Below are 72,089 nucleotides of genomic sequence, written 5' to 3' on the forward strand. Positions count from 1 at the left end.
AAAAACCTTTGGAGCAAAGACAACAGAAAACTCCACAACATCCACTAGAGGGAGACACACTCTGTTACACTTCTATGGTTTGTTCACATTCAAACTGTCTCCACTCTTGAGACAATGTTGTGATGAAGAATGTTAGAAGTGAAGATAATGTGATGAGTCTCCTCCTCCTGACTGCAGAGGTGCTGCATTAACATCACATCAAACATTTCACCTTTTAAACTTGGAAAACCTGGTTTTGACTTGGTTCATGTCACCTCTCATAGCTCTTGATGTTTCTGACAAGAAATCCATTTTTAAAACGTCACATAATCAGTTTCCATTTTCTTTCTATGATCACTAGTGTTAGGCCTCATCTAGTCAAAGCAGTGTGTTCAGATGGAAAGCTATTTAATCACCTGGAGATGATATGACGCTTCAGTCCTGGCATTCCCGGTTACCCTCCCACCTACATGGTAGACTTTTCTATGTCCTTTGAGTTTCGCTCGTTGCTACACTCCCAGTTAGCCACCATGTTCTTTGATGAAGTCGTAAAGCAGAATGTTGGAGCGTTTGAGCGGCGAGCCTGCAAGCTCTACGGCCCAGAGACTCGTATCCCACGAGAGCTGATGTTTCACGAGGGGCACCAGACGTGATCTCAGCAACTGTACGTCCTCATCTGGCCTTAAACCATACCAACCTTTATTCCCTTTATACACTCAAACCTGCATGAAGCGGCTTAGTCGGCCCCTACATCACGTCTCCATCACGTAGAATCATAGCGGCTGCTGAGGATGCAGGACATTTAACTCTTGTTAGCATAATGTTGGAATTCCTGCCACAAGTTCTTTCTTATTTCCCTTCTTCCTGTGTTTAGTGTGTTCATTTTCTGTCTGAAAAATATGGAGTTAGAACCAGTGGTGTAGTGGTCCCTGGAGAAGTGGGTATACTCTTAATTTTCACCTTTTAAAAAAAAAAAATTAGTCCAGAAAAACACCCTGTTTGAGAAACAGTGACATAGAAGACTACTCTATTCAATTTATTCAGTCATTTCTACTTGCCCACTATTATAAAATTATCATGACTTGATTAGGAGCAGTTTGTAGTTATTACTGGTCACACAAGCAAACTGGATTAATGTAACATGTATTTATCATGAGGCAAACTTGGTGTTTGTTACTTTTGAACATTTATTTAAATATAATACTTCAAATATGAAGTTGACAGTGCATCCTTGTTCATATTTCATCATGAATAAAACTTCAATATTGTTTCAGGTCGAATCTTAAACTACCTGTCCCCATTCTTGTGTTTTTACTTACTTTAAAATCAACTACCAGCCTAGAGGTTTTCCCACATTATCCCAATATAGCTAGCTTCAGACTTACGTTAGAATAACGTTAGCCTTTCAAAACGTTAGTCAGACTCGGCCCGACACTCAGTTTAACCCGTTGCGCTTCAGTTACGCTTCAGTGTCCCGCCCGGGGTACACTTTGAGATCTGCATAAGCAGATTATACAAATGCGATTATACAAACACTACACGCCGATGGAAAGCTTAGATTCTCATGAATCCGCCGGTATAAACCACTTTCAGATGTGATTACCACAGCGGGTAATATAAACACATTTGTCCGACAAAAAACGAATATCCATCCATCCGTTCTCTGTACACGGCTTCAACGTACACATCGCGACTCACATTTCCGGGTTCATTATTACACACAGATGAAAATATTCCACAAAAAACGGCCATAATCCAACCTTGGACATCCAGACGAAACAAGCCAGTAAACTATTTTGTCCAAAACATGTCTTGAAAAACGGTATATACTCCACGAATAGGTCGTTTTCGAGGAAATGCACCTCGCGATGCGCGTCCAATATTCCCTGTATTTCTTCTGTATTTAAAATAGAATATTAGCGATTTTTTTTGTACTGAAAATGGCTGGAATTGACTGAAGCTTTAACCACTGGCGACAAAATATCTTCTCCTTGAAATGTGCAGTCATGTTGCCAGTAGTTTAAAACAATGATTCATTTGGAAACCACCTTAAAACTTACCTGAGAATTATATCGTCCATGAAAGTAGGTTCGCTCGATACGTACCACTCACTTGAAAGGTGTTTATTCTGACTTTCTCGCATTTCCGCGCATCTTTCAAGCAGACCTGTCAATCAACTGGAGTGCCACAGAGGTGTTAGCAAAATTTTCCTCTGTATGACCCGCCCTACTCTGCCTCTGATTGGCTCATCCCTAAAGTTAACCAATCGAATCAGTGAAGGTAGCATGTACCAGCCAATTACAGGCAGAGGAGGGTTGTTCATGGCTTCATCATCCTTAAGGAAAAGAGGGCGACCTGGCACACAGATATTACTGAATGATGCGCACCAGGGAGCATTAGAAGTGGGTATACGCAATGCTAACTGAAAAATAAGTGGGTATACGCCGTATACCGCCGTATACCCTGGACTACACCACTGGTTAGAACAGTCTAGAAAAATGAGATAAATATAAAGTTTGATTTCAGCTTTGAAAAAACAACATTGGAGGACTGTTTGTGAATCAACATTTGTTTCAAATCCAAATATCTTACTTTCAGTACGATGTCATCTGAATTGCAAACAAAACTTAAAATTTATGACTCAATTACAAGACAACACCTTGGGAAAAGTTACCAGCAGTATTTAGGTGTTTGTATTTTGTCACACAAAATGATCAGAATGAACTGCTGTTGGATGTTTCTATAAATGAGAGACAATCACACAACAAATCCTCTGACAACCAAACTAACTGCTGAGAGACATCAACCACTGAACATGTGTGAAATAAAGAGAATCCAGTCTGAAAATTTAAATATGTGGAAAACAAGCAGGACTCAGGAAATCATTTAGAAAACACAATCATTGATTGATGACTGACTGATGATCAATAAATTTGTGAGAGAGTGAATGAGATCATCAGCAGAGACAAACACTCTGTTAGTCAGAGCTGTGAGAGGAAGGAGGAAAGGATGAAGGGAGGAGCTAAACTGGGACTCAAGTACAGAAAAGACACAAACTTTCACAGTGGAGTTTGATCCAAGAACAGACAGATTGTCTTCATCTTCAAGATGCTGTCAGTGAACTTCAGTCTGTTTGTCACTTTGTTTGTGCTCACAATAAGAGGTAGGAGACATATTTAACATGAACAGAGTTTCACTGAGAAAAAGGATAGATCACAAAGTTCTATCTATTGTACATGGAATAAAAGTCTTTACAGCTGCTGATTGATCTCCTTTAATCAATTGTCTTTACTGATTCCTTTCTTCCTCTGCATGTTGTGTTCTTTTCCAGAGTGTAAAGGAGAAGACAAAGTGATGCAGCCACCAGGAGATGTCATTGCTGCTGAAGGAGACACAGTTACACTGGACTGTACTTTTGAGACCAGTTCCACAACTAATAGTTTGTTCTGGTACAAACAAGAAGTGAATGACTTTCCAAAGTACATGTTAAGACGTGGTTATTCTGGAGATGACGAAGCTCCAGAGTTCCAGAAAGACAGATTTGATGCTCAAGTCGACAAGAAATCAGTTCCTCTGAAGATCCAGAAGCTTCATCTGTCAGACTCTGCTGTGTACTACTGTGCTCTGAGGCCCACAGTGACAGGAAACAGCAAAACTCTGTACAAAAGCCTTTGGAGCAAAGACAACAGAAAACTCCACAACATCCACTAGAGGGAGACACACTCTGTTACACTTCTGGTGTTTTTAGGATTCAGTTCAGATTTTTCTGTACTTCTCAGAATAAAGTCAATAATGTCTTCTTGTGTTGTTTCTGCTTCATTTAACTCTATGATTATTTTGAAATCAATTCTAAACTGAAATATAATCATTTTTACAGCTTGATCATCAGTGTATATGTAATTGGCGGCTATACACAGTATTTTCATTCATTTTTATCAACTGGAGGTTTTGGTATTTATATTTAATTCTTACCCATAATAATAATGGGACAAACATTCTCATTACAGTGAACAGAAGATAAAACTTTTAATATGGCCCACAGATAGTCAGAGACTACTTCCAGTCCTGGATTCAGTGTTTGTTCATGTTTTTAAGAGTTCAAGTGGATTTAAAACACCAGTGGAAATAATTCTGTCCTTATTTGTTTTTTAATAAAAGTAGTGTTATTCAAAGAGGATTTGTACAATAAAGATTTAAATACAGGGGAAATATCAACATAATAGGAGGGATTCTATTTCCACAGCTTCATGGTGAAGGTTGGAACTTATTTTCACAGTTGATTCATCTGTTCAGACATTTTGAATGTCCTAATAACTTGTTTGGTCTATAAAATATCAGAAAATGGTGAAAAAAATGTGCGGCTTCTTTCCTCAAATTCCAGGTAACCTCCTCAAATGTCTTATTATTTCCACAATCCAAAGATATTCAGTTTTCTGTCATAGAGAAGCAACAAAATACACATATTGTAAAAAAAAAAAAAAAATACTAAATATATTCAGTGTTAACAGCATGCAATTTTCAATTCACAAAATCTTTTTTTTCTTAATAATTTGAATATCGTTATAGTTGGTGATCAGTTCAAAAGTTGATAAATTATCAGTTATATAGTATTGCATATTTAACCAACAGTAAATGACTGATGGCCTCTTGTCTCACATAAAGTTGAAAAATTACTTACTTTCAAATGGAAATCACAAATTGGAAAAAAAAAATGTGATTAGAAAATCACAAAGGCTGCAGTTTAGGATGAATGAGGAGCTAAAAAATCACAAAGAGAGAGAAGAAACTACAGATCAAAGAGGAGACGGAGAGATTCAGGGAGGAGCTGAGCTGTTACTGAACTATAGAAGAGACACAAACTTCCACATTCAACTCACTATTAATAAACATTACTTTGTTCAACATGGTTCTGTTGGATAATTGTGGGTTTTGTGTGTTGCTTCTCTACATTTTAACAGGTATGTGACCTCATACAACATGAGAATATTGTGATTCATTTACATCATCTAATGAGATCAGATATACTTTATGATAAACTTTATTGTTCCCTCACTGGGGAAATTTTCAATAATAACAGTTTTCTCTTCCTTTAGGTGTCAACTGTCAACAACTCACTGCAGAAAAGGATGAAGAGTCCAGTTTAGAAGGCAGCACTGTGACTCTGTCCTGCAAATACACCAAAGGAGCTGCTGATTATTTCTTCTGGTATCGGCAACATCCAGGAAAAGCACCAGAGTTCCTGATCTCTCATTCAGAGTCGGGAGACATAGGAGTAAATCCAGTCCCTGGACTGTCTGTTACAGTGAGAAAAGAAGAAACAAAAATGGATCTGAAGATCTCCTCTGCTGCAGTGACAGACTCTGCTGTGTACTACTGTGCTCTGCAGCCCACAGTGACAGGAAACAGCAAAACTCTGTACAAAAACCTTTGGAGCAAAGACAACAGAAAACTCCACAACATCCACTAGAGGGAGACACACTCTGTTACACTTCTTTGATCTGATTCTTTACCATCATCTCCATCTTAATCTTTTCTGTGAGCTCCAGTCAGACATGGACCAGGTCTCTGTGAATTTCCTCCTCTGAGGTTTCAGTCATTGTTTTGATATGTTAACACAGAGACAGTTTGAGATAGTTTCTGTTTCTTGAGGCTGCTGAACTGTAAGAAGTACTGAGTCTCTGGATGTTTTATTGGACGGTACAAATAAACCAGACTTGGTTTCAGCATCCAGAGAGCTCTACTACAGAATGGCTCCACATCAAGACACATAAAAGCATATTTATGCAATTTCAGCATCACCAGCTGAATGTCAGGTTCCTATGGTAATACAATGCATACAGTTTGAGATACTGTAACTACCTGACTTTTATTGAGTAGAATTAGTCACAAGGTTCAACAGGTTTGCAAATATAACAAATTTCCTCAGCTGAGAATCTGCAACGCTCATAACAAGTCATCAGGAAACGATTTGTTCAAAAGGAGCTGATTTAAATTTGAAGCTCTAAACATCCAGACCAGGTTAGTGATGCAGCATAAGTTACCATGGTGATCCAGCCACATGAAAAGGAAGCCACCTTTCTGACATGGAAAACTGTGACTTTAGGCTGAATGCATCTTACTAACCCACTGATCTTGCTTCATAGTACGGCTGTCTGATGTGGTTGTTATTTTTCCAATGAAAAGTTCAACTGAAATTGTCCAGACTGGAAATCAGATCCATCCATTCATCCATCCATATTCTTCTGCTCGTCCAGAGACAGTCCGAGGCCAAATGAGATATATAATCCCTCCAGTGAGTTCTGGCTCTACACTGGGGTCTCATCCCAGACAAACATGTTCAGAAACCCTCTCAAACAAGTCTCTCCAGAATCATCTGAATCAGATCTCCGAACTCCCTCAACTGGCTCCATTCAGACTACAGCAGCAGCAGATCAACCTCAAGTTCCCTCCAGATGTCTCCTCATCCTCTCTATAAGACTGAGACCAGTCACCCTGTGGAAGAAACTCATTTCAGCCGCCTCTAACCACGATCATGTTCTTTCTACTACAAATGCTGTAACAGACCACCTGTCCATCTCACGTCACATTTTCCCATCAACTGAGATGAAAATTTTAACCCAAAAGGGATTTTATTGTTGAAGCTTCTTTCATCTTCTTCTGAGACATTTGTAGGAAAATTTTAGGTTTTAAATTAATGACCAGAGGAAATAAAATGATGATTCTGGAAAGTGATTTAAAAGCAAAGCAACAGGAAATCTAACAGAATATTGTAGTTTCATGTGTTTGTGTAGATGTAAAATATCTTCAGGTGTGGTTTTGGTGTTGAGAACATCCAGTGATATGAGAGGAGGAACATGTTGAGGGAGGAGCAACTCTGTCAAAGAGCAGAACAGAAAAGGACTCCCACTGTCACATACATTCAGTCTGTAAACCAAACATAACAGATAGTGTGTGGAAGATGCTGTCACTGCATTACTGTGTCATGTTTCCTTTGTTTGTGATCACACTGAAAGGTAGGTTAAAGCAGGAAGAAGAAATGTCTGTAAAGGGTCTGCTTCCAAAAAAATCACTGAAACAATTGCTCACAGAGATAAATGTTGGTCATTAACAACATTTTTATCTTCATTTAGGTTTCAACTGTCAACAACTGACTGCAGTGAAGAATGAAGAGTCCAGTTTAGAAGGCAGCTCTGTGACTCTGACCTACAAATACTCCCAACAAGCTACTGGTGTTGACGAATTTTACTGGTACCAACAACATCCAGGAAAACCTCCAGAGTTCCTCATTTTTCACCTGGGATCACAGAATCAAACAAAAGCCAGACTGTCTGTTTCTGTGAGTTCTGATAAAAACCAAATCAGTATGAAGATCTCCTCTGCTGCAGTGACAGACTCTGCTGTGTACTACTGTGCTGTGAGGCCCACAGTGACAGGAAACAGTAAAACTCTGTACAAAACCTTTGGAGCAAAGACAACAGAAAACTCCACAACATCCACTAGAGGGAGACACACTCTGTTAAAGCTCTGATTTGTGACTTGTTGGACTGATGACAAAGAGAACAGAGAAATGAAGCAGTAAAGATCAGACATTTTAATTTATCTTTGTTTCAAATGGAACATGAATCCTTTCAGGAAGGATTAATCTGATTTGTGTTGAATTATCACTTTCTATATTCAGTATTCTGTTTAAACTTTATGTGTGTCAGCATTTGGGAAGACACAATAAGCCTCATGTGTTGTTAAATTTTAACATGAAGACAACATGAAAGTAACATCTAATTTTGTAAACATACTATCAATATATGTAGCTCTCTGCACACCAGATTATTTGATCTGACAAATAATTTAATTTACCATTTGTACATGTCAACACAGCAAAGAACTCAAATGTTGGCTTTTATTAGTTGCCACACATGGAATTCTACTGATCTTAGAGACCTCAAGAAAAGATGCAAAGTTGACAACAGACCTCTAGTAGGACATATGGAGACATTTATAATTACACTCTGACATGAAGTTTCTGGAGCACCAATATTACTCTCCTTTGAATGTTTTGCACTTATTTCTATTGTCAAAGTCCAACAATTAAAAATGTGACCTCTGAAGAAGTAGAAAGAAATAATTTTGTCTGTGTCCTCACCAAGTTATATTTGTCCAGAAACCAATCCCTTAAAGTTGTTCTAATTGGAAAAGAGAAAAAATAAATCACTTTGATCAAAATCAGAGATGGAGACAAAGTTGCTTCATTCTTTCTGACTTGACACAAACTGACCCACATGTTGAAGCAGCGACTATCTACCATCAGATACATCATTTATTTGATCTCTTCTGATGATATCTCTTGTTTCCAATAATCTGTCACCCATCCAAGGTCCAACTACAGTGAAGATAGAAAGACAATACAAACTTGACATTAAGTCCAACAGAGATGTTGTAACGGCTCTTTAAGACATTCTGTCAATGCAATGAACCCAATATGTGTTGAATTATCATCATTTTCATGCTTTCGTGTTCATTTTAAATCATGTGTTTGGACGTTTGATGAGGCAATTAAAAGCCATATGTTTTAAAATTTACACATGAAGACAACATGTTAACAGCGTGTAAGTTCAACATTTGATAGGAATATAAGTATGTCTAACTATAACACTTTATGTGGTCCTACAAATTAATCCACATCACTTTGTTGACAAATCTAAACAGTAAAATGTTTTCTATCGGATTATAATAGTTGGAACAGCAAATTTTACTGAACTGTCAAACCTCAATCACTGATTCAAAGGTGACAAAAGACTGTATTTAGATGTTGAAAATAATTTTCAGGAGCCTAAATATCACTATTGTTCAATTGTTTTTTCCACTGATGGGTCAAAAAATGAACATGTCTCCTATGTTGAACTTATTTGATCATTTGGGACATTTGATCTCTGAGTGGCTTTGATCCTCTTTTCTGTTCTGATGTGTTTTCAGACAAGACAACTACTGGACCCTGGAGGTCTGGAAGGTTCTGTCCTGGAACATCTTTACATTAAAATATACATGAATCTACTTGGTGATGCTGTCAGGAAACATTTGTAAGCAGACGACACACAGTTGTACATGTTACTTTCCTCCAATGATCTTAAGTCAGAGAGTGAATGAGATCATCATCAGAGACAAACACTCTGTTAGTCAGAGCTGTGAGAGGAAGGAGGAAAGGATGAAGGGAGGAGCTAAACTGGGACTCAAGTACAGAAAAGACACAAACTTTCACAGTGGAGTTTGATCCAAGAACAGACAGATTGTCTTCATCTTCAAGATGCTGTCAGTGAACTTCAGTCTGTTTGTCACTTTGTTTGTGCTCACAATAAGAGGTAGGTGACATATTTAACATGAACAGAGTTTCACTGAGAAGAACTAGTAGATCACAAAGTTCCATCTGTTTTATGTGGAACAAAAGTCTTTAGAGCTGCTGATTGATCTCATTTAATCAATCATCTTTATTGATTAATTTCTTCCTCTGCATGTTGTGTTCTTCTCCAGAGTGTAAAGGAGAAGACAAAGTGATGCAGCCATCAGGAGATGTCATTGCTGCTGAAGGAGACACAGTTACACTGGATTGTACTTTTGAGAGCAGTTACACAGCAACACAACTTAGTCTCTTCTGGTACAAACAAGAAGTGAATAGCTTTCCAAAGTACATTTTAAGACGTGGTGGTTATGGAGATGACGAAGCTCCAGAGTTCCAGAAAGACAGATTTGATGCTCAAGTCGACAACAACAAAGTTCCTCTGAAGATCCAGAAGCTTCATCTGTCAGACTCTGCTGTGTACTACTGTGCTCTGAGGCCCACAGTGACAGGAAACAGTAAAACTCTGTACAAAAACCTTTGGAGCAAAGACAACAGAAAACTCCACAACATCCACTAGAGGGAGACACACTCTGTTAAAGCTCTGATTTGTGACTTGTTGGACTGATGACAAAGACAACAGAGAAATGAAGCAGTAAAGATCAGAGACAGAGCTGCTGTGGAAACACAAAACAATTTGATTGGCTGAACTGACCTGAAATAAATGATGTCAAGAGGTAATGGCCCCGCCCACTGAACTTCATCTCATCCATTCACATTATTTCTTCCTCATTTTGCTGCAGTGGAAGAACATTGTTCATCTGATGTGTGTCTGACTTTAATAACTCCAAAGACATGTTGCTTTACCTCTTTTTGTTTTCATCACACTTCATCGGTGAGTTAAGTTGAGGGATAAAATTTTACTTTGACCTGCTGCTTTAACAAGATACACAGACAGCTTTAGAAAAGTTTTTCTGATTCTTGTTCCGAGAAAATGAAATGATGTTTTGATCAGCTTCTGAACTGAACTGACAGAAATACAGTTTCATTGCTTGTAAATGTCAAATTTTCCACTGTCTTCTCCTCTCAGCCTCATGGACAATGTGAGTCTGATGGCTTCATTTTCTCTACTTTTTCCAGGACTAAAAGCTGAAGACACAATCTCTCCTGTACAAGATGTAGTCATTGGAACAGAAGGAGAATCGGTGACACTCAGGTGTAACTATCAGACAGATGATACTGACATTACCCTTGACTGGTACAAACATCATTCTGACATTCAGGCTCCTCAGTTTATTCTCTGGAAAGGAGCCAAGGGATACACACCTGAACATATTCCTGATCAGCGATATGGATCAGAAACAACAGATACATCAACTACATTGACCATCAATCAGCTAACCCTGGCAGACACAGCTCTCTACTACTGTGCTCTAGAGACACAGTGATACAAAGTGTAGCAGAGGCTGTACAAAAACCTGAACACAGATATGAGACTCCTCTTCAAAGAGGAGGGAAGTGGTATTGAGAGCACAGCTTCATATCAGATGGATTGTGCTAATTCCTGTTTTCTCACAGTCACTGTGGTTACAGCTGCTGATGAAACACTGTGGGAGGATTGACAGGAGCAGAAGATCAGTGACGCCTCCAGAAGAGATGCTGCAGAGGATTTGAGGGAAGAAGTTCATTCACATTAAAATATCCAGAGTTTATTTATGATTCAAACACTGAGAATTCTGTCCATGATGGTAAATTATCAAACTACATCATCTTGTGGTACAATAACATGTTTTTTTTTCATTATTTCTTAGTTGATGCCAAATCTTTATCATCATCCTCCTCTTCATGTTTGTCATTCATCCACCATTTACCATCAGATCAATCATTCCATTGGTCTCATCTGATGATATCTGTTGTTTCCAAAAGTACACATTCTGTCACACATCCAAGATCCAAATACAATGAGGAAGGGGAAACAATACAAACTTGACATTAAGTTCAACAGAGATACTCTAGTGGCTCTTTAAAATATTCTGTAAAGGCAAATAATCCAATGTGTGTGAATTATAATCCATTTCTTTGCCTAATTTTCATTTTAAGTTATGCGTTTCAACATTTGATGAGGCATCAGAAAGCCATCCATGTTGTTAAATTTAAACATGAAGATAATATGGAAGCAACTTGTCACTGTGCACATTTTAAGATTTTTTTTAACTCAACACTGAAACTGATATTACCTATGAGTGCTACAATATTGATAAGAATAACCATTTAATGTGCAATGAATGCATGAGTTGTGCTTGACCTTTAAATGGTAGAGATGGAGCTAAACTCTAACTCCAAGCTCTGATAGACACAGACAGGTCAGGCTGGAAAGTTAGAGCCGCTAACAAAAAATGTTTCTTCTTCTACACAGACACACAAATTAACAAAGATAGAGTTTTGGCTTTGATACACAGCACATTCCTATTACCTTATAGTGTAACAACTAATTGCATTGAAGCTGCTAACTGAAGGTTGTTTTAGGAAGAAAACCACAATAATCCTCCCTAATGGACACCTGCATCCTGACTATGAAATACCACTAATGACTACATCACATCTCAGCTGACAAAGGAGCACGACTAGCTGGTAGAGAGCAGAAAGAAGTTTACAGGAGGGTTCTTCTACAGGGTGCAGCTCCTGGAGATTGGATGAATTGTGTGCCAAGAGATATGGACATATCTGTGCACCAACTAATGGGAGAGCTAAGTCTAAACCACGGTTTATCCCCACCTTCAGCCAATCACATTTCAATATTTGAATTATGTGTTTGTGTTTTATAATAAATCACATTTCACCATACTGGACATGGGCGTAACGGACGCGGGGTACGCGTGGGACATGTCCCCCGCACTTTCCACACTTTTTCAGCCGTTACAACAGCTAAACCCGTTATTAGCATCCAGTAAGGTGTTTTCCCGAGCCGTCTTTGAATGCACCATGAGCGCATGCTAACGCAGGTGTTCCACAGCACGTCTGCTGCTGTGCTGAGCAGTGCTGAACGTGCGTCTGGAGTAATGTTTAGCAAACCAGCCAGAGCTACGAAGGTATTTCAGGTGCAAAATGTTTGAGCACCTGTAACATCGAATTTGTAGTTGTGTACATTGAATTTGTATGTGTATCAGCAAATCTGATTTCCCACACTCTATGAGTTGTGTACTTGTAAAATAATTTGTTGTATGTGTCGACTTTTTTTCTTCCCACAAATACAACACAAAAATACACATTCACAAAATCGTAATTACAGATGCACAAATCACATTTACAGGTGTACAAATCATATTTACAGGTGCACAAATCACATTTACAGGTGCACAAATCCTTCTCTACAAGTCACATATTTCAACACTGACACGCTCACATTTTGCACCTATTGTTGCAGCACACTAAGTGCAAAACATACGTGTGCACGTGTATTGTACGAAGTGAAGCTGAAGTGAGAATTTGAATATGTGCAAATCTGAATGTGAACTTGTGCAATAAGTATGTGAAATAATTTACCACGAGAATAGCTGTGTCCTCTAACACACAAACACAAATTGCTACTTACAACCAATCGAATCCTCCTCACGAGTCACACATTCTCTGTTTTCTACAGGTGCAAATCCAAAATCTACAGGTGCAAATCAGAAATCTACAGGTGCAAATCAGAAATCGTACTTCCGGTCCCGCTGAGATATTTGGTGCAAAACTACAAAACGATCCGATCTGTGTATAAATTCTATGCTCTGAGATTGACAGGCTTTTCGGCCAGTCAGAGAGACGCTTTGCCCGCCCAGCCAATCAGAGGTTTTTATTCCGTCCGAGGTCACTTTACCGACTTCCGGGTGTGAAATTTCACGATGGAGAGAGTGTAGGGAGTTCTTGTTTTGGACGGCTGGTCTGCTCTAATCTCTATAATGCGCATTTCCCAATGACTCAAATAACTTATCCATTCCTCTTAGTATATTGAAATCAAAGTCTATACCAGTGGTTGGCGACTGGCGGCCCGCGGGCCAAAACTGGCCCGCTCACGGAATCGGAGCGCACCCGCCCACAGGTTGGCCCGCTGTTCGATTGTTTACAAACATTTTGGCCCGAAGCCACATCTTCTTGCTGACCCCTGGCCTATACTCTCTCCATCGTGAAATTCCACACCCGGAAGTCGGTAAAGTGACCTCGGATGGAATAAAAACCTCTGATTGGCTGGGCGGGCAAAGCGTCTCTCTGACTGGCCGAAAAGCCTGTCAATCTCAGAGCATAGAATTTATACACAGATCGGATGGTTTTGTAGTTTTGCACCAAATATCTCAGCGGGACCGGAAGTACGATTTCTGATTTGCACCTGTAGATTTCTGATTTGCACCTGTAGAAAACAGAGAATGTGTGACTCGTGAGGAGGATTCGATTGGTTGTAAGTAGCAATTTGTGTTTGTGTGTTAGAGGACACAGCTATTCTCGTGGTAAATTATTTCACATACTTATTGCACAAGTTCACATTCAGATTTGCACATATTCAAATTCTCACTTCAGCTTCACTTCTTACAATACAGGTGCACAAGTATGTTTTGCACTTAGTGTGCTGCAACAATAGGTGCAAAATGTGAGCGTGTCAGTGTTGAAATATGTGACTTGTAGAGAAGTATTTGTGCACTGTAAATATGATTTGTGCACCTGTAAATGTGATTACGATTATGTGAATGTGTATTTTTGTGTTGTATTTGTGGGAAGAAAAAAGTCGACACATACAACAAATTATTTTACAAGTACACAACTCATAGAGTGTGGGAAATCAGATTTGCTGATACACATACAAATTCAATGTACACAACTACAAATTCGATGTTACAGGTGCTCAAACATTTTGCACCTGAAATACCTTCATACAGAGCCAGAAAGAAGCAAAAAACTTTACAGTTCTTTCCAAGCAAACCGTGTAAGTTGTGTGACCTTGTTGGATGCAAACAATGTTAGACTTGTTAGCTAAATGATGACAAGGTAAAACGTGGCAATATATCAATATGTTAAGCTAGTTAACAATAATTTAAATGTGGTTGCTTCTGTTACATTACTGCTAATTAGTTTATTCTTGGAATAAACCCAGTCCTCTTTCATTTCTGGGCAGAAGATGTGCTCACAATTGCTCTCCATGTATTTAAGTCTTTTGGTCCCAAAAGAGGAGAGTCAGGGAGGAGAAAAAAGAATAGGCTATCTATGGTATAAATTTACAACTGTTTGTTACTCCATCTCTTTCTAATTCTATCTCAGAATTTAGATTTTCAGATTTTTAATGATTATTTCCATAACAAAGAGCAGAGTCAGACAGGAGATGGACCAGAGGCGGCGGCCAGCAGTAATGTTGACCATGCAGGGTCTGCAGAGGTGAAAAAATATAAATAGAAGTGGCTGAGAAAAAAATATGTATCTATGGGTTAAAGTGATTTTAAGGTTAAATTCTACTGCAATTTTTACTCTTCCTAATGCTATTTCAGAATTTTTCTTACCACATTTTTTATGTTTATTGCTATAACAGAAAGAGCAGAGTCAGGGAGGAGATGGATCAGAGGCCAGCAGCAGGGACAAGGATGTAGGGTCTTTACAGGTAAGGAGAGATTATAACTTCCTGAAAATAAGATATCTATTGCAGGGAGAAACCAGGCAGTACTGATCATTTCATGTTCAGTGTTTGGCACCTTTGACTACTCGTCCAGTAGATGTTCAAGGGACATTGTTGTCAACTAGAGTTTGGCCACTAAAACTTTAGATTTTATAGTTTAAAGTTTTATACTTTATAGTTTAAAGAACTAGCCTAGTTGGTCCCCTGGTATTGTACTGTGGCTGTTAGGGATTATGTGGTTCTTTAGCCACTAAGGACGGTGCAATTAAATGGAAGAGAATGATAAATCGCTCAGAAAAATTTGTCCCCCTCACTTCTGAGATGGTGGTTACGCCCATGCAGCAAACAAACAAACATGGTGGAAAAAAAGAAAAGAGAGGAGAACCTACTGGAACTGTAGTTTGACAGCAAAAGGAATGAGTGGATAACAAAAAAATTCAATAATAATTTTTTTGTTTTTTTTGCTTTGAAAATGTGGTTGTTTTAGATTTGTAATTTGTTTTTCTTTGGTTTGGGGAAGTCCGACCGTCAAGACTACAGCAGAGGAAATTGTGTTTTCAATAACTATTTTTTTCCATGGTAAATTCTTTTTTTTTTTTCAATGACAACCAATACTGTCTCTATTTTAGCTCCATGAGGGAATGCCTGACCGTCTGAGCAAACAATGAGCTCCGCAAAATTAACTGCACAACGAAAATGTAAAGGATTACAAATGATTAAGACTGATAGTTATGGGAGACTTGTAAGTTGCAGAGTGCAGGAAAAATAACTTCATCACTCATTGCAATGAGATGTGCTTGTCCCTTTTAACCCTTGTAGCACCACTTTGTTTACAAGGCATGTTTTGTTTTTCAAAAATCTTCAAAATGCACACTCTTTTTAGAGTCAGAAACTGTAAAAATGGAAAGAGTGGTTCAACTTTCCCACTGTTTGTCATAAATACCATCAGTTTTGTGTGGTTACATAGAGAAAGCATCTTGAAAATAAGCCTAAAATTGTCAGATTTCATTGTAGTCACTTTATTTAAAATGTCAAATTTAAAAATTCACCAAAAATAACGATGGAAATTGTAAATAAAAAAAGAAACCCAAAGACTCTCTGCTCTGCACGGCAACTGCGAAGCCACGACTGACTCAGGGCAGTTGTGAGCATCAACCATGTGACCAAAATCCAGACACTTTTTAGGTGAAACTTTCAATTCATTTTCAATACATTTTATTCACCAGTTCAAATGGGTCATCACAAGACACTTCAATGAGGAAAGTAAAGACAAAATAATACAGAGAAATCCAACAAATCCAAAGTTTCCTTTGGATTCCCTGTCTGAGCAAGCACTTGGCGACAGTGGGGAGGTAAAACTCCCTTTTTCAGGAAGAACCCTCCGGCAGAACCAGGCTCAGACAAGGCGGCCATCTGCCTCGACCGGTTGGGGTGAAGGTAAACCCAGCGAACGATGCTGAGGTCAGGAACTGATACGGACTTTTATTGATTTTAAAACAAAAAAAAAAAAAAAAAAAAGGAACTGTAAGTCCGAAATGTGGATCCAGTCCATTAGTGCTGCTCAGTTCATCACATCAGACGTATCACATCCTTAAACTTGGACACAGCAGCAGCAGCAGAACGTCTTCTTTCTCCAGGAGAAGATGCGTTCGAAGCAGTTCTTCTTCTTTGTCTTTGTCCTTCTCTGGTCCTTCTCATTGCCTTTAGTGTCTTCATCATTGTTTCTGTCTTTGCTGGTCTCAGTGTCTTTAGCAGTGTCACTGTCCTCAAGCTTACTGCTCTTCAGGTCACTTTCATCATCGGGCAAGCCTGTCAGGTTGATTCTGTTCTCTGGATCTGCAGGCTTAACCGTGATGGACAGGCTGGTGGAGGGTCTCGGTTCATCGCTAAAAAAGGAAACATACACGGTTGAGTTTACATCCGACAAGCAGAGAACGTAAACATGAAAATCACCAAAAGTCCATATCAGTCTTTTGTCACCTGCTGGGCTGCTAATGTCTCACAACCTGTGTACAAAGTAAACAGAAACACACTTACCAACTGCTGGTGGGGGAGTTGCTGCTGAGGTAGCTTCTCGTGATAAAGGGATGCTTCAGGATACCACTGGGGGTGATTCTGTCTTTCTCGTCCCATTGAAGCATCGCCTTCAGGAGCTCGATGCACTCCTTTCTCTCATCAGCCTCTGCTAGGTTGTCCGTCTCAGAGCACACCTGGTGAAGAAAACATTTTGAAAGTCCAACAGTGGTCAAATCACCTTCCACCGTGAAATGTGAATGCCATAAATGAAGGTGAATTTTCAGCAACTAGCTGCTGCTTCCTAACGTACCGTTTCGATTTCATCCAGAGAGCTGAACTGGTAAACTGCGTCGTCGAAATGGGTCCCAAAACACTCTGTAGGTCTCTGAAAGAAGAAAACAATCATGCTTACTAAAGTCTTTATCTTATTGAGTGAGTAAAGGTCAGAGGTAAAATCACAGTCGGAGTATTGTACCTTCAGCTGCCACAAACCATCAGGCATTTTCTGAAAAAATAATTCTGATCTTCGTCCAGCATCGATGACATGTTGTGGCGGGACACCCAACAGACCGATCATGCGTAGGAGCTGCAAACAAAACATAACACCATGTTAGACCTGAAGTTAATCCTGTGACGGCTTCTAATGTGTTTCAGCTGCAGTAATTTACTCACTGTCCAGTATTCGGAGTCTGTTCCGAAGAGACCATCTGAAGTCATCATCCTCTCCATCACGCAGCCTAATGACCAAATGTCGATGGCCTCAGAATACGGCAGGCCCAGGATGATTTCTGGAGCTCTGAATGTGGAAAAAACATCAAATGAAGATGTGACACAGTAGACAATAAGGAGACAGCGCTGAATTAAAGAAGTTTAAAAAGTATCAGTATTTCATACCTATATGCAACTACTTGGAGGAGCTTTCCCGCTTTGGTTTTGGAGCTGTACTCGGCCTCACCAAAGTCAATGAGTTTGACTCTGAAGGGCTGCTTCACACGATCCACCATCATGATGTTGTCTTCCTTCAGATCAGCGTGGATTATGCCAGCACTCTTTGTCGTATCCAGAGCTACAGCCAGCTGCAAGTAACAACATTTATCAGGAGTTTGTTAAAGAAATCTGTCACATGACAATAAAAGCAGAAGTTGTAAAGGTTCCTGAAACACCCATGTTGATTCTAGCACCACTCAAGGAGAGAAATATAAGGAGACAATAGAAGGTCATACCTGCTCAATAATTGTGCGGACGTGTTCCAGTGGCATTGGCTGTTGTGAATTCCGCAAATAGTCCCACAGGCTGATGTCCAATTTTTCAAACACCAGTTGCCGCTTATTTTTTATGAAGACGTCTCCTTTGTAGTCGATGATGTTTGACTGCTTCGAGTTGTGGCTCACGAGCTTTTTCATGATTTCCGCCTGTGGAGAGACAATATGTTTGCTGAGCCACAGAGTCCAATCAGTTCTTCTCAACAACTAAAAAGTACATAACATCACCAGTACCACTACTCAGAATATTGTAGTAGTACTACCTCTTTTTGAAAAATGTCTTTTTTGTGTCACTGTTCAGCTGAAATCAGTGTCTTACCTCATGGTCTAGATTGCTCCATTCGGGCACCTTTACAGCCACGTGCTCTTCGGTGTCGTTCTTCACACATTCCACCACTAATGCAAAGCCTCCATGTCCGATTTCTTTCACGAACGTGTAGCCTGTTGAGACTTCGGAACGCTGGCTTGTGGTACTCTCCTCAGAGGAAGATGAGGATGAACTTTGAATGTTCTTTTTGAGCTTGTCACAGAAGCCTGAAAGTGAAGCAGACACAAATGAGAAACATATTCTATGGATGTCTTGTTGAACCATTGGTAATCTACCACACCGATGTCATCTCAGTTTTCAATCATATTTGCTAAATATTGAACCAATTATCATAAAACAACAGCACTGAGTGTTACAACCTGTTCTGAATTGTGTTATAAGGCATATTGGACAGTATTGCAGCAAAACTACATGGATGTTTCCTCAGAAACTCCAAAGTGTTTACTTCATTAAACAGAAGTCTGCTCTTTACAGGAGTACTGGTTGGTTTTAGTTATCCAGTTATGACCAAACCTGAACACTTCTTCTTTATCCAGGAGAAGGCGCATTGGAAGTAGTTCTTCTTCTTTGTCTTTGTCTTTCTCTGCGCCTTCTTCTTGTCTTCATCATTGTCCTTGTTGTTCTCAGTGTCTTTAGCAGTGTCACTGTCCTCAAGCTTACTGCTCTTCAGGTCACTTTCATCATCAGGCAAGCCTGTCAGGTTGATTCTGTTCTCTGGATCTGCAGGCTTAACCATGATGGACACGGTGGTGGAGGGTCTAGATTCATCGCTAAAAAAGGAAACATACACGGTTGGGTTTACATCCGACAAGCAGAGAATGTAAACATGAAAATCAACAAAAGTCCATATCAGTCTTTTGTCACCTGCTGGGCTGCTAATGTCTCACAACCTGTGTACAAAGTAAACAGAAACACACTTACCAACTGCTGGTGGGGGAGTTGCTGCTGAGGTCGCTTCTAGTGATAGAGGGATGGTCGAGGATATCACTGGGGGGGGTTCTGTCCTTCTCCTTTGAGTTGTGGCTCATGGGTTTTTTCAGGATTTTCACCTGTGGAGAGACAATATGTTTGCTGAGCCACAGAGTCCAATCAGTTCTTCTCAACAACTAAAAAGTACATAACATGAGCAGTACCACTACTCAGAATCTTGTCGTGGTACTACCTCTTTTTAAAACAATGTCTTTTTTGTGTCACTGTTCAGCTGGAATCAGTGTCCTACCTCATGGTCTTGACAGTTCCGTTCGGACACCTTTATGGCCTCGTGCTCTTCAGTGTTGTTTGTCATACGTTCCGGCACAAATCCACAGCTTCCATGTTCCAGGTTTTGCATCAACTTGTAGTCTTCTGGGACTTCGAAAGGATGCCTTGTAGTACTCTCCTCAGAGGAAGATGAGGATGAGGATGAACTTTGATTGTTCATTTTTATCTTGTCAAAAAAGACTGAAAGTGAAGCAGACACAAATGAGAACCATATTCTATGGATGTCTTGTTGAACCATTGGTAATCTACCACACTGTTGTGATCTCAGTTTTCAATCATATTTGCTGAATATTGAACCAATTATCATAAAACAACAGCACTGAGTGTTACAACCTGTTCTGAATTGTGTTATAAGGCATATTGGACAGTATTGCAGCAAAACTACATGGATGTTTCCTCAGAAACTCCAAAGTTTTACTTCATTAAACAGAAGAGTGGAGTTACTTACTTCACAAAGTTTGGTTTATCTAGATTTTGCTGAAATGTGGAAGTCTCTGAGTTTGGTGTTAAGCTGGTTTCACTGAACTACTCAATAAACGAATAAATAACTCAATAAAATAAATTGAAATGGTGTCTCCACTCAGAGATTTTGTGTTTGCCATGAATTCTACAATGCCTTTAAAAACAATTTAAAATTTCTCAGCATTGTTTTAATTTTGAAAATGGCATTTTAAATGACTTAAATGACATGTTGCAAGTTAAGGAAACAGAATGAGCTATTACCTTACTTATTACATTACTGAATGAATTTACTGATCAGAAAAAGTGACCTTAACTCTTGCTCACATCAACACATCAGATTATCATTATATAACTCCAAAATGAATATTTCCCAGTAGAAAATCCTGCTATCCCAACATATCTATGTATTTGGTCATGGTTATAGTCAAATTATTCCAAGTTTGGAGCTTTAAAACCATATTTTGTCTTACAAACATGTTTGTCCTGCTCTTTACAGGAGTTGGTTTATCCAGTTATGACCAAACCTGAACACATCACTTCCCTTCCACACTGCTAAGATCTTACTTTTTAATAACAAGATGTTAAAAATTACAAGACCAGTAAAAAACTGAGTGTTACATCCTGTTCTGACTCACAGATTTCATTACAAATTGGACAGAGTTGTAGAAAAATAGATTTTAAAACTTCCTTCTGAATGTTTCCTCTGGTGTTTGCTTCATCAAGCAGAGCAGTGAAGTCACTTACCTCAAAAATGTTGGCTTCTTTGGGTTTTCTTGAAAGGTTAAAGTTGAGATTAATCTCGATGTCCTGCTCGTTTCAAGTCGTCCTGTTGTCTTGTTGAAATCTGGAAGACACTGTGCAGAACTGTCTGCACCCTGATTTAAATGCAGCACTACCTCGTTCAAATGTAAACAAAGCAGCATATATGTAATGTTGTTATTTTTTAAACTTTTAGCTGTCATATTTACTGTAAAGAAAGCACACAGTGGATAAATTTGGGTTCATGTAAAATGCTGAAACACTGGTGTAGTCATTGTATATGAGGAATATGGCTTTCCAAAGGGAACAAACCTGGACTTAGTTGAGCCTTTGCAGAAAACATGTTGGGGGTAAATTGTGCCATCAATTATGTTGAAGTAAAATTTAAAATGTTCCATCTCATATAATGTAAGATCTGTCTCCATTTGTTCATGGATGACCTGATGGGCTGAAAAGTCATTCTGTCCATCTTCATCTGCCACCTGACGTATGAACTTCCCCTTCTTTACTTCTCCTACACTGCAAAAAGTCCTCCTTCAAAAACAAGAATAAAACCCACAAAAACAAGTGACATATTACTTAAACTAAGCAAAATTATCTGCCAACAGAACAAGAAAATTTGGCTTGTCAAGATTTTCCAAAACAAGTAAAAATATCTAACCTCAATGAAACCCAAAATACCTTAAAATTAGTATATTCTCACTAATAAGTGCATTTTTCTTGGAAGAAATAAAAAATATGAGACCTCTTTTCTCAATATGTTGAAAAATATTCTGAAATGAAGCAAATGCTCGTGCCATTGTCTTGACATGATGATATGTAGTAAGCATTACATTACTTGAAAAGTTATACTAAAATCTAATTTACTTTTCTTGATGGAACGGCAACAGTTCAGAATATTTTCTCTCTATGTAGGATAACTTTCTTAAAATTCTTAAAATGAGCCAAATGCTGTGGAATTCAAAAATATTCATGCTTATAATCAGTGATCCTGACTACAAGAACAGTAAATGTCACTTGCTTAAATGAAGATACAAATCCAATTTCTTTTCACCTCTTTATTCTATTTAAGGTGCAATCTGTATCAAAAACATTTTACAGAAGAAAGTGCTCTGAGGAGCCCTGAACAAATGCTAAGACCTGAACAAACTGACTGGTCTAACATTTTCTGGAACTACAGAACAACGTACAAGCCTACTCACTGAACTTCCTCCACTCAGCCATAGCTTTTTTATATGAAGAAGTCATGTCTTGGTCATGGATGGCATCCATGAGGACCTCTGTCTGCAGCACAGAGAGGAGTGTGGTTATGCACTTGGGGTATGTGAGGTGAAAGGTGTAGCAGCATGCCATGATGTACATCACACTGAGATGTCCTCCTTTGGGAAGATCAGCACAGGCATGGTTCCGATGGCCAGAATGCAGTTGCTCTCACAGACGATCACTACAGGGCTGGAGAGCGGTCTTGCGTTCAGGAAAGCGTTGGGGTCTTCCACAGACTGAAACACAAATAGAAATATGAGGCTAATTAAGTGTGAATTGAAGCTTATTTGTGTGTGTGTTTATGAGAGTAAACTAAATGGATATGTGGCAGGGTAGCAATGCTCGTCTTTGTCTATAATTGAAATAAAAATGAATATGTGGAAGTGACACAAGACAAGAAAGTGTAAAAGAAACAAAGTAGTTGTGAGCCAGTGTTTATGACTTTTTATGGATGTGTGTCAAGGAGCCTACTACACAGCCTGCAACTACAGCTGTCATTCTGTTTTGCCTGACTGATGTGAGTCGTCCAGATATGTTCTTTGTAATGTTAGACACTTTTCTTTGGTCATTGCCAGGCTCTAGTAATGCAACAATATTCTTCATAAACAGCTTCACTGGGTTAAGGCAGTAAAAGCAGTCTGATGTCAAAATATTGGAAGCATTTATCATTTCTGTTTTGTGGGATCAAATACACAGGCGAGTTCAGTGATTGTTTAATTTCTGAAATGTCTTTACTCAATCCTGTCGTTTGCTTCTTTTTAGTACTTAAGAAGTGCCGTGATGTAGCTTGATAGGAGATGTCAGAATTGACCACATTATATGCCACATGACATATGATGTGCTGTAGAATACATCTCTTTCAAATTTGTTTACTTCTGTGGCTGTATCACAGCTTATGTTGCAAAGAAAATGAAACTGAGCGCTTCACCCAGTTTCTTAAAGTAGGCCTATTCCTTTCTCAGTGTGGCAATATGAATGTTTTCAAAATGCAGTGGTGTGATGTATCAAAAGCAAATATTTACAATAAAAAAAATCAGGAGAATGTCTAAAAATGCGGTCCCTTAACAATAGAGTTTAATAGCCCTGTTGTAAAGCATGTGAAAAACTATCAAACATCATTTTTTTACCTCAAGATGTGAAGAATGCCCTCACTTGCATGCCCCAACTTCTTGGGTGGAGCAATGGGTGATGGGAAGACGTCTGGCAAAGCTTTCATCATCGCAACCCCTCGCTTTACTGTGAAAAACAAAACCACCTAATTTTATTTACTGCAGTCAGTTATGCAAAAAACTACATAAAACAGTAACAAGACAAGAAACAGAAGTGAGTGTGGTTGGGAGAGACTGCAAGAAGCAGTAAACTGCAGGTGGGAAAATGAAAAAAGCACATGGTAGAAGTGGTTAGGATGGTTGACAAGTTATGTAAATGGAAAATACTTGGTGGATGTGTGAAACTGAGCAGCACCAGCAGCACTGACTACTGTGGTCAGCTCATGGATTCTTAAGTCATCAAATGATAAGTAATTACCTTTATCAGCCAGTGGAGGTCTCATGACTTTTTTGAAAACGCCATAAAACTGGATCTTCTCACAAAAGGTCTTCCAGCGGTTCTTCAGTTCAGCTATGAAGTGGGGGTTTCCTTGATTGAGGATCCGCTGCAGTTCATCCATTATCTACCACAAAAGGACACATAGCAAATACCTGTTAAATCAACATTCCAATCAAAATCTAGTCAAGAAAAAATGTCTGGACCCATTATGTAAAGACCAAACAAATGAATTTCCCTTCGGGGAGCAATAAAGTTCTATTCTATGTAAGTAGAAATTGCAGCGTGACCTGCTTTGTGAATTATGAAACAATTTGTGCAAAAAAGAACCTGGCCAACATCTGTCCTTAATTTAAAAAATGGAAAATGGCTAACAATCTATCATTTGTAAACTAACATACATGCAATCATGCATCCATCCATCCATCCTCTATACACCGCTTTATCCTCATTAGGGTCGGGGCTGACTCGGGCGAAGGCGGGGGACACCCTGGACAGGTCACCAGTCTGTCACAGGGTTACATACACAGACAGACAATCACACATCTATGGACAATTTAGAGTAACCAATTAACCTCAGCATATTTTTGGACTGTGGGAGGAAGCCAGAGTACCCGGAGAAAACCCACGCATGCACAGGGAGAACATGCAAACTCCATGCAGAAAGATCCCAGGCCGGGATTTGAACCGGGGATCTTCTTGCTGCAAGGTGAAAGTGCTAACCACTACGACACTGTGCAGCCCCACATACAATCATATTAAACATAAATCAACTTAAAATGATTTCATTTGCTTACATGATCCACTTCTCTGAAGCAGGGATATGCTTGAAGAATCTTGGTAGGTCTGTCGTGCTCCTTCAGAACATCAGAGTCGATGTAAGCCCGTCTTGCTTGGTATTCCAGGTCCAACAGCTGGGCAACATCCTTCTTGTTGGGCCTGGGCTTGGATTTGTATAGCTCCTGCAGAACTTTGTAGTGTCTGGCCTGGTTCTGTGGGCTGTCAGTAGTTTCAGGCCCTATTGTTGAAATGAAATTATGATTACTGTTTCACTTTCTGCCATTACAGTTTGAAGAAACATACAAATATTCAAAGTTACTGACTTTTAGTTTAATCATTTCAATGTTTGTATCTAAAACTAAACCATGTATAAATGACTTCTAAAAAGAAATGTGACAGTACATCCACAACAACTCACCACACTTTCTCACAACTCAACTCCATATGGAGTAGATGTTTATTGATGTAGCAAGACTGCAAAGGCTCTGGAATTCCTGAGCTGATCAAAACTCAGATAAGCTGTCCCTCTCTCCAGCACTGACCAACACCCATCTCTATAGGAGGATTGAGACATTTGTATTTCTGTAGGTTTTCATTCACAGAAGGATGGAGCTCCTGTGAACATTTAAACCCCTGGAATAACTTCTTCTTTTTAAAAGACAATGACTTTCAATTATATGCTATGGATGTTTGTTTAATGAACTTTCATGCTAAAATCCCTTTTCAGCTTTAGGAGACCCTCAGCCGGAGACGTCTCTGCCTTCCACAGATCAGATAACAAGTCGTAAAACTTTATGGCTGAAGGCTGGAGTCACCCTCTCCCTCTCTTTGACTGAAACAAAGAGACTGGAACTGAACTTACAAAACCTTGCCAAATTAATATTTCTGGAATGTATTTTGTGTTTACAGAATTACCAATGTCAGTGGAAATCATTCATCATTAACATGTCCGAAAATCAAGATTCTATCTTTCACAGAAGCTGATTTATTAATTTGTGATATTTAATCTGATTCCTTCTTTATTACTCCATTTAGGTTGAATGATGACCGTTGTATTTACCTGTTACCAAATCTCTGACTTGTTGTTATATTCTCACTGTGATACATATTTTTAATGTCATAAACATAAACATATAGTTATGAATGAAATGATTCACATCATATGAACATATGTATTAATCTACACATTTCACTTTCACGCAACTGAATATGGTGGGATAGACAGATCGTGTTTTGCGCGTTTAATATCATATTTTAATCCATTCTGGATTCCTCTTTCTTCTCTACTCTGTGAGAACAAAGAGATTCCAAATTCCACCAGACTCGCGCCTAAAAGTTCTCTCTCTCCGCCCAGGTCCTCCCCTTAGCTGGACCCACAGATAAAGTCAGCCGTATCCCACATCATCTCTCTTACCGCTCTTACTCTCTTGCCCGCTTCACTTCCCTTTCTTCACTACCTGAGGAATCCATAACAGAGATTCCCATTATTTTCTGACCTAAAGCGCGTTTTTTCCTATCTTCGAAATTCCCTCACCATCTCAGTTTGTTAACTATTTATCTCTTAATATTTTTGTAACTTAAGGAGACATTTTGCTCAATTTTAAACCGTTATTCGTTTTAATCTGAAGAACAGATTCAGAACCAGCATTTATTTTTCTTAATTTTGACCGTTTTTCATCAACACCCGTTTTTCTTGGCTAAAGCCTGAGAACCATCATTTTTAAGCACTCAGCTGAGAACTCCGGAGACCTGCTGGATCAGGTCTTTGCATAGAACCGATCAACCCGCGGCAGGACATCCAGGCGGCCATAACGACGACACACCGCTCCGAACCTGCCAGTCCAGACGGTTGTGCTGCTTCTCTGAAGGCCCTGCACGTCCCAGCCCATGACGGTTCACTTCAATAACTCCAGCTGAGTTTGCTCTGATTCCATTCTATGGGTGATGTACTAACCGCTTGGTCATTTAATTCACTTCATCAATTTATTCTTTTACAAATCATTAGAATTCTTAATCCAAATTACCGGTTACCTCGTCAGGTTAGCTCTGGCTAATCCTCACCATATTTCCTTCTCTCTCACACCTACTTCCACATCCCTCACACAAGCACACACACACACACACACTCCCACATTCCACACACACATGTAGTCCTGCACGCACACACACACACACCATATCTACATTGTATATAGTTCACTTGTCATTATTTTCATAGAATAGTTAATAAATACCTCATTTTAGATCAAACTACAGTCTTGTGTTTCTTTGTGTAGAATGTGGTCAATTTAACCGAGGATTCAAGACTTTTTGATATGAGATTGATCAAAATGTTTATGAATATTAATTTTTTTTAGTGAAATTAATATTTTTCCCTAGAGATCGAGGGTGGTGCCCCAATTATTAATAACGAGAGCAATAAATCATAACGTAGTACTGCTACATTGATAATAAAATACAATATTTCTTTAGCATATTCCAGTGAAGTAATAGTTACGAGTCTGAAGTCTTAAGTCAGCAGGAGTATTCTCTCTCTTTCTCTCTCTGCTCTTTCCAGTTGATCCACCAGAACCAGACTGAGCTAAAGCTGCTACCATGAAAAGATAATCTTGATGATTAATGATTAATACCTTAAAGGTACTCCCCCTTTTCAATACTTGTAGCAATTTTAATACAAAAATACAATCTCAGTATGTGCTCTTACCATCCACCTGTTCAGCCTCCGGGGAAGTGCCTCCAGACTGCGGTGATGTTTCCAAGCTCAAAGTTGAAGCATTGGACCTGCTGTCATCAGTGGGTGACCCATGGCTGCTGCTCTCAAAGCTGATGGCCAGTCGCCTCTTTCTTGAAGGAGTTGCTCCCTGCTTCTTTTTGGGGGTTGTCACATTTTGGACCCTTCTCAAAAGCTGCTTCTTCACAGATTCCTGACAAAAACATGGAACGTAAAAATCACATTGATCGTAATGAAATTACGGCATAAAAGCATAGTTTAATGTCCACACAACGTTAAAATCGGATATCATCTCATTTTCACCATGAGTGGTCCTCCAAATGGCTTTCCTTCGGAAAAAGTGCTCAGGCCCCGGAAAGAGGTCACGCAAGTCCACCTTAGACAGACTGGGAAGCAATTCTGTGCTAATATTAGCAGCTGAAAAACACATACAATCACACTGTAAATATACAGTATGAGGTCATAACCTGGTTAAGTCAGTGGTGGCAGCACAGAAGCACAGCTTAAGCAGGAACATATATCTACATTTAGCTAAAGTCTAACCATGATTTTGAACCCAGCCGCGCGCGCGCGCGCCTCCCCTACCAACCCTCCGCAACCATTCTAACGTGCAACACAAAACATGCTAAAGCTAAAGTTAATAGCTGCCTAAAAGTTGTTCCTTCTGTTTCTGACAATAAAATAATATAAACTATTTTTACGGCAAGACTTTTCGTGTAGCTGTTCACTGTTTCTAGCCCACATTTGGCTAGAAGGTCAGTTTGTTCAAACTAGCATGTGAGGACTTAGCTAACTTCACAATTAGCTGACCATGCAAAGACATGTAAAAGCAAATTAACATTACCTTTCAATACTGCAACTGTTGTAGGATCCATGCCTGAAAAAGCATTTCGAGTTTCATCCGTGGCGTAGTCAGTTTATAGGATTTCCAACAGTCTTGCAAACGGCAGAATTGTGCACAGGTAACCTGCTGCAACTGACCCACTGCAGACGACAGTTGTCGGACTCTTTCTGGCCGTTCCATTTGGAATGTACCATGTCATAAAATGGGGGGAGGCATACATGTTGTACGAGGGGAGAATGTTTGAACTAATGCAGTCATAATTTGAAATTCATACAGTATATTGAAAAAAATATTACTGCATGCAGTTAATTCCATAAATTACATTATAAATACGAATAAAAAACATTAAAAAAAAATCTTAATTCATAGAACTCCCCTATGTTGCTAGATAATGTGGTCAACAGGCCGTTGTTTTACGTAATTTTCCCATCTCTTTCAGAGACTGCAGAAGAAATTTTACCTTCCTGTAGGACTTAAAAATCATTTTTGAAAACTTGTTGATGGCTCCCATTTAAAATTGTGTCTCTGATTTTCAGAGATACCAAATGCATTGCAGGTTGTTCTGTACAAAGATGAAATAGAGGTCTGTAATACACTAAGATCATTTGCATGAGACCCGAGCAAACGTAAATCCAAAATACAGGTTTAATAATTGTAGTAAATGGCAATACTTGCATAATTCAGAAATCAATGATCCTTGCATACATAGTGATTGGTAATATGCCAGAATGTGGATTAGTCAAAAATGTATGTCTTGTTGATTCTCTGCTTTATTGTTTGTAATACCAACTATTTCAAACTATACACTTTGATAGAAAAGTCATCGCATATCAAGTTCAGGTCCCATACCTTGCAAAGGCTACTGAGTCAGTGGATGCTGAAAAGCTGGTGGATTATACCTCTCATTACACAATCAGCAGCAAGAGTCATACCTTTGTACAGGTAAAATATCATCTTGCGGATGTAATAGAATTATACAACAGTGAAAAATAACTCGCAGTGCTCCCCAGATGTCACATGCTTTTAAAGCTGCCCTGTAATTTGGAAGCACTTATCTGAATGTACATGAACTATTTCTGATTGAAATTGTTTGAATTTTCCATGTTAAATGTTTAAATATTAACTATCAGTTTACAGTACAGTTCCAACTGTACTAATATTTAAGTACATATTTTTATTGTGGCTGCACAGCGTTGTAGTGGTTAGCACTTTCGCCTGCAGCAAGAAGGTCCCGGTTCAAATCCCGGGGTGGGCCTGGGATCTTTCTGCATGGAGTTTGCATGTTCTCCCTGTGCATGCATGGGTTTTCTCTGGGCACTACGGCTTCCTCCCACAGTCCAAAAATATGCTGAGGTTAATTGGTTACTCTAAATTGTCCGTAGGTGTGAATGTGAGTGTGATTGTTTTCTGTATATGTAGCCCTGTGACAGACTGGCGACCTGTCCAGGGTGTCCCCTGCCTTCACTCAAGTCAGCTGGGATAGGCTCCAGCACCCCCGCGACCCTAGTGAGGATAAAGAGGTGTATAGAGAATGGATGGATGGATATTTTTATTGTTGCATAGATAACTAAACAGTAGATTTCATTTGGCTGTGATGTGTTTTAATTATTTGGAGGGATACAGTCGTGTCAAAGTCATGATTTCTTATTTCATGCTTGAAATAAGAAATTATGACTTTGAAAAAGAAGTTTTGTACTTGTGGATGTTGATGAAGCAGCTTTGTAACAGTTAATATTCTAGTTTCAAGCATGTATTACTCAATATAAGCCATAAAATCTCAGTAACAAGCTGTAATATCTTACTAAGATAATTTAGGACCAAAACACTTAAAACAAGTAAAACACTCTTACATAAAATCTGCGTAGTGAGAAAAATTATCTTATCAGACAAAAAATAAGCAAATATCACCCTAATTTGAGATATTTAATCTTACTTAGATTTCAGTTTTTGCAGTGTACAGAATTATTATATAGTCTACCTGATATTCGACCAGCGAAGTATTTAGATTAGACAAATCTAATAAATAGCATATGAAACACTTCTTGTTGTGCTGTCAAGAAGAGTTTCAGGAATCATAAGGGGAATTATTTAGCTTGAAAGGTTATGTATAAAATTGAGGTAGCTGGAATCTATACAAGTTAGGGACCAAGATGTGAACAACAAAACAATTGAGGCACTGAACTTATATTTATGCACATTTATTAAGCTAAACTAAACAATAACAACAACAATAACACACATTAAGACGAACAACGACAACACAAAACGAATAAGATGGTGAGATGTGAATGATGGGAAAAGGGAAGGAAGAGAACACAATATTTCAACGTAACACTGGGATTAATATTACAATTGAAATATGGAGTTCTGAGGGAAAAGGGATAAATAGACCACACCTGAAAGAAGCCGTCAATTTGATAGTAGGCTTATTTGTTAGCCTGTAAATTTTATCTTTGAAAAGAGAATTTGAGAAAGTTGCACCAAGTTCCAGTGACTGCAAGGTACTTGCGTGCCGTGATGATGATCGGTCGACCTTGGTTGATGTGGGTCGGAACAACGGTGGACAGAGTGGAGCCTCAGAGTGATGGATAGCAAGGTCGACTTCAAAATTCAGGAGAACTCAGGAGAACTCAGAGTGGTGCTTTCAGGAGAACTCAAAAGAACTCACAAAATTCAGGAGGACTCAAAATGGTGGTTTCAGATGTGGTCTTTTAAAGGGGTGCCTTTGCATATCATTAACTCAGCAGGGGTCTGGTACATCCCCTGTCAGTGGGGCCTGATGTCCAGATGTCCCTCACAGAGTTACATTTTCAGGTAATTTCTGTAACTTTCAAAAATATTGAAATTTGGTGAACATGGTTTTTCTAGGAGCATTACTGATAGATAGCTGATTAAAATGACACCAAACATGCTCATATGTGATCGGCAGACATGTTAAAATTATGACATTGATACTAATCAGGAGGAATAAAATATTAAAAGTAAGGCAAGAGGTAGATTAATCACAAAGTCATTGAAAAGTTCACTTGTTTGGTGAAATGGATGTACATAAAGGGAGTTTTGTAAAGAATTGGGAGATGATTGTCTTTGTTAGCTTTGAGGTGAGTCCAGAGTTCCTTTGTTTGTGAATGGAATGTCTTTGAAGTGTTTCTCCAGGTTTCTGAGCTTCCCCTCTTCTGTGATTCAGGAATCAGTCAGAATTTTATTGCCCTCAATTTGGTTCCTTTGAAGGCTTGGTGGTACTTGGGTGTTTTGAGCCAGTCTCTTGCTAAGACAGGTCCAATACACATCCTGGAGGTCTGTATTGGGGGGAATCCTTTAAAGTCAGCTCTCGGCCTCGCTTCCTGCTGACTTGGTTCTTCCCACATCCATGCCAGACATGTCCCACATCTGGCATGGTGTCCTGGTGTCCCTCTTGCTTCGCTGATCAAAAGGGGAGCCTCGTCTCCACTGTGGCTGTGAAGGTGTTAAATCTGTTCTTGTCATGTTCCACTGCTGATAATGGCTGGTCGATCCTACACCAGAGATGATGGTTGGAATGTAGATTGAGTGGTATGTTGAGAACTTTGCCTCCCGGCTCAACTCCCTCCTCATCATGATGGTCCAGTACAATGACCACAATACTACAAATGCAGCAAAAGTCCACCTGTCCATCTCACGCCCCACTCTCCATCACTGGAGGAGAAAATCTTGACCCAAAAAGGATTTTACTGTTGAAGCTTCACCCATCATCTTCTGAGAAAGTAGGAGGAAGAGTTTGGGTTTCCAATCAATGACCATAAGAAATAAAATGGTGAGTCTTGAAAGTGGTTTAAAAGCAATGCAACAGGAAATCTAAAAGAATTACTGAGTTTCATGTGTTTGTGTCTAAAGCTGTGAAATATCTTCAGGAGTGGTTTTGGTGTTGAGAACATCCAGTGACATGAGAGGAGGAACATGTTGAGGGAGGAGCAACTCTGTCAAAGAGCAGAACAGAAAAGGACTCCCACTGTCACATACATTCAGTCTGTAAACCAAACATAACAGATAGTGTGTGGAAGATGCTGTCACTGCATTACTGTGTCATGTTTCCTTTGTTTGTGATCACACTGAAAGGTAGGTTAAAGCAGGAAGAAGAAATGTCTGGAAAGGATCTGCTTCCAAAAAAAACACTGAAACAATTGCTCACAGAGATAAATGTTGGTCATTAACAACATTTTTTTCTTCCTTTAGGTGTCAACTGTCAACAACTGACTGCAGTGAAGAATGAAGAGTCCAGTTTAGAAGGCAGCACTGTGACTCTGACCTACACATACTCCCAACAAGCTACTGGTGGTGATGAATTTTACTGGTACCAACAACATCCAGGAAAACCTCCAGAGTTACTCATTTTTCACTTGGGATCACAGAATCAGACAAAAGCTAGAATGTCTGTTTCTGTGAGTGCTGATAAAAACCAAATCAGTATGAAGATCTCCTCTGCTGCAGTGACAGACTCTGCTGTGTACTACTGTGCTGTGAGGCCCACAGTGACAGGAAACAGTAAAACTCTGTACAAAAACCTTTGGAGCAAAGACAACAGAAAACTCCACAACATCCACTAGAGGGAGACACACTCTGTTAAAGCTCTGATTTGTGACTTGTTGAACTGATGACAAAGAGAACAGAGAAATGAATCAGTAAAGATCAGACATTTTAATTTATCTTGGTTCAAATGGAACATGAATCCTTTCAGGAAGGATTAATCTGATTTGTGTTGAATTATCAGTTTCTATATTCAGTATTCTGTTTAAACTTTGTGTGTGTGAACATTTGGGAAGACACAATAAGCCTCATGTGTTGTTAAGACAACATGGAAGCAACATCTACATTTGTAAATATAGTATCAATATATACAGACCTCTGCACACCAGATTGTTTCATCTTACAACTAATTTAGTTCATCATTTGTACATGTTAACACAGCAAAGAACTCAAATGCTGGCTTGTATTTGTTGCCACACACGGAATTCTACTGATGTTAGAGACCTCAAGAAAAGATGCAAAGTTGACAACAGACCTCTAGTAGGACATATGGAGACATTTATAATTACACTCTAACATGAAGTTTCTGGAGCACCAATATTACTCTCCTTTGAATGTTTTGCACTTATTTCTATTGTCAAATGCCAATAATTAAAAATACGACCTCTGAAGAAGTAGAAAGAAATAATTTTGTCTGTGTCCTCACCAAGTTATATTTCTACAGAAACTAATCCCTTGAAGTTGTTCTAATTGGAAAAGAGACAAAATAAATCACTTTGATCAAAATCAGAGATGGAGACAAAGTTGCTTAATTCTTTCTGACTTGACACAAACTGATCCACATGTTGAAGCAGCTACTATCTACCATCAGATACATCATTTATTTGATCTCATCTGATGATATCTCTTGTTTCCAATAATCTGTCACCCATCCAAGATCCAACTACAGTGAAGATGGGAAAACAACACTGTAACAGATGACCTGTCTGTGGGTCCACTCAGCACAATAACCAAGGCAGTCTGGCGATACAGCCAGAGTTTTTATTCACCGCACCGTCACCAATGTAATTAAACAGTTTCTTCTTCAGCCCGGCGCTACACCGGACCTCATCCTGTCCACTGTCCTCCACCCGTGCGTCTCCTCTCTCGTCCTCTCTGTCCGTGTGCCTTTTGTCCTCTGCTCCAGCCTGCTACTGCAGAGAGAATCAGGTGAGTCTGATCAATAACACCTGCGTCAATTAACCTGACGCTGCTTCCACACGCCCTCCTCTACACCTCTCTCTCCTGCAGCTGAGCTCTGCACGCCCACCGCCACAAACACAAACTTGACATTAAGTCCAATAGAGATGTTGTAACGGCTCTTTAAGACATTCTGTCAATGCAATGAACCCAATATGTGTTGAATTATCATCATTGTCATGCTTTAGTGTTCATTTTAAATCATGTGTTTGGACGTTTGATGAGGCAATTAAAAGCCATATGTTTTAAAATTTACACATGAAGACAACATGTTAACAGCGTGTAAGTTCAACATTTGATAGGAATATAAGTATGTCTAACTATAACAGTTTATGTGGTCCTACAAATTAATCCACATCACTTTGCTGACAAATCTAAACAGTAAAATGTTTTCTATCGGATTATAATAGTTGGGACAGCAAATTTTACTGAACTGTCAAACCTCAATCACTGATTCAAAGGTGACAAAAGACTGTATTTAGAGGTTGAAAATAATTTTCAGGAGCCTAAATATCACTGTTGTTCAATTGTTTTTTTCCACTGATGGGTCAAAAAATGAACATGTCTCCTATGTTGAAGCTGTTTGATCATTTGGGACATTTGATCTCTGAGTGGCTTTGATCCTCTTTTCTGTTCTGATGTGTTTTACAGACAAGACAACTACTGGACCCTGGAGGTCTGGAAGGTTCTGTCCTGGAACATCTTTACATTAACATATACATGAATCTACTTGGTGATGCTGTCAGGAAACATTTGTATGCAGACGACACACAGTTGTACATGTTACTCTCCTCCACTGATCTTAAGTCAGAGAGTGAATGAGGTCATCAGCAGAGACAAACACTCTGTTAGTCAGAGCTGTGAGAGGAAGGAGGAAAGGATGAAGGGAGGAGCTAAACTGGGACTCAAGTACAGAAAAGACACAAACTTTCACAGTGGAGTTTGATCCAAGAACAGACAGATTGTCTTCATCTTCAAGATGCTGTCAGTGAACTTCAGTCTGTTTGTCACTTTGTTTGTGCTCACAATAAGAGGTAGGTGACAAATTTAACATGGACAGAGTTTCACTGAGAAAAACTAAGGAGATCACGAAGTTCCATCTATTAACAGCTACTGACTGTTTGCCATTGATCACTGATCTTTATTGATTCATTTCTTTCTCTTCATGTTGTGTTCTTTTCCAGAGTGTAAAGGAGAAGACAAAGTGATGCAGCCATCAGGAGATGTCATTGCTGCTGAAGGAGACACAGTTACACTGGATTGTAGTTTTGAGACCAGTTCCACAACACAACTTACTTTATTCTGGTACAAACAAGAAGTAAATAGCTTTCCAGAGTACATCTTAAAACGTGATACTTATGGAAGTGGAGAAAATGCTCCCGAGTTCCAGGAAGACAGATTTGATGCTGAACTCAACAAGACATCAGTTTCTCTGAAGATCCAGAAGCTTCATCTGTCAGACTCTGCTGTGTACTACTGTGCTCTGAGGCCCACAGTGACAGGAAACAGTAAAACTCTGTACAAAAACCTTTGGAGCAAAGACAACAGAAAACTCCACAACATCCACTAGAGGGAGACACACTCTGTTAAAGCTCTGATTTGTGACTTGTTGGACTGATGACAAAGACAACAGAGAAATGAAGCAGCAAAGATCAGAGACAGAGCTGCTGTGGAAACACAAAACAATTTGATTGGCTGAGCTGACCTGAAAAAATGATGTCAAGAGGTAATGGCCCCGCCCACTGAACTTCAGCTCATCCACTCACATTATTTCTTCCTCATTGTGCTGCAGTGGAAGAACATTGTTCATCTGATGTGTGTCTGACTTTAATAACTCCAAAGACATGTTGCTTTACCTCTTTTTGTTTTCATCTCATTTTATAGGTGAGTTTATGAACACATGAATTTCTCTTTAACCTGCTGTGTTCATGTTCACAGTTGAAATCACTCAATATTCTGTCTTTGTCATCAAGTTGTGTACAATCTAGTTGTGATCTGAGCTCCAGTTGAGCTGTTTGTGTCCACAGAGTAACACTGTACAGGTGACATTTTCCACTGTCTTCTCCTCTCAGCCTCATGAACAATGTGAGTCTGATGGCTTCATTTTCTCTACTTTTTCCAGGACTAAAAGCTGAAGACACAATCTCTCCTGAACGAGATGTAGTCAGTGGAACAGAAGGAGAATCTGTCACACTCAGGTGTAACTATCAGACAGACAGTGGCGATGCTAGACTTGTCTGGTACAAACATCATTCTGACCTTCAGGCTCCTCAGTTTATACTCTGGAAAGACGGAAAAGGATTCACAGATGAACATATTCCTGATAGTCGATATAGATCCCAAACAACAGCTACATCAACTACATTGACCATCAATCAGCTAACCCTGGCAGACACAGCTCTCTACTACTGTGCTCTAGAGACACAGTGATACAAAGTGTAGCAGAGGCTGTACAAAAACCTGAACACAGATATGAGACTCCTCTTCAAAGAGGAGGGAAGTGGTATTGAGAGCACAGCTTCATATCAGATGGATTGAGGTAAATTCCTGTTTTCTCACAGTCACTGTGGTTACAGCTGGTGTGGTGACGCTTCAGGATCCTGAACTTGATGACTTTGTAACTTCCACGCTGCTTGGATTTTTTTATACCTTAAATATTTTATAATTATTGATGTTCTGTTTCAGCCTCAAAGTTATTCAAAAGGTAAAAATGGAGTTAGATGTAGCTGAGCTGTCTAGAAAGATCCAAGCACATTTTGATACACAGATTCCAGTCAAACATAACTGTACTGACGACATTACATCAAACTTTTCTTAAATTACTTTTTTTTTAGCTACAGGCAAAAATGTAGGCAACATGAGCATGTTTGGATTTTAATAAATAGGTTCAGAACAATAACTCTGGAAAAGTTCATGGTACAAAATGTCATTCTTCTTCAGACATCACTGGTTGAAATGACAGACGGAGACACAAGACAGTTTGATAATGAAGCAAATTGGTGTCATCAGGTTAAAACACTGGGATCCACAGACCTTCTGGGTAGAAAACATTTGACATTTTAACATGTAAAGTGTAAAAACTGGTGTTTATCCAAGATCTGGAATAAAGGCTTTCAACAAAACTGTCATCATTGTCAATGGGGACAAGAATGTATAATGTGAAAAAAAGAGAAAAACTAAAAACCTGAGAAATAAAACAGAAATAACTGATTGCTGACTGTTTCATTTTGTTTATATTTCAAATCAGTTTTAATATTTACATTCCTTTTTTAAATTGACTTAATGTCACATTTTACTGGAATTCCAAAAACATTTAATTGACACTGAAATAATAAACTAATAAATAACGCTACAATGAAATGAGCAAATTATGCAAAATGATAAAAGATTTGAATTTACTTTATTGAAGAAAAATTCAGTTTCTTTGAATCAACACAATGTACTCATGTTTGTTGAAAATAAATTACTTTTGTTGATTGAACATAATTTTATAAGTTGCTGCTGAAACAACTAATCAGTGTCCAACCAATATTCATGATGGTTGTGGTTTTCAGCTAAAGGAGAGTTTCAGTGAGGAGCTGAGCTGTTCCTGAATCACAGAAAAGACATAAACTTCCAGATTCAACACAGTTTTGTTGTGTGACTTTTAAATGCTGGAAGGTCACTAAATTTATTTTTCCACAGGTGTTACAAATGTATGGTTTGTCACCTGTGTGGATTCTCATGTGGAGTAATAAATGATCCCCACGACTAAAACCGTTTCCACATATTTCACTAGAAAATGGCTTCTCTCCTTTGTGGATTGCTGCATGCCTTTTAAACACTGATGTGTCAGAAAACCCTTTTCCAGGTGTTACAAACAAAAGGTTTATCACCTGTGTGAATTGACATGTGCTTTCTCAGCCATAATATTCCATTATATCTTCTGCCACAGATGTTACAAGGGTAAGGTCTCTCTCCTGTGTGAGTTCTTATGTGGACTTTCAAATTACCACTTTGACTGAAACTTTTCCCACAGGTTGTACAAGAGTACAGCTTCTCACCTGTGTGAGTTGCTGAATGCTTTTTAAATGCTGAAACATCACTAAATCTCTTTCCACAGATGTTACAAGGGTAAGGTCTCTCACCTGTGTGAGTTCTCATGTGGACTTTCAATTTACAACTTTGACTGAACACTTTTCCACATGTTTCACAATGAAATGGCTTCTCACCTGTGTGAATTCTGTGATGTTCCTTCAATTTGGACTTACCTTTAAAGGTTTTTCCACAGATATCACATGGTACTGACTTTTTACCTGTATCAGCATCACAGTGACTCTCTGACATGAGAGAGCTGTCTACATTCTTACTGTGACTGCTGTTTCTGTCACGTCTCTCTGTTGACCTTAGCACTGCATTTCTAGTTAATTGCGGGTCTGCCTGCTTGATTCCTTCCTGATCTGGACTCTCAGCTACAGAGGAATTGGAAGAGAGGAGCTGGTCACTGTTTGTTCTGGTTCACTGTGGTCACTTTCCTCATAAGTAACAGTCACCATAAAGGTATCAGTCTCCTGCTTCACAACAAGCTGCTCTCCCTCCTGATTGGTGCAGAATTCCTCCTGTTCCTCTGTAATCATTGGAGGCTCCAGGTCCTCCTGGTCCAGGCTGGTGCAGAGTTCTTCCTGTTCATCTGTAATCAGTGGAAGCTCTTGGTTGTCATGATCCAGACTGGAGTTACTCTTCTGGTTACTGAGTTGCTGGTCAGACAAAACCTCATGCTCCTTACAACATGCTGCTGTGGGAGACCTGGAGGGACAAAAGACACAAGAAAAAAGTCAGTCATGTATGTCTGCAGCTGAGCCGACACAAGTCTAGACTGCTACCAAAGTATGAAAATCAGACTGCATCTGTGAGTGGCACTGGCATTCTTCTCAGCAAACCTCGGAGTACAAAACATTTAACTAGCAGCTTCTCACTTTAAGTCATTGTTTATTATCACTGTTTTCAGTTGCAGTGACAAACAGCAGGTCAGATCCGCTGTTATTCATTTACCATATATCCATGACATATTAATGACTGAACAAAGTGAACCTTTGCTCTTTTCAGGTTTGTGTCTGTAATTTGGCAGAGAAACAGACAGAGAATCAACATCAATATCTGCCCTCAACAATGGTTATTTAAGAGGCAGAAGAAGCATCACTCTGTAACATCACAGCACAATCAGAGGAGACCAAGTGTATCTGTAGTTCCAATGACTCCAACAGCATCTGCTCTAGTAAAATCATCTTGTCAGTTTTCAGCATTATAAATTTCAGTCAAAATTTACTTCAGATCTTACAAGCCCATTTCAAGCAAAGTAAATGGAAGAAGTTTGGGACGACCACAACTCTTCTTAGACCTGGCCGTCCAGCCAAACTGAGCAATGGTGGGAGAAGAGCCTTGGTGAGAAGTAAAGAAGAACCCAAAGATCACTGTGGCTGAGCTCCAGAGATGCAGTCAGAAGATAGGAGAAAGTTCCACTAAGTCAACTATCACTGCAGCCCTCCACCAGTCGGGGCTTTATGGCAGAGTGGCCCGACGGAAGCCTCTCCTCAGTGCAAGACACATGAAAGCCCACATAGAGTTTGCCAAAAAACACATGAAGGACTCCCAGACTATGAGAAATAAGATTCTCTGGTCTGATGAGACCAAGATTGAACTTTTTGGTGTTAATTCTAAGCGGTATGTGTGGAGAAAAGCAGGCACTGCTCATCACCTGCCCAATACAATCCCTACAGTGAAACATGGTGGTGGAGCATCATGTTGTGGGGGTGTTTTTCAGCTGCAGGGACAGGACGACTGGTTGCAATTGAAGGAAGGATGAATGCGGCCAAGTACAGAGATATCCTGGAGGAAAACCTCTTCCAGAGTGCTCAGGACCTCAGACTGGGCCGAAGGTTCACCTTTCAACAGGACAATGACCCTAAGCACACAGCTAAAATAACAAAGGAGTGGCTTCAGAACAACTCTGTGACCGTTCTTGACTGGCCCAGCCACAGCCCTGACCTAAACCCAATTGAGCATCTCTGGAGAGACCTCAGAATGTCTGTCCACCAACGTTCACCATCCAAGCTGACAGAACTGGAGAGGATCTGCAAGGAAGAATGGCAGAGGATCCCCAAATCCAGGTGTGAAAAACTTGTTGCATCATTCCCAAGAAGACTCATGGCTGTACTAGCTGAAAAGGGTGCTTCTACTCAATACTGAGGGTCTGAATACTTCTGACCATGTGATATTTCAGTTTTTCTTTTTGAATAAATTTGCAAAAATTTCTACATTTCTGTTTTTTTCTGTCAAGATGGGGTGCTGAGTGTACATTAATGGGAAATAAAATGAACTTTTTTGATTTTGGCAAATGACTGCAAAGACACAGAGAGTGAAAAATTTCAAGGAGTCTGAATACTTTCTGTACCCACTGTATTATAATGGGTCTCTGTTGAATAGTCTCACCTCCACAACATTTAGGCATTAGTTCATCACATCAGTCTTTACATGCAAAATGGTTGAACAAGTTGTCAGAATATGTCAAAGATATTTCAATACATTTCCAGTAGACTTTTTTTCTAAATCTGTCCTGAATTGGTAAATTGCTCCCAGGGGAATCTTGACTTTCTCTAACAAAGGGAAATGTGTGAAGGGTTAGAGTTTTCTGAAATAGCTCAAAGATGCAAGAGAAGATATTTGTGATGAGGATGAGAATTTGTGGTCCAACAGACAGGAACATCAGGAGGTGTAAGAAGACTGAACTGTAATTCCTGCAGCACTGCATGCACAGTTTTCCCTAAGGACACTGTCCAATGTTCACATTTCTACTTCTGTTTTGTTTTTTCTTTGTGCTGTGCAGCGCTGTTTTCCTTTCTGTATCACGATAACGTGGTCTGTCAACAAATTACAGACAGTAAAAGCATAAATGTGAATCTAGTCCAATCAATCTATCACATACACTAAGATGTAACTTACAATTTACAATAATTGTCATCAATAATTTATCCATAGTTTACATCAGAACATCCCTCCAGAGTACAGTGTTATAATGACAACATGACTCAGCAATCTGACTGTTTTATCCACACAGTGACACAAGGACTGATCATTCTGATGACACTGACATGTTCACTGACACAGATATTTACTTTTCAGAGATGAACTGAGGATTTTGAGCAAGAGACTGGTTTTTGCAGGTAATCTGTGGTCTTTTGCTATTTGTACCAATTGTTTAGAGAAATGCGTTTACTGTTTTGCAAATGTCGAGGATGATTGGAGAAATGTACCAAACTGACTGAGGAAACTGTAAAACGAGATTTTTTTCATGTTGTTTCTGTCTGAACAACAACTGCAGCTGTAATGTCTGTCTGTGCAGCTAAAACTAAATGTAGCTCAGAGCTCTGATCAGGATCCTACATGAGTCTCATTCATCACTGAGTTCATCACAGGTCTACAAACCTGCTGTGTGTTGTGTTATCTGTGGTTTCCAAATGTTATCCAGCAGTCTGCGCTGACGATCGATCTCCTCCTCGTACTGGACGATGGTTTTCTCAAACTCCGTGAATATTTCGTCAGCAGCAGTTAGTCGCTCGTTGATCAACTCTCTCAGATTCCGATCAAATATTCATCTGAGACACGATAAAACAACCCTCCTCCAGCTCAGTCCACACATCAGGAAAACTCACGCTGCTGGAGGCTTTTATTTGTTTACTTCCGCCTGGTGTTACACCGTGAAGCTCCGGCAGGAAACACTGAGTTAACAGTTGTTTTGTTCCGTCTCGGATCGTTAATTCTGCATTCATCAAAACAGGCTAGAAAAACATCTGATCAAATTCTGTACAGCAGCAACAGTATGGACATGACTATACAGATACAGGTAGATAAAAACAAGTACATGCATGTCGTAAAACTAAGACATAAAACATTTTATGTGTCAGCTGTCATTGTGTTGCATTTCATTTAGGTTTTAATAAATGAAACACATCTATTGTACTAGAAATATGCTGTTGAGAAGTAACCATTAGATTTATTTGAGATTTCATGTATGCTTTTGTACGATAATCATCTGAACAGTTAAATCATAAAATGTGGATGAAATTGTAGGATCTTATTCTTAATATTTTAAGGTGTCAGATAAATTTACAAGTTATGTTGTATTTCTCTACTGGTGAGCACAACAGATGCTTTAAATGTGCTGCATAAATAATGATGACTTTACTTTACTTTACATTTCAACTCTTTATTCTTGTTTTGTTTTTTGTAAGTGTGCATCAGCTGATATCAATAAATCACTCTGGACACGTGTATTGAAGACACGAGTCATCTTTTAAGTCCTGTTATCAAATAATCACTAGAAGAGCCTCCGTCCTCACAGTCTGTACATGAAATAAAACTCTCTGCTGATTGTTCTCCTTTAATCAATCGTCTTTATTGATCAGTGTCTTTCTCTGCATGTTATGTTCTTCTTCAGAATGTAAAGGAGCTGAAAAAGTGATACAGCCACTAGCAGATGTCATGGCTGCTGAGGAGACACAGTGACACTGAATTGTAGTTTTGAAACCAGCAACCTGTACCCCTATTTGTTCTGGTACAAACAAGAAGTGAATGATGACCCAAAGTACATGATGAGGAGTTACTCTGAGAATGTGGAAACAGCTCCAGAGTGATAGATAGATAGATAGACAGATAGATAGATAGATAGATAGATAGATAGATAGATAGATAGATAGATAGATAGATAGATAGATAGATAGATAGATAGATGTTGGATCACCATGGAGCAGAACTTCAGAGGAAGGTTTAAACCATCTTGAATTTTCCCAAGCAGATGAAGAAAGTATCTATCTATCTATCTATCTATCTATCTATCTATCTATCTATCGATAAACTTCAACAAGATCTTACATCTTCCTCTGAACAGTGCTACGAAATGATGATTTGCCAAAATAAAGTGAAAGTAAAACAGAAATTCCATCAGAAATACTGTAAGTTTGGGTTCATGTGTTTGTGTCTAAAGCTGTAAAATACATTCAGGTGTGGTTTTGGTTTTGAGAACATCCAGTGATATGAGAGGAGGAACATGTTGAGGGAGGAGCAACTCTGTCAAAGAGCAGAACAGAAAAGGACTCCCACTGTCACATACATTCAGTCTGTAAACCAAACATAACAGATAGTGTGTGGAAGATGCTGTCACTGCATTACTGTGTCATGTTTCCTTTGTTTGTGATCACACTGAAAGGTAGGTTAAAGCAGGAAGAAGAAATGTCTTTAGATGATCTAAAAAGAAATCACTGGAACAAATGTTCAGTCTTTAATATGATCTTTTTGAACATTTATCTCTTCATTTAGGTGTCAACTGTCAACAACTGACTGCAGTGAAGAATGAAGAGTCCAGTTTAGAAGGCAGCACTGTGACTTTGACCTACAAATACTCCCAACAAGCTACTGGTGGTGATCAGTTTTTCTGGTATCGACAACATTCAGGAAATCCTCCAGAGTTCCTCATCTATCACTATGGAACACAAAGTGAAACAAAAGCCAGACTGTCTGTAACTGTGAGTGATGATAAAAACCAGATCAGTATGAAGATCTTCCTCTGCTGCAGTGACAGACTCTGCTGTGTACTACTGTGCTGTGAAGCCCACAGTGACAGGAAACAGTAAAACTCTGTACAAAAACCTTTGGAGCAAAGACAACAGAAAACTCCACAACATCCACTGGAGGGAGACACACTCTGTTAAAGCTCTGATTTGTGACTTGTTGGACTGATGGCAAAGACAACAGAGAAATGAAGCAGCAAAGATCAGAGACAGAGCTGCTGTGGAAACACAAAACAATTTGATTGGCTGAGCTGACCTGAAAAAATGATGTCAAGAGGTAATGGCCCCGCCCACTGAACTTCAGCTCATCCACTCACATTATTTCTTCCTCATTGTGCTGCAGTGGAAGAACATTGTTCATCTGATGTGTGTCTGACTTTAATAACTCCAAAGACATGTTGCTTTACCTCTTTTTGTTTTCATCTCACTTCATAGGTGAGTTTATGAACACATGAATTTCTCTTTAACCTGCTGTGTTCATGTTCACAGTTGAAATCACTCAATATTCTGTTTTTGTCATCAAGTTGTGTACAATCTAGTTGTGATCTGAGCTCCAGTTGAGCTGTTTGTGTCCACAGAGTAACACTGTACAGGTGACATTTTCCACTGTCTTCTCCTCTCAGCCTCATGGACAATGTGAGTCTGATGGCTTCATTTTCTCTACTTTTTCCAGGACTAAAAGCTGAAGACACAATCTCTCCTGAACGAGATGAAGTCAGTGGAACAGAAGGAGAATCTGTCACACTCAGGTGTAACTATCAGACAGATGATAATGACATTACTCTAGACTGGTACAAACATCATTCTGACCTTCAGGCTCCTCAGTTCATACTCTGGAAAGGAGCAAAGGGGAGCACAGATGAACACATTCCTGATCAGCGATATGAATCCCAAACAACAGATACATCAACTACATTGACCATCAATCAGCTAACCCTGGCAGACACAGCTCTCTACTACTGTGCTCTAGAGACACAGTGATACAAAGTGTAGCAGAGGCTGTACAAAAACCTGAACACAGATATGAGACTCCTCTTCAAAGAGGAGGGAAGTGGTATTGAGAGCACAGCTTCATATCAGATGGATTGTGCTAATTCCTGTTTTCTCACAGTCACTGTGGTTACAGCTGCTGATGAAACACTGTGGGAGGATTGACAGGAGCAGCAGATCAGTGATGCCTCCAGAAGAGATGCTGCAGAGGATTTGAGAGGAAAAGTTGGTCTACAAAAACACATCTAGAGTTTATCTATGATTCAAATACTGAAAATTTTGTCCTTGATGATACAGCAACATAAGACGCAATAAAACATGTTGTTTTTGACTGACTTGCTGAAATGTTTTTATCATTCTGCTCCTCTTCATATTTGTCAGTGGTGAATCCAGCGACCATCTACCATCAGATCAATCATTCCAATGCTCTCAACTGATATGTGTTCCAGTAGTACATATTCTGACACACATTCATGATGCAAATTTTAGAAAGGAAAGAAAATACAAATTTGACATTAAGTCCAGCAGAGATACTGTCATGGTTCTTTAAATTTTTCTTTCTGGAAATACATGAAATGTGAATCCATGGAGGAATGAGCCTCATATGTTGGTAAATCTCAACATGAAGACAACATGGAAGCAACTTGTAACTTTGAACATTTGATGGCAACAAACAGACATCTATGGACACCAGTTTACAACGTCCTTTGAATGAATCCACATCATTATTTTAGCATTTCTGGATAAACTGAACCCCTTTAAACAGTTTTGCAAATACAACTGTGCTTGTGTGTGAAATGACCACAATTCCCCAATCTGACAACATATGAAATGCATCCATTCAGCCACTATGTCTTACAACACTCATATTAATTATGAACAACATCTAAGACAGTTCAGTGACACATTTCCTGAATTCCGTCTGATTGGTCATGAGTTGAATCACATCAAAGGATCAGACTTTATTGTTACAGCCAATACTTAAAGTCTCACATTCAGAAGGACTGCTTCAGTTGCCCTTTCTGAAATCATCTGGACTCAGGGCATGAGATTGTTCCGTTACAGAAATAGAAATAAATTCTCAAAAGGGATATTACAATCGCAACTTGTCCCTCATTCTTCTGATAAAATAGTAGAAACCATTGGGTTTTCAATTTAATGTCTCCAAGAAATGAAACTAATATTCAGCAATGTGATTTAAAAGCAAAGCCACAGAAAAACAGAGTGTCTAAAATTGTGAAATATGTTCAGGTGTGGTTTTGGTGTTGAGAACATCCAGTGACATGAGAGGAGGAACATGTTGAGGGAGGAGCAACTCTGTCAAAGAGCAGAACAGAAAAGGACTCCCACTGTCACATACATTCAGTCTGTAAACCAAACATAACAGATAGTGTGTGGAAGATGCTGTCACTGCATTACTGTGTCATGTTTCCTTTGTTTGTGATCACACTGAAAGGTAGGTTAAAGCAGGAAGAAGAAAAGTCTGGAAAGGATTTGATTGTTGGAAGTCAATGGACAAAGCGTTCACACTTTAATATGGTCTTTAACAGCATTTATCTCCTCTTTTAGGTGTCAACTGTCAACAACTGACTGCAGTGAAGAATGAAGAGTCCAGTTTAGAAGGCAGCACTGTGACTCTGACCTACACATACTCCCAACAAGCTACTGGTGGTGATCTTTTTTCTGGTATCGACAACATTCAGGAAAACCTCCAGAGTTTCTCACTTATCACTATGGAACAAAAAATGGAACAAAAGCTGGACTGTCTGTTACTGTGAGTGATGATAAAAACCAAATCAGTATGGAGATCTCCTCTGCTGCAGTGACAGACTCTGCTGTGTACTACTGTGCTCTGAGGCCCACAGTGACAGGAAACAGTAAAACTCTGTACAAAAACCTTTGGAGCAAAGACAACAGAAAACCTGGTTTTGACTTGGTTCATGTCACCTCTCATAGCTCTCGATGTTTCTGACAAGAACACATGAAATACATTATTAAAGTGCAAAACAATCAATTTCTGTTTTCTTTTACCTCAAGTTTAGACTTTAACATTTCACTGATATAAATCTACTGATAGCTGGACCTTTTCACTTTCCAATGTGAAGCCATTTGAGATGCAAACTGAGTCTGAAAAGTGAGATAAAAACAAAGTTGAATATTACAACTTTGAAGTGTATTGGAGGACTGTTTGTGAATCGGCATTTGTTTAAACGAAAAAAAAATTCTTCACTCTCAATCAAATGTCATCTCAGTTTCAAACAAAACTTAACATTAATGTGTGAATTACAGGAGAACACTTTGGAAGAAATTATTAGCAGCATTTAGATGTTTATATTTTGTCACACAATATGATCAGAATGAACTGCTGTTGGATAGTTTCTGTATAAACTGAGATGTTTCTATAAATGAGAGAAAATCACACAACAAATCCTCTGACAACCAAACTAACTGCTGAGAGACATCAACCACTGAACATGTGTGAAATAAAGAGAATCCATCCATTCTCTATACACCGCTTTATCCTCACTAGGGTCACGGGGGGTGCTGGAGTCTATCCCAGCTGACTCGGGTGAAGGCAGGGAACACCCTGGACAGGTCGCCAGTCTGTCACAGGGCTACATATACAGACAAACAATCACACTCACATTCACACCTACGGGCAATTTAGAATGAACAATTAACCTCAGCATATTTTTGGACTGTGGGAGGAAGCTGGAGTACCCAGAGAAAACCCACACATGCACAGGGAGAACATGCAAACTCCATGCAGAAAGATCCCAGGCCCACCCCGGGATTTGAACCGGGGATCTTCTTGCGGCAAGGCGAAAGTGCTAACCACTACTGTACTGTGCAGCCCGAAAAGAGTCTAGTCTGCAAATTTAAATAGATGGAAAACAAGCAGGACTCAGGAAATCATTTAGAAAACACAATCATTGATTGATGACTGACTGATGATCAATAAATATGTGAGAGAGTGAATGAGATCATCATCAGAGACAAACACTCTGTTAGTCAGAGCTGTGAGAGGAAGGAGGAAAGGATGAAGGGAGGAGCTAAACTGGGACTCAAGTACAGAAAAGACACAAACTTTCACAGTGGAGTTTGATCCAAGAACAGACAGATTGTCTTCATCTTCAAGATGCTGTCAGTGAACTTCAGTCTGTTTGTCACTTTGTTTCTGCTCACAGTAAGAGGTAGGTGACAGATTTAACATGAACAGAGTTTCACTGAGAAAAACTAGCAGATCACAAAGTTCCATCTGTTCGATGTGGAACAAAACTCTTTAGAGCTGCTGATTGCTCTCATTTAATCAATCATCTTTATTGATTCATTTCTTCCTCTGCATATTGCGTTTTTCTCCAGAGTGTAAAGGAGAAGACAAAGTGATGCAGCCATCAGGAGATGTCATTGCTGCTGAAGGAGACACAGTTACACTGGATTGTACTTTTGAGACCAGCTATGGTAGTCCTACATTGTTCTGGTACAAACAAGAAGTGAATAGTTCCCCAAGTTACATGCTGAAAACTTACTCAAATACTGTGGACAATGCTCCAGAGTTCCAGAAAGACAGATTTCATACTGGAATCCAGGAGAAGTCAGTTCCTCTGAAGATCGAGAAGCTTCATCTGTCAGACTCTGCTGTGTACTACTGTGCTCTGAGGCCCACAGTGACAGGAAACAGTAAAACTCTGTACAAAAACCTTTGGAGCAAAGACAACAGAAAACTCCACAACATCCACTAGAGGGAGACACACTCTGTTACACTTCTATGGTTTTTAGGATTCAGTTTAGATTTTTCTGTACAGCTCAGAATAAAGTCAATAATGTCTTCTTGTGTGATTGCTGCTTCATTTAACTCTATGATTTTTGGGAAATCGATTTTAAACTGAAATTTGATCATTTTCCAGCTTGATCATCAGTTTATATGTAATCAGATGACACAATAGTTTCACTCACTTTTTTTTTTAAACTGGAGGTTTTAATAAATTTAATTCTTACCCATAATAATAACGGGACTGACATTTATATTACTGCTAACAGAAATAATTCCTTTAGTTTGGCCCACAGATAGTCAGAGACTACTTCCAGTCCTGGAGTCAGTGTTTTGTTTCATGTTTTTAAGAGTTCATTTGGATTTATAACACCAATGGAAATAATTCTGTCCTTATTTATTTTTTGATAACAGGAGTGTTATTCATATAGCCATTTGTACAACCAAGATTCAAATAGAGTAGAAAAAATCAACATAATGTGTACCTAGACGAGCCCCCAGTAGGGGGCAGAACCACCCCCATGCATGATACTCTGTATCAATTTTGGTCATTCTACGTATCTCCCTTCCTACTTGATCTGCTGACCTGTAACTCCACAACTGACCAGGGGACCTTAGAGCGATCTTCAGTGCCAAGTTTGATTATCCTGACTTCAGCGGTTGCAAAGATATCTGACCGGAGTGAACGCAATAACCCCGCCGACGTACAGGTCGGGCGTGGTTAAATAGGAAGGATTCCATTTCCACAGTTTCATGGTGAGAACAGTAAGGTTGGAACTTGACATTATTTTCACAGTGGCTTAATCTGCTCAGACATTTTGGATGTATTGATTATTAGGTTGTCTATAAAACATCAGAAAATGGTGAAAAAATGTCCAGCAGCCTTTCCTAAAATTCCAGATAACCTCCTCAAATGTCTTATTTTGGCCACAATCCAAAGATATTAGAATAGAATAGAATAGAATAGAATAGAAATGTATTTGTCATCGCAACAAGTACAACGAAATTGCAAAAGCCCTTCAGTCAGCGCAAAACAGTGTGAAGAAATACGATAAAATACAGAGTAAATAAGATAAAAAATAACAATAAAATAACATAAAAATGTAATAGAATAAGGTAAGGTGCAAAATAAAATAACAAATTAAATAAGTAATAACAATAAGGTGCAGGAGGGAATTGTAACCAATCAATAACCAACCAATTTATTGTCATAGAGGAACAAAATATAAATTGAAATCTAATTAATCAATTCATTTTTAACAAGCAACAATTTGCAAATTATATTAAAAAAACGTAATAAAATGACAATCATTGTAGTTGGTGATTAAGTTAATAGCTGACAATTAATAACTTAATTAATTATTACCGATCTAATCAACAGCAAAAACCTTATAGCCTTTTGCCTCAAACAGGGATGAAAAATATCTTGATTTCAAATGCAAATTGCAGTTTTATAAAATATGCGATTATTGAATCAAAAAGTCTGCACTTTAGGATGTCTGAGGTTTGGCTGTTAATTGATAAGTATAAAGTTGTTGATCTTTCAGAGGCTACACAGACTTTAAACTGGATCTCAATGGTTTTACAAAATCAGTGTTTTCTTTGAGTGACTGTAAAACTTTTAATTGTGTCTCATATGGTGAAACTCCATCATATTTTCAACATACAAGTGAACACTGACTTCAAACAGGATCTGTCAGAACACTCACCATCAGATATTTGATTCAAATCATTCAGTCTTGGACACAAGGTGAAATTCAGGAACAGTCAGAAGGTTTCTGCAAGAGAATCTCAAACAGCCAACAGGCTCACAAGGAGCTAAAATAATCACAAATGTAGATAGAAATGACAGTTTAAGGCTTTGAAAACAAGCAATAACATTTTCAAATCAGTTCTAACACTAACTGGTCAACAGTGAAGTCCAGTAGAAACTGGAGCATTGTTCTTCTAACTCCTGTTATCAAAGAATCATAAAACAACCTCCATCACAGTTAGTCAAGATGCTGCTACCAGTCTGTAACCAGCAGGAAGAGGAACAGAGAGAAGAAACTACAGATCAAAGAGGAGACGGAGAGATTCAGGGAGGAGCTGAGCTGTTACTGAACTATAGAAGAGACACAAACTTCCACATTCAACTCACTATCAATAAACATTACTTTGTTCAACATGGTTCTGTTGGATAATTGTGGGTTTTGTGTGTTGCTTCTCTCCATTTCAACAGGTATGTAACCTCATACAACATGAGAATATTGTGATTCCAGTATCTAAAAAGATCAGATAAACTTTATGATGAACTTTATTGTTCCCTCCTTGGAGAAATTTTCAATAACAACAGTTTTCTCTTCCTTTAGGTGTCAACTGTCAACAACTGACTGCAGAAAAGGATGAAGAGTCCAGTTTAGAAGGCAGCACTGTGACTCTGTCCTGCAAATACATCAAAGGAGCTGCTAGTTATTTCTTCTGGTATCGACAACATCCAGGAAAAGGACCAGAGTTCCTGATCTCTCATTCGCTGTCAGGAGATATAGGCTCAAATCCAGTCCGTGGACTGTCTGTTACAGTGAGACAAGAAGAAACAAAAATTGATCTGAAGATCTCCTCTGCTGCAGTGACAGACTCTGCTGTGTACTACTGTGCTCTGAGGCCCACAGTGACAGGAAACAGTAAAACTCTGTACAAAAACCTTTGGAGCAAAGACAACAGAAAACTCCACAACATCCACTAGAGGGAGACACACTCTGTTACACTTTGATGGATATTTCATCTTCAGAATGAGTGAAGCATCAGTTTACTATCAGATGTGATTATGATGTGAAGCTTCACAAATAAAATCACTGATAATTTACATTCCAGGTACCAGAGATACAATGAGCAATCAGTCCAAAGAGCTTCAATGAAAAGCAAGTGGACTTCTACTTTGTGTTCTTGAAGTCAATCCACCTTCATATGGAGCCTCCTCAGATCTAACTGACTGAGACTCCCAGATAAATTTGTCATCATCCCAAAATTTCATGACCAATGGCCCATGAATGATGCAGGATTCACTTGTCCTGAGGTGTGAATGGTTGCAAAACTATCAGGTGAGGGATGACTCCAGGTGTTTATGGTGAGGAAACATTATGAAGAGATCTGAAGACTTTGTTGTTTGTACCTGGTAAATGATGTTGTATAAAAATGACTGTTCCTCTTGAATAGAAATGGTTTCCTTCACTCTCCTCTTCAACCATCTGTCTTCTCTGGCCAGAATGTGGAATAAGTCCTCTTCAAAGGTGTGTCCTTTATCCTTCAGATGCAGGTGAACTGCTGAGTCTTGTCCTGATGAGCTGCTCTCTGGTGTGAATCCATGGTGTTGTGCAGCTGTTTTTTAGTTTCTTCTACATATCAGTCTGTGCACTCCTCGCTGCATTGGACTACATTTACAGTGTTGCTCAGCTGGAGTTTTAGTGTTTTAAACTCAGAGTGAACTAGTTTGTGTCTCAGAGTGTTGCTGGGTCTGAAGTGCATCAATATGTTGTGTCTCTAGAAAATCCCTCTCCCACCAGCTCCATATTGGATGACAGTATTGTTCCTCTTGTTCTTTTCTTCTCTGTCAAATGTTGTGTTGTTATTTCAAGATGTTTCTGACTTAATGAAGGCCCAATTGATTTAGGAACAGTTTAGATGCTTTATTTCCATGAGTGTGCTCTTTTTGTTTCCCTTCTGTCTTGGTACAGAAATTTTCATCCTGGTGCTGTGAGGGTCTGATGACTCCCAGTTTCTATTCAGTTTCTATGAGAGTCAGACAGCAGACGCTGGTCTGTGTTTGTAGGTTTTCTGTAAAGTTCAATGCAGAGACATCCATCCTCTTCACAGAACAATGAAAAGAATACAATTATTTTCCCTGACATCCTCCACAGAACTGGATTTTAAATCAGTGTCTGGGTGTTGTTCCTTTGAAAGAGCTTTGTGCTCTGATTTTTTTCCTCCTCAATGCTGAGATTGACCACAGTGTATGAAACATGAGCCCATGTCACAGCCGTGCTTTTGTATGAAGAAATCCTTATTGTATTTAAAACAGATGATAGTAAGAGAGAAGTCCAGCCAGACACATATCTGTCTGGAGGAGAAGTTGTTTCTGTTGTTAAAAGAGTTCTCTGTATGTGAGGAGAGAGGTGACATCAAATGATACCATGGTTTTATCTGGGGAGAGTTTCTGAATCTTGTTGACTAAATCAGTGGAGTTGGACGTGATGTGAACTGTTTCCAGCCACAGGTGTTTAAATGGAGGCCAGGTGTTCTGACATGTTACTGGTGAATGAGTTAATGCTGATGATGGATCCCACTGGTTCTACTTTCTTCTGTATCTTTGGAGGTTGTTAAATACATATGAAGTCTTTCTCTGGAGTGAAGCTGGTAATAAGATGGACTGTCAGTGTCTTTCTCTTCCTCCAGCTGTTGTCGGCAGGTTTTGATCTTCTTCTGATAACTGCTTGTGAAGTCTAACCTCCAAGTCTTGTGGTGATATTTAATGATTAGTGTGTTTATGTTGGAGGAGTGATTGACTGTGGTGTCACCTGGCAGGATGGTGACGCTCTGGTCTTCATGTTCCATCTGTAAAAAGGATTTTCTTTCTCATATATCAGTGAACACCTTATAGCTGATTTGTCACCAGGGCAACGTGACGATAATGTTTCTGATTCACTGTCAGCAGACAGAAGAAGTGTTGTGAGCAGAACTGAAGCCTTGTGGGGTTTGTGAAGAGATGCACTGAGGTGTTTTACATTAACAGTCCATATTTACAGCTGACTAGTTTTCCTGGTGAAATAATTAGAGTTCATGTCTTTCTACACCACAAACACCACCTCAGTCTGAATGGAACATTTCCTCAGTGATGTTGCTGCTTTGTTTTAACAGGTTGTTGGAAGGAGGTATTTTAGCACGAGAAAGTGTTGTGGAAGTTGTTCTGCTCTGATTTTTCAATGTGAACCCTCATAACAGAGCTTTGGTACTGTCTTAAACAGTGCCTTAGTATTCCACATGGACTTTGTCTTCTTTACATCTGTGCTCAGCTCTTTGAAAAGGAGGAACATGTTGAGGGAGGAGCAACTCTGTCAAAGAGCAGAACAGAAAAGGACTCTCACTGTCACATACATTCAGTCTGTAAACCAAACATAACAGATAGTGTGTGGAAGATGCTGTCACTGCATTACTGTGTCATGTTTCCTTTGTTTGTGATCACACTGAAAGGTAGGTTAAAGCAGGAAGAAGAAATGTCTCTGAAGGATTTGATTGTTGGAAATCACCGGAACAAATGTTCACTCTTTAAAATGGTCTTTAACAAAATTTATCTCTTCATTTAGGTTTCAGCTGTCAACAACTGACTGTAGAGAAGAATGAAGAGTCCAGTTTAGAAGGCAGCACTGTGACTCTGACCTACAAATACTCCCAAACTGCTACGTATAGTGATTATTTCTTCTGGTATCAACAACATCCAGGAAAACCTCCAGAGTTCCTCATCTTTCACACAGTAGCACAAAATGAAACAAAAGCTGGACTGTCTGTTATTGTGAGTGGTGATAAAAAAGAAATCAGTATGAAGATCTCCTCTGCTGCAGTGACAGACTCTGCTGTGTACTACTGTGCTCTGCAGCCCACATTGACAGGAAACAGTAAAACTCTGTACAAAAACCTTTGGAGCAAAGACAACAGAAAACTCCACAACATCCACTAGAGGGAGACACACTCTGTTAAAGCTCTGATTTGTGACTTGTTGGACTGATGACAAAGACAACAGAGAAATGAAGCAGTAAAGATCAGAGACAGAGCTGCTGTGGAAACACAAAATAATTTGATTGGATGAACTGAAAAAAAATGATGTCAAGAGGTAATGGCCCCGCCCACTGAACTTCAGCTCATCCACTCACATTATTTCTTCCTCGTTGTGCTGCAGTGGAAGAACATTGTTCATCTGATGTGTGTCTGACTTTAATAACTCCAAAGACATGTTGCTTTACCTCTTTTTGTTTTCATTTCACTTCATAGGTGAGTTTAAGTTTAAGGATAAAATTTTACTTTGGCATGCTGCATTGAGCAGATAAACAGACTGTGTTTTAATAGTTTTACTGACTCTTTTTCCAAGAAAATGAAATTATAATTTGATCATCTTGTGAAACAAACTGACCGAAATACAATTTGTTTCCTTGTAAATGTCACATTTTCCACTGTCTTCTCCTCTCAGCCTCATGGACAATGTGAGTCTGATGGCTTCATTTTCTCTACTTTTTCCAGGACTAAAAGCTGAAGACACAATCTCTCCTGTACAAGATGAAGTCAGTGGAACAGAAGGAGAATCTGTCACACTCAGGTGTAACTATCAGACAGAGTATGATTATCCTATCCTTTACTGGTACAAACATCATTCTGACCTTCAGGCTCCTGAGTTTATACTCTGGAAAGGAGCAAAGGAAATCTCAGATGACTATATTCCTGATAGTCGATATGAATCCCAAACAACAGATACATCAACTACATTGACCATCAATCAGCTAACCCTGGCAGACACAGCTCTCTACTACTGTGCTCTAGAGACAGTGATACAAAGTGTAGCAGAGGCTGTACAAAAACCTGAACACAGATATGAGACTCCTCTTCAAAGAGGAGGGAAGTGGTATTGAGAGCACAGCTTCATATCAGATGGATTGTGCTAATTCCTGTTTTCTCACAGTCACTGTGGTTACAGCTGCTGATGAAACACTGTGGGAGGATTGACAGGAGCAGAAGATAAACAAAGGCTGCAAACACACTGCATTAAGCTTCAAATAAAACACGAAAACTAAAAGAAAAGATCAAATATATGAAAAATAAAACACAAATAAAGCAATCACTGACATTAAAATGATTAATTTAAGCATTACATTCAGCATTAATTTCAGCATCATCCGGGTGAGCCATAATTTACTAACTAGAGACAACAGAAGACTGATTCAAAGAAACATCAGCTCAAAAAAATTCCACCATGTTTGTTGTAAACCTCACACTACCCCAGAAATATAAAAAGTTGCACATTTCATCTCTGAAGCAAAGTTTGAAAGTCATGCTTCGTCTCGTTCTTGGTAAAAATAAGTCATTTCAGTCAAGGTGTTGTTGTCATTGTACAGTCTAGTGTGGAAGGTTCACGACCATTATCACCTTTGACACTTTAGTTCAAACTGTGAGCCATAAAACAGAGAACAGTTCATCGACCTCAGACAAGCACATACAAGACGAGTGTCTCAAGCAAAGATGAAGTAAATTTCCCCCAGTGATATGAACCGATTGACTGATACTGAGACAATCCACTGACAGCAACAAGAGTTTTTTTCCACATTGAAATGAGTAACTGAAAAGAAAGAGACCAGTGAAGGAGGCCACTGAGACACCTGTGACTTATCTGAAGTAGTTTTAAGCTTCACCAGCTGAGAGACTGTGCATGCAACAACACTTTTGTTCTTTTAGCATCAATACTTTATGGGAGAGTCACAAAGAAAAGATACTGTTGAAAAAAGCTCATATTCACTTTGGACACATATTTACTAAAAGGACTGTGGGAACAAATGGAGGTTTTTGGCCATCGTACTGGACATTATGTTTAATGGATTCCAAACACTGCACATTATCACAATCCCAACATGAAGCATGGTGGTGGCAGCATCAAGATGTGAGGGTGTTTCTCTGCAGCAGGTTATGGACGCCTTGTAAAGGTAAGGAGGGTAAAATGAAGGCAGAAGAAGACAGAAGAAGAATAGTGTAAAACTGGAGTGTTCAGAGACTGATTAAGATCCATCCACACAATCTAAATGCTGCAGCTGGAACCAAATGTGCACCTACTAAATACAGATTGAAGGGGGTGAATACTTATGCAATCACTTATTGCATGACTGCTTTTTTTATTTATTGGCACACTGTTGGAACCTGTTTTCATTTTAATCCAAAAAGTCAAAACTATATTAATCATGATTCAGTGCTGACCCACAATAATTGGAGAAAACCTCCAGGATGGGTGAAAGCTTTTCATAGACACTGTTTGTGCAACAACAGCTGCAGTCTCCTGGGACATCAAGTATCTGCAGGAAGAAGCAGGAAAATGCTAATCCAGTTGTATTTGGGTTAACTCAGTTCTGACATGCTGATTTGTTCAGGTCTAATCTGAGAGGACACAGAATAATGGTCCAGATTAAGACTTGGTAAGAAAACAGCCAGAAGATACATCTGACAGACTCTGCTGAGTACCACAGCTCACAGAAACATGAAACACCAAACTCAACCTGACATTCAAGTTTGATATGACTTAACTGTCATGTAAAAGCAGCTCTCTGCAAATGTTGGATTGAAACATTTAACTGCCTTGAGACTAACCATAAACCAATGAGTGTAACAGAGAAATCAAGAGTCTCATGAAACAAGGGGTTGGACATCAACACACTCCATCATACAGTGACTTCATGAGGAGGAGGGTCTTCCTGTACAGATGTTGGAGCCCAGCTGTCTCCATCACAAACTCTGCAGACTCCACAAAGTTCAGTTTGAGGATCACTGAGTGTTTTTGGTTAGAACATGATGCTCTTCATTCCAGTGCTGCTCCTTCATATATTCACTGGTAAGTCACATTTTAACTCATCTCTTTGAATTCAGAGGCAGAAACATTCATATCTGCTCATTTAATTACAACAGAACAAAATGACCAACAAAACACATTTTCACTCACAAACTGAAATTTTCCTGCAGGTGTCAGCAGTGAAGAACTCACTCCAGTCAACAATGAAGAGTACAGTTTGGTAGAAAACACTGTTTCTTTGTCCTATAAGGCCTCAAAAGTGTCAACAGGAGATTATTTCTTCTGGTATCGACAACATCCAGGAAAACCTCCACAGCTTCTCATCTCACACTCCAATTCAGGAACAATTGGAAGTAAAGAAGATGACAGACTGAAGATTCAAGTGGAGGGAAACCAAATGACTACGGAGATCTCCTCTGCTGCAGTGACAGACTCTGCTGTGTACTACTGTGCTGTGAAGCCCACAGTGACAGGAAACAGTAAAACTCTGTACAAAAACCTTTGGAGCAAAGACAACAGAAAACTCCACAACATCCACTAGAGGGAGACACACTCTGTTAAAGCTCTGATTTGTGACTTGTTGGACTGATGACAAAGACAACAGAGAAATGAAGCAGTCAAGATCAGACATTTTATTTTATCTTTGTGTTAAATGGAACATGAATGCTTTCAGGAATGATGAATCTGATTTGTGTTGAATTATCAGTTTTTTATTCAGTATTCTGTTTAAACTATATGTGTGTCAACGTTTGGGAAGACACAATAAGCCTCTTGTTGTTAAATTGTAACAATGAAACAACATGGAAGTAACATCTAAATTTGTAAACATACTATCAATATATGTAGCTCTCTGCACACCAGATTATTTGATCTGACAAATAATTTAATTTACCGTTTGTACATGTCAACACAGCAAAGAACTCAAATGTTGGCTTTTATTAGTTGCCACACATGGAATTCTACTGATCTTAGAGACCTCAAAAGTTGATGCAATGTTGACAACAGACCTCTAGTAGGACATATGGAGACATTTATAATTACACTCTGACATGAACTTTCTGGAGCACCAATATTACTCTCCTTTGAATGTTTTGCACTTACGTATTTCTATTGTCAAAGGCCAACAATTAAAAATGTGACCTCTGCAGAAGCAGAAGGAAACAATTTTGTCTGTGTCCTCACCAAGTTTTATTTCTACAAAAACCAATCCCTTAAAGTTGTTCTAATTGGAAAAGAGAAAAAATAAATCACTTTGATCAAAATCAGAGATGGAGACAAAGTTGCTTAATTCTTTCTGACTCGACACAAACTGACCCACATGTTGAAGCAGCTACTATCTACCATCAGATACATCATTTATTTGATCTCTTCTGATGATATCTCTTGTTTCCAATAATCTGTCACCCATCCAAGATCCAACTACAGTGAAGATAGAAAGACAAAACAAACTTGACATTAAGTCCAACAGAGATGTTGTAACGGCTCTTTAAGATATTCTGTCACTGCAGTGAACCCAATATGTGTTAAATTATCATCATTTTCATGCTTTAGTGTTCATTTTAAATCATGTGTTTGGATGTTTAATGAGGCAATTAAAAGCCACATATGTTTTAAAATTTACACATGAAGACAACATGTTAACAGCGTGTAAGTTCAACATTTGATAGGAATATAAGTATGTCTAACTATAACAGTTTATGTGGTCCTACAAATTAATCCACATCACTTTGTTGACAAATCTAAACAGTAAAATGTTTTCTATCGGATTATAATAGTTGGGACAGCAAATTTTACTGAACTGTCAAACCTCAATCACTGATTCAATGGTGACAAAAGACTGTATTTAGATGTTGAAAATAATTTTCAGGAGCCTAAATATCACAATTGTTCAATAGTTTTTTTTCCACTGATGGGTCAAAAAATTGCTATTTGACCATTTGGGACATTTGATCTCTGAGTGGCTTTGATCCTCTTTTTTGTTCTGATGTGTTTTCAGACAAGACAACTACTGGACCCTGGAAGTCTGGAAAGTTCTGTCCTGGAACATCTTTACATTAACATATACATGAATCTACTTGGTGATGCTGTCAGGAAACACTTTTATGCAAATGACATGCAGTTGTACATGTTACTCTCTTCCACTGATCTTAAGTCAGAGAGTGAATGAGGTCATCAGCAGAGACAAACACTCTGTTAGTCAGAGCTGTGAGAGGAAGGAGGAAAGGATGAAGGGAGGAGCTAAACTGGGACTCAAGTACAGAAAAGACACAAACTTTCACAGTGGAGTTTGATCCAAGAACAGACAGATTGTCTTCATCTTCAAGATGCTGTCAGTGAACTTCAGTCTGTTTGTCACTTTGTTTGTGCTCACAATAAGAGGTAGGTGACAGATTTAACATGAACAGAGTTTCACTGAGAAAAAAAACTAGTAGATCACAAAGTTCCATCTGTTCTACATGAAATGAAACTACAGCTGCTGATTGTTCTCCTTTAATCAGTTGTCTTGACTGATTCCTTTCTTTCTCTGCATGTTGTTTTCTTCTCCAGAGTGTAAAGGAGAAGACAAAGTGATGCAGCCATCAGGAGATGTCATTGCTGCTGAAGGAGACACAGTTACACTGGATTGTACTTTTGAGAGCAGTGATCCAAATTCATATTTATTTTGGTACAAACAGGAAGTAAATAGCTTTCCAAACTACATCTTAAGACGTGGTTCTTATGGAGATGACAATGCTCCAGAGTTCCAGGAAGACAGATTTGATGCTGAATTCAACAAGCCATCAGTTCCTCTGAAGATCCAGAAGCTTCAACTGTCAGACTCTGCTGTGTACTACTGTGCTCTGAGGCCCACAGTGACAGGAAACAGTAAAACTCTGTACAAAAACCTTTGGAGCAAAGACAACAGAAAACTCCACAACATCCACTAGAGGGAGACACACTCTGTTAAAGCTCTGATTTGTGACTTGTTGGACTGATGACAAAGACAACAGAGAAATGAAGCAGTGAAAGATCAGAGACAGAGCTGCTGTGGAAACACAAAACAATTTGATTGGCTGAATGGAGTTTGAAAAAATGATGTCAAGAGGTAATGGCCCCGCCCACTGAACTTCAGCTCATCCACTCACATTATTTCTTCCTCATTGTGCTGCAGTGGAAGAACATTGTTCATCTGATGTGTGTCTGACTTTAATAACTCCAAAGACATGTTGCTTTACCTCTTTTTGTTTTCATCTCACTTCATAGGTGAGTTTATGAACACATGAATTTCTCTTTAACCTGCTGTGTTCATGTTCACAGTTGAAATCACTCAATATTCTGTCTTTGTCATCAAGTTGTGTACAATCTAGTTGTGATCTGAGCTGCAGTTGAGCTGTTTGTGTCCACAGAGTAACACTGTACAGGTGACATTTTCCACTGTCTTCTCCTCTCAGCCTCATGGACAATGTGAGTCTGATGGCTTCATTTTCTCTACTTTTTCCAGGACTAAAAGCTGAAGACACAATCTCTCCTGTACAAGATGAAGTCAGTGGAACAGAAGGAGAATCTGTCACACTCACATGTAACTATCAGACAGAGTATGATTATGTTTACCTTTACTGGTACAAACATCATTCTGACCTTCAGGCTCCTCAGTTTATACTCTGGAAAGAAGCAAAAGGATACGCAAGAGAACATATTCCTGATCAGCGATATGGATCCCAAACAACAGATACATCAACTACATTGACCATCAATCAGCTAACCCTGGCAGACACAGCTCTCTACTACTGTGCTCTAGAGACACAGTGATACAAAGTGTAGCAGAGGCTGTACAAAAACCTGAACACAGATATGAGACTCCTCTTCAAAGAGGAGGGAAGTGGTATTGAGAGCACAGCTTCATATCAGATGGATTGTGCTAATTCCTGTTTTCTCACAGTCACTGTGGTTACAGCTGCTGATGAAACACTGTGGGAGGATTGACAGGAGCAGCAGATCAGTGATGCCTCCAGAAGAGAAGCTGCAGAGGATTTGAGGGGGGGAAAGTTTACCCACATCAGAATATCCAGAGTTTTTTTTGTGTGATTCAAACATTGAAAATTCTGTACATGATGATAATTTATCAAACTACAGCATCTTGTGGTACAATAAAATGTTTTTTGTTCATTATTTCTTAGTTGATGCCAAATCTTTATCATCCTCCTCCTCTTCATGTTTGTCATTCATCCACCATTTACCATCAGATCAATCATTCCATTGGTCTTATTTGATGGTATCTGTTGTTTCCAAGAGTACACATTCTGTCACACATCCAAGATCCAATGAGGAAGAGGAAACAATACAAACTTGACATTAAGTTCAACAGAGATTCTGTAGCGGCTCTTTAAAATATTCTGGAAAGGCAAATAATCCAATGTGTGTGAATTATAATCCATTTCTTTTGCCTAATTATCACTTTAAGTTATGCGTTTCAACATTTGATGAGGCTTCAGAAAGCCATCCATGTTGTTAAATTTAAACATGAAGATAATATGGAAGCTACTTGTCACTGTGCACATTTTAAGATTTTTTTTAACTAAACGCTGAAACTGATATTACCTATGAGTGCTACAATATTGATAAGAATAACCATTTAATGTGTAATGAACGCATGAGTTGTGCTTGACCTTTAAATGGTAGAGATGGAGCTAAACTCTAAGTCCAAGCTCTGATAGACACAGACAGGTCAGGCTGGAAAGTTAGAGCCGCTTACAAAAAATGTTTCTTCTACACAGACACACAAATTAACAAAAATAGAGTTTTGGCTTTGATACACAGCACATTCCTATTACCTTATAATGCAACAGATAATTGCACTGAAACTGCTAACTCAAGGTTGTTTGAGGAAGAAAACCATAATAATCCTCCCTAAGGGACACCCACATCCTGACTATGAAATACCACTAATGACTACATCACGGGGACTTCCGGGTGAGGCTTGAACATGGAGGCAGCATAAACAGAGGTACTCCGATATAACCTGAGAAAACGCCCCATTTATCAGAGACTGAAACCTCGAAATTGGCATGCAGTATAAGGGGCTTGGAACATGAGAAGAGGTAGACCCAGAAGGCAAAGTGCAAACATTGGAACAAAAATAGACGACGACGGAGTGAAAGCAAAGCTAACGGCGGAGCTAAAGAAGAGTGGGTCCGAGGCACCAGAGCTAACCGAGGAGCTAGCACCTGAAACAACGCATCTACAAGGACAAATGGCTGACTTGCAGGAAGTACTGAGGGAGATAAAGGAGTTTAGACGTGAAAATAGGGACAGCCTTAATGGCATCAGAGAGGATCTGAAAAGAACGAATGCCAGAATGGATGTAGCGGAAAGAAGAATCGGAGATGCGGAGGAGCGGGTCGCTAGCATCGAGGAAGTCACATGTGAGCTGATCAAACTACAGAAAAAGCTGGAAGACAAACAAATTGACCAAGAAGGACGAGCCAGACGGGACAATGTTCGCTTACATGGGATTGTGGAGGGAGCAGAAAATGGGGCAACCTCTGTAAGTGCTTTTGTTGAGGACTTGCTCAGAGATAAGTTAGCTTTGCCACCCGCCTTCCAGCTCGATGTGGAGAGAGCGCACCGAGCCATGGGACCCCGTCCACCAGAAGGCGCGCCACCCAGATCGATAGTGGTGAAGTTGTTAAGCTACAAATGTAAAGAGGAGATCATCAAACGAGCATGGGAGAAGAAAGGGTTCCTCTATGAGGGACAAAGAGTGTATGTTGATCATGATTATGCCCCAGAAGTGATGAAGAAGAGAAAAGAATACGCTGAAGCTAAGAGAGTTTTGCGAGAGAGAAAGATCAGGTTCCAGACTCCGTTCCCGGCGAAGCTTCGCATTTTCTTTGAGGGAGAAACGCGACTTTACAACTCAGCATCAGAAGCAACCAAGGATATGGTCAACAGAGGATTTGAAGTGCGCATTGTCAAGCCTGTTGAAGACCCACTGCAGAAGTTACAAAGTCGGATGTGGCGATCCATCCAGGCGACAGGCAGGACCAGAGAGGACCAGACGTCGACTTCTCTGGGGTATAAGGAGAAACTCCAGGTCTTCAAAAGATCAACGGAGGTGGCCGATCGTGACCGTAACCGTGAGGAGGAAAGTTAGATCCCACAAGGTACATGGATATCTTAATAATGAGAGGGTGATGGTGATATCTTTATAGTTTTGACGATGAAACTGTGTGGACAGTGAGAATTACCTCAATAAGTTTAAATCGGAGACTGTGAAATATAATGACTGAACTGAAGGACAGGACCAACAATGGTCGCAAGGGCCCCTTGTACAACAGGGATTATCCCTTGGAGCTCAGCTTGAGCCAGGAAAAGGTCAAAAACTGTCAGACCTCAAGTTTGGATGTCGATTTTAGTTCATATTTGTTTGTTATATGGTGTTTTCTAGTTCTTGTTGATGTAGCGCATAGGGTGGAAGTAAAAGTAAAACAATGTACCATTTCAAATGACTTTACAAGGTAGTAAAATTAAACTAGCTTCATACAATGTTAACGGTCTGGGAAATCCAATCAAGAGGAACAAAGTAATAAGCAAAATGAAAAAAGAGGGGGTGGGGGTTATTTTCCTGCAGGAGACGCATTTAAGTGATAAAGAGCATGTGAAGTTGAAGAGGAGTGGGTACAATAAAGAATTTTCATCATCATATAAATCAGGGCATAGAAGAGGAGTGTCTATATTGATCTCGAACAAAGTAAAATTTGAAAAATTAAAAACAATAACAGATAAAGAGGGTAGGTATGTTTTAGTGATAGGACGGTTAGAAGGTGAATTGGTCTCATTACTAAATGTCTATGCACCACCCGGCTCAGACTGGGAACTGTTTAAAAATATTCTTGATATGGTTGCAACTCAAGGAAAAGGAATTCTAATTGGAGGGGGGGATTTTAATCAGAGACTAAACTCTGAGCTGGACACATCAGGAAAACCTCGACAGAAAAGTACCGTGGGCAAAAAAATTAATAAATTATTACGACAACTAGGAATACTGGATATTTGGAGGGAACTCAACCCATTTAAAAGAGATTATACATATTTTTCTGCACCACACAATGTTTACTCAAGGATTGACTATTTTTTTGTATATAAGAAGGATCGTTATAGAGTTGAAAGCTGTGATATTGGAGTCATGGACTTGTCTGATCACTGCCCAGTTTACTTGAAAATAATTATGGATAAGGAAAAGAAACACACTGTATGGAGACTAAATTCTAGTTTGCTCACAGGTCAAATGAAAGATGATATCGAAAAGGATATTTGTGAATATGTTGAACAAAATGATAACGGAGAGGTATCTCCAACGGTGATATGGGACGCATGCAAAGTGGTCATGAGAGGGAAATTGATATCCAGGGCTGCATATAGGAAAAAAGTGAAACAACAAACATTAACAACCTTACAAACAGAATTGGAAAAATTGGAAAAACAACACAAATATACAATGGATGACAAAACTATGGTTGAAATTAAACAGAAAAGAGCAGAGTTAAATGACATTATGTCTCAAGAAACTCAGAAGAACATGATATATACTAAACAAAGATACTATGAGGCTGGGAGTAGAGCCGCAAAATTACTGGCATATAGACTTAAAAAGCAGGAAACATCAAGGCATGTCTATAAAATAAAAGATCCGGAAACACAATCAATAGTATACAAGACTGAAGACATCCATAAGAGTTTTGAATACTATTATACTCGACTATATGCCCAAACGCTGAATAACACTGAATCCCAAAGAGACAATTTTTTAAATAACTTAAATCTCCCACAAATAACAGTTGAACAAAATAATCTATTGATGGCAGAAATAACGGTAGAAGAAATAAATGCAGCTATTTCAAAACTTAAAAATAATAAAAGCCCTGGAGCGGATGGATATATTTCAGAATGGTACAAAATCTATAGAAAAACATTGATTCCATTACTACACAAAGCCTTTAATTGGATAATGAAAGGGGGTGCAATTCCTGACTCATGGAGAGAAGCAATCATTTCAGTAATAGCAAAGGAGGATAAAGATGAAACTAAATGTTCAAACTATCGACCAATAAGCGTGCTCAATGTCGATTATAGACTCTTCACCGCAATTTTAGCAAGGCGCATTGAAAAAGTTTTGCCAAGTATAATTAGTTTTGACCAAACTGGATTTATAAAGAATAGACAGACCCATGATAATATACGCCGAACCTTGCACATTATAAAACATATAAAAGATAGGAAAATGGAAGCTTTGATTATGGGAATGGATGCAGAAAAAGCTTTCGATTCTGTAAGGTGGGAATTTTTGTTTAGCGTAATGAAGAGGTTCAATTTTCACGAAGGATGCATTCGAACTATACAGTCTTTATATACAGCCCCTATAGCAAGAGTCAAAGTGAATGGTAGTCTGTCCAAGGTCATAAAATTAGAAAGAGGGTGCCGTCAAGGATGCTCTGTAAGCCCATTGCTACAGTATTTGCTATATTCCTAGAGCCATTAAGTCAGTGGATAAAACAGAATGATAAAATTAAAGGTATAGAGATAGCTGGCAGCCAACAAAAGATAGCTTTATTTGCCGATGATGTCCTTATTTATGTAGATAACCCTAATTCAACTTTGCCTATACTAATGACTGCTTTTAACGACTTTGGGATGATGTCTGGATACAAAATCAATGTTCAAAAGACACAAGTAATTACTTTCAATTACGAGCCAAACCAAAACATTAGAGAGAGTTACAAAGTTAATTGGGACTTGAGTCATATGAAGTATCTTGGGATATATTTACCAAAAGATTTGGAGACATTAAAAGCACTTAATTATGACAAAGTCATATCAAAAATTAAAATAGATTTGAGTAAATGGAATTTAATATCATATTTGGGTTTGGTATCAAGGGTTGAAGTGATTAAGATGAATATATTACCTCGCTTGTTATACCTGTTTCAGAATCTTCCAGTTGAGCTGTCTGAAAAAGAATTTAAAGAATGGGACAAAATGATATCCCGATTTATATGGCAGGGTGCCAAGCCAAGGATAAAATATAGAACACTTCAATTACCAAAAGTACAAGGTGGTTTGGCACTTCCTTGCTTGAAAAGTTACTTTCGGGCTGCTCAGCTAAGGGTGTTATCAAATCTGTGTGATCCAGAGTATTCTGCAAGATGGAAAGACATTGAGGAAGCATTGTTTGAAGGATTCCCTATTCAAGCAGTATTGTGTGATGATAATTTATGGCCAATTTGGAAAAATAAAGTGAACTCATGGTTGGGAGTTTCTATAAAAATTTGGACTGAAATAGGGAAGAAATATAATTTAAAAAGTCAGTGTAGGCTTTTACGGTGGATTGCATATGATACAGAATTCACACCAAATAAATTAGATAACAGGTTCAAATTGTGGGAAAAAGGTCCAAAAATGTACTGGGAAATTATTAAGAATAACGCTTTAATGAGTTTTCAGGAAATTAAAGATTCATTTGGCCTGGAGGACAAGGACTTTCACAGATATCTACAGTTACGACACTATCTGGACCAAGAAATCAAAAACCTTAATAGAGAGTCGTCATGGCCAAATTTGATAAAAATTATGATTGACGCATACAAATCTCAAATCAAACAAAAAGTGATTTCAAAGTTTTATATTACACTAGAGGACTTAAAGGCAGACAATTCTGAATATGTAAAAGAGAGATGGGAAAAAGAAGCAAATATCCAAATATCTAAAGAGGAATGGGGCGAAATAAACAAATACCAGTGGAAAACCACAAATTCTTCCACCTGGAGGGAATTCGGGTGGAGGAATACTGTGAGGTTCTTTGTGACTCCAGCACAAAGAAAATTTTTAGATACTAAATGTTGGCGCTCATGTGGGGCAGATAAAGCCGATCACTTCCATGTCTTCTGGGGATGTAGTTTGATAAAACCTTTTTGGTTAGCTTTAAAAAAAGTGATAGATGAGGTAATTCAAATTCAAATTCCGTTGGAGTTCAAAATCTTGTACCTTGGGGAATTAAACAGATTAAAGTTGAAGAGCAGGGAGGATTACAAAATGATGAGAATTATGATTTTGGCAGCCAAGAAAGCAATAACCAGGAGATATCGAAGTGATCAGGTGCCTGACAAGGAGGAATGGATAGAAATAATGTTGAGCATATATAGGATGGAAAAATTAACGGCATCCCTTAGACTAGAAATGGACAAGTTTAGCAAAATTTGGAAAAGCTGGTTAGAATACATTAGACGGTGTCGAACAGACTTTGTATAAGCTGATTGATTGTATATGGAAATATGGAGGTGGACAGTATACTGCAACTGTTGTTTTGTCAATAGGGTAGGAAACTTGAACTACACCCGGGTTCCTCGCTACATGTTGAATCTGTGTTAGCTTTCTTTATTTTGAATTAATATTTAATTTTATTATGCTTGTGATTAATGTATCAATGTACAGTGCAATTTTTTGTTTCCTTTTGAAAAACAAATAAAATACAAATGAAAAAAAAAAAAAAAATGACTACATCACATCTCAGCTCCAAAACACAGATTCATTACCTGGTGAAGAAGACAATCAAGATCATGGGTTTCCCTGCTCCACTCATGCCACAAGAATTGTTTGTACAGACCACCATCAGGCAGGCAAACAACATTTTCTCTGACTCATCACATGTCCTGTTCACAGAGTATGTTCTGCTGAATTCAGACAGTAGGTACAGAGTCTCGCTTTGCAGGCTCAGCCTTTTTAAAAACTCTTTTATCCCCCTCTCAGTCAAGCTGATCAATGAGCAGTTAGGTGCAGCTACCAAAAGGAAGTGGCTAAATGTTGTGCACATAGGGATGTAAGGGGGTATGAGTGTATTTTAGGTTTTCTCTTTGTATTATTTTAACTTATTTTAATTTATTTATTATAGACCCTTTATTTGTTTACAAACATTGTGACTTTTTTTGTGGGCAGGGCTTATGCTGAAGGCAAAAGGGGAGCGAGAAGTCAAGCGGGACTGGGAGTATAGTTTGCGCTGGGAGTTTGCAGCGCAAACTCGAGCATTTTTAACCCGTTAAACTGCAGTGTACCGCCGGCGGTACACTTACTAATTTGCATAGGAATTTAAAGAATGTCCGAAGGCTGCAAACGCGATTATATAAACATTATACGCCGATGGAAAGCTTCGTTTCTCATGAATCCGCCAGTATGGGAGACGCCAGCGTGTCGTCATTTGCTATGGTCACGTGGTACAAGACTGCTACTGGTTGGCAAGAACCGGCAGTAACATAACGGCTTGCTACGAGAACGGTATCGGGTTTGAAACAAATACGTAAAGTTATCGCTTTTCATGAATGAAATTGCACATGTATTTACCACAATGGTAATAGCGTGTGTAGTTGTTGGTTGTATGAAGCGTTTTGAGAAGGGATTAAGCTTGGAATTTCACCGAATACCGATTTCAGGAGAGAGAAGATGGCGGTGGCTTCAGCCATCAACAGGAAAAATTGTACCCCAGTAAGCAGCAGAGATCGTGTTTGTGGCTCCCACTTTTCTTCAGGTAGACTATTCAATAGTTTAGCATGTTTAGTATGTCCAACTTTGAGCTTATTTACCAAAAGATATTGATTTAGTGTCGCATCCTTCGCGTGAAGCGACCTCTACACTTTCGGTTTGGTTCAGTGTTGTCATGTGTTACCGATCGCTTTTTAGGCGATGAAAGTATACTAAAGTCGAATGAAGCATATTCAATAACATCTCCTTAAGCCAGCAGCCTCCAATTTGTAACCACATTTGTTTCTGTATGCGTCTCGCGATCGTTTTTTAGAATTGTCCTATTTTCGATCACCAATGCTGTGGTTCTGTTACTGTTACATAGAAGCCGTACTGCAGACAAAAAATACAGCAACTTCTTGACGTTTCTTTGACATCTTGTTGAAGATTAACAGAAGATATATTATTTTTAATTCATAATTATATATTTTTGGGTGGGTGAACTGCCCAGCGGTGTCAATCAATTAAAAATAAATGTCGGTGAAGGAAATGTCCGGCCACAATGAAGGATCGTCAACCCACTCAGTCTTTAAATTGTAGGGATCTGGCAAGGTTTTACCGTTTCCCTGATATCTCAGCTTACTCACGTATATTTATCAGGCCTCAGGTGATGAGGATTGAGCATAATCGGACAATTTCACGGAAGGATAGTTCGCATTGTTATCATCAGTCATTGTTTCTCTGGTTCCTCTTGCCAACCAGCGCGGTAATCACGTGACTTCGTGACGTCACTGTTTGTAAACACTGGTGTCTCCCATAAACCACTTTCAGATGTGATTACCACAGCGGGTGATATAAACACATTTGTCCGACAAACAACGAGTATCCATCCATCCTTTCTCTGTACACGGCTTTAACGTACACAGCGCGACTCACATTTCTGGGTTCATTATTACACACAGATGAAAATATTCCACAAAAACGGCCATAATCCAATCTTGGACATCCAGACGACACAAGCCAGTAAACTATTTTGTCCAAAACATGTCCTGAAGTCGGTATATAATCCACGAATCGGTCGTTTTCAAGGAAATGCACCTCGCGATGCGCGTCCAATATTCCCTGTATTACTCGTCATATTTTTTCTTTACAAATAGAATATTAGCGATTTTTTGTACTGACAATGGCTGGAATTGACTGCAGCTGATCGTCTCTGTCCAGTCTTTTCGCCTCAGTGCATTTAACCACAACTGTCTTCTATCCCTCTGAGCACGAGTGTTCGGTGGAATCCTATAAAACTTTAATTTGCGTTCGCCAATGTCATTCCTCCTATTCTGGCATCCAAAAACACAGCAGGACGACATTTTAGAAAAGTTGATAGAGCCTAGTCCCTCAGTCTTTCGCCTTTCGGTCACGGCCGCGGGCTTCCTCTTTTGCCTCCAGCTAAAGCTGTGACGTCATTTGTGACGTGGGTCATTAAAGGGTCTATATGACATGTACCTTATGTGTTTTTAGTAGCATGTGTTCTGTTTGATGTGTTGCTATGAAGCCTGCTTTTGCCTTTGAAAACAAATTTCTCCCACAGGAGACAACAAAGTAAACCTTGACCTTGATGATCACAGTACAACCAGACAGAGCATGAGCAGGTTTACAGAGAAGAATAGTCTAAAACTAACGTCACCAGATGTGCAAAACAGATGAAGATTGATCCATCAAATAAGTCTGCAGTTTCCCTTAAAATGTCATTTTTCTCTTGTTCCACAGTTAAAATAAAATTTAAAGGTAATTGTGGGAGCATTTTTTTAGTTAACATATTTTAAATAATTATTATCAGGCATAGAAGGTGTGTCCCACAACAACCTTGTCAGCAGAACCTTTTTAGCTGGTAGAAGAAGAAAAAAAACTGTAAATTACTTGAATTTATATCTTCAAACAGTTTTCCTAAGGAATGGATAGAGTAAAGCTATGTCCTCACTTCTATTTTTCATATTTTCATAACATTGCCAGCCTTTACTGAATGTTTTACTCTATGTCATGCATCCCTGTTATGCATATCATCAGGATAGAACAAATTATTTTCACTGTTTTATTTACTTTTTTCCATCAGTGAGTTTGTCCTCTTGGTCAGCAGTGACAGCTAGATAATTATTTAGCTTCTACTCCTGAGATAAATCAATCATTAGCATGGATTAGCAACCCTGTTACTGTGATTAGAGCAGGATTAGCAAAAACAACAAATAAAACACGTAACAAAAATGTTGCCATTGATGGTTAAGCTGAGCCATTCAAGCCTTTGATAGTTTATTACCTATTATTGATGAATATTCAGCAGAACATAGTAAAAGAGAAGGTGTATTTTTCAGAAATTTTAAAGCCCAAATGTCCTCCAATTCTGGAATGAACAATCAACCAATGAGTGTAACAGAGAAATCAAGAGTCTCATGAAACAAGGGGTTGGACATCAACACACTCCATCATACAGTGACTTCATGAGGAGGAGGGTCTTCCTGTACAGATGTTGGAGCCCAGCTGTCTCCATCACAAACTCTGCAGACTCCACAAAGTTCAGTTTGAGGATCACTGAGTGTTTTTGGTGAGAACATGATGCTCTTCATTCCAGTGCTGCTCCTTCATATATTCACTGGTAAGTCACATTTTAACTCATCTCTTTGAATTTAGAGGCAGAAACGTTCATATCTGCTCATTTAATTACAACAGAACAAAATGCCCAACAAAACACATTTTTACTCACAAACTGAAATTTTCCTGTAGGTGTCAGCAGTGAAGAACTCACTCCAGTCAACATTGAAGAGTACAGTTTGGTAGAAAACACTGTTTCTTTGTCCTACAAGGCCTTAAAAATGTCACCAGGAGATTATTTCTACTGGTATCGACAACATCCAGGAAAACCTCCACAGCTTCTCATCTCACACTCCAATTCAGGAACAACTGGAACGAACGAAGAGAACAGAGAAATGAAGCAGTAAAGATCAGACATTGTAATTGATCTTTGTGTTAAATGGAACATGAATGCTTTGAGGAATGATGAATCTGATTTGTGTTGAATTATCAGTTTTTTATTCAGTATTCTGTTTAAACTTTATGTGTGTCAACATCAGCCTCTTGTTGTTAAATTTCAACATGAAGACAACATGGAAGTAACATCTAAATTTGTAAACATACTATCAATATATGTAGCTCTCTGCACACCAGATTATTTTTTAATTTACCGTTTGTACATGTTAACACAGCAAAGAACTCAAATGTTGGCTTGTATTAGTTGCCACACATGGAATTCTACTGATCTTAGAGACCTCAAAAGTTGATGCAATGTTGACAACAGACCTCTAGTAGGACATATGGAGACATTTATAATTACACTCTGACATGAACTTTCTGGAGCACCAATATTACTCTCCTTTGAATGTTTTGCACTTACTTCTATTGTCAAAGTCCAACAATTAAAAATGTGACCTCTGCAGAAGTAGAAGGAAACAATTTTGTCTGTGTCCTCACCAAGTTATATTTCTCCAGAAACCAATCCCTTAAAAATGTTCTAATTGGAAAAGAGACAAAATAAATCTCTTTGATCAAAATCAGAGATGGAGACAAAGTTGCTTCATTCTTTCTGACTTGACACAAACTGACCCACATGTTGAAGCAGCTACTATCTACCATCAGATACATCATTTATTTGATCTCTTCTGATGATATCTCTTGTTTCCAATA

At 38.9% G+C, this 72,089-nt stretch overlaps 2 protein-coding genes and 4 long non-coding RNA genes across 6 annotated transcripts; 2 read left to right on the forward strand and 4 right to left on the reverse strand.

Moving 5' to 3' along the window:
- Positions 1–16,143: 16,143 nt before the first annotated feature.
- LOC127535449 (homeodomain-interacting protein kinase 1-like) lies at positions 16,144–19,145 on the reverse strand. Its single transcript, XM_051953543.1, has 9 exons — positions 19,065–19,145; positions 18,543–18,757; positions 18,185–18,373; positions 17,856–18,037; positions 17,634–17,757; positions 17,437–17,547; positions 17,272–17,346; positions 16,983–17,155; positions 16,144–16,831 (listed from the first exon to the last, which is right to left on the reverse strand). Exons 3-9 carry the CDS (start codon positions 18,362–18,364, stop codon positions 16,537–16,539), a joined length of 1,140 nt encoding a protein of 379 aa, XP_051809503.1. The 5' UTR covers positions 18,365–18,373; positions 18,543–18,757; positions 19,065–19,145; the 3' UTR covers positions 16,144–16,536.
- A 9-nt stretch (positions 19,146–19,154) lies between these two features.
- Positions 19,155–28,338, reverse strand: LOC127535452 (uncharacterized). The gene is made up of 10 exons (XR_007944315.1): positions 28,196–28,338; positions 27,325–27,768; positions 24,638–24,858; positions 23,823–23,967; positions 23,423–23,531; positions 22,235–22,531; positions 21,018–21,566; positions 19,771–19,991; positions 19,473–19,600; positions 19,155–19,321 (listed from the first exon to the last, which is right to left on the reverse strand). It is a non-coding gene; the product is annotated as an uncharacterized LOC127535452 (long non-coding RNA).
- A 6,859-nt stretch (positions 28,339–35,197) lies between these two features.
- On the reverse strand, positions 35,198–43,888 carry LOC127535458 (uncharacterized). Its single transcript, XR_007944321.1, has 2 exons — positions 43,796–43,888; positions 35,198–35,637 (listed from the first exon to the last, which is right to left on the reverse strand). It is a non-coding gene; the product is annotated as an uncharacterized LOC127535458 (long non-coding RNA).
- Positions 36,796–41,554, reverse strand: LOC127535451 (uncharacterized). The gene is made up of 2 exons (XR_007944314.1): positions 41,399–41,554; positions 36,796–38,722 (listed from the first exon to the last, which is right to left on the reverse strand). It is a non-coding gene; the product is annotated as an uncharacterized LOC127535451 (long non-coding RNA).
- LOC127535454 (uncharacterized) lies at positions 41,718–44,864 on the forward strand. Its single transcript, XR_007944317.1, has 3 exons — positions 41,718–41,816; positions 43,289–43,974; positions 44,213–44,864. It is a non-coding gene; the product is annotated as an uncharacterized LOC127535454 (long non-coding RNA).
- A 5,603-nt stretch (positions 44,865–50,467) lies between these two features.
- On the forward strand, positions 50,468–58,158 carry LOC127535506 (uncharacterized). Its single transcript, XM_051953694.1, has 4 exons — positions 50,468–50,522; positions 53,641–53,930; positions 56,357–56,378; positions 57,044–58,158. The coding sequence occupies exons 1-4, from the start codon at positions 50,468–50,470 to the stop codon at positions 57,412–57,414; spliced, it is 738 nt and encodes a 245-aa protein (XP_051809654.1). The 3' UTR covers positions 57,415–58,158.
- The last annotated feature ends 13,931 nt before the right edge of the window (positions 58,159–72,089 follow it).

This window comes from Acanthochromis polyacanthus, chromosome 9 (assembly GCF_021347895.1).
Source record: "Acanthochromis polyacanthus isolate Apoly-LR-REF ecotype Palm Island chromosome 9, KAUST_Apoly_ChrSc, whole genome shotgun sequence".
Lineage (NCBI taxonomy): Eukaryota > Metazoa > Chordata > Actinopteri > Pomacentridae > Acanthochromis > Acanthochromis polyacanthus.

Coding starts and splice junctions, on each gene's coding strand:
- LOC127535449 (XM_051953543.1), bottom strand. CDS start 18,364: ATGAAAAAGCTCGTGAGCCACAACTCGAAGCAGTCAAACATCATCGAC. Junction 17,548..17,633: donor CAGACTCCGAATACTGGACA/GTGAGTAAATTA, acceptor TTTTGTTTGCAG/CTCCTACGCATGATCGGTCT. Junction 17,347..17,436: donor ATGGTTTGTGGCAGCTGAAG/GTACAATACTCC, acceptor TTCTTCTTTCAG/AGACCTACAGAGTGTTTTGG.
- LOC127535506 (XM_051953694.1), top strand. CDS start 50,468: ATGGTTCTGTTGGATAATTGTGGGTTTTGTGTGTTGCTTCTCTCCATT. Junction 53,931..56,356: donor TGTACTACTGTGCTCTGCAG/CCCACATTGACA, acceptor GTGCAACAACAG/CTGCAGTCTCCTGGGACATC. Junction 56,379..57,043: donor GCAGTCTCCTGGGACATCAA/GTATCTGCAGGA, acceptor ATTTTCCTGCAG/GTGTCAGCAGTGAAGAACTC.